This window comes from Bombina bombina, chromosome 1 (genome assembly GCF_027579735.1).
Source record: "Bombina bombina isolate aBomBom1 chromosome 1, aBomBom1.pri, whole genome shotgun sequence".
Lineage (NCBI taxonomy): Eukaryota > Metazoa > Chordata > Amphibia > Anura > Bombinatoridae > Bombina > Bombina bombina.
In genome coordinates this window covers 280272889-280344977 of record NC_069499.1, presented here as the reverse complement: position 1 = coordinate 280344977, position 72089 = coordinate 280272889, and positions in this window count along the sequence as shown.

Genomic DNA, 72089 nt, shown 5'->3' with positions numbered 1-72089 from the left:
CACCATATGTCACCATTAAAAATGGAATACTTAAATTCTGAGCAAACAAAGCTTTAATAAACTATCTTCGTTGTAGTCTCCAAGATTTGCCTCAAAGAGAAAAAAGAGCAAGACTCATAGTGCAATAAGGTAAGCAAACGGTAGAAGGACTTGGTCGCTGAAATACTCACATTCTTCAGAGCTACATTCCATCTCTGAGAAAATCACATATGTAAATCAATCCTATGGCACTGTACACAAACTGATTTGATGATATTTATTTAAAAAAAAAATTAAGAAGGTATAACAAACACTCAGAGATAAACACAAACAAACTGAGGAATAGTGTGTTCTCAGGTTCTTGGCAAATCCATATAAATTCACTGCCACAAATCCTCTTAGTGTGTTGGAAACAATTCCTCTCCCCTCTCTGTATACAACCCTCAAACTCTCCAGTGTACGATTCACTGCTTGTAGTGAAGCTTTTTCAAGGAGTCTGTTTTGCCCGTGCCAGGATCCCTTTTAAATATGTCCTCTCAAGTCCTTATTGGTTCATTCCAATTTTCCGTATTGATTGGTCATGTGAATCATGTGGTTTAACGTCCTAGAAAAACTGCTAATCTTAATCCTTTAGTCCCCATACAACACTTTGTAATCTATCAAAAGAATAACACAATATCAAATTTTTATATATGAAATTGGGTACATTTACATTTACCTATATATATGTGTTTGTATATAATATGTGTCTCTCAATTATATACATATATAATTATAGTTTACATATTCCTGTGACATTTATATTAACAGTAGATATATAAAATAAATATAAAAGTTAGAATTAAAATTGAATTTCTCTATATAGGATCAAACTCTGTACCTTTGGACTATAAACCAGCTCCTTACATCTGCGTAGCCCATATCCATTATGCAAGTGATGGAACCTCATATATATAACATATTCAAATGCTATCAATGGAGACAGCACACATGCACCTGGGGCATGGATTCAGCAGGGACTGCCAATCCCAGTATCCACAATGAAAAACAATGGAATCAAGCCTCTTGTAAAAAAAAATTGATGAAACCTCTTCATTGCTTCCACATCATGGGAAAAAGGACAATGTTTCAAGTCTTATAGTGGGCTCTTAGTCATGTCATATATATAACGTTGATACACAAAAATATATATAAAAAATATATATAAACTTAATTTGGAATTGAATGAATTTTAAAACCTTTATTATCAATGGCACAGGAACTAACTTATTAGAACCAAATTAAAGGGACAGTCTAGTCCAAAAATAACTTTCATGATTCAGATAGGGCATGCAATTTTAAACAATTTTCCAATTTACTTTTATCACCAATTTTTCTCTTGGTATTCTTAGTTGAAAGCTTAACCTAGGAGGGTCATATGCTAATTTCTTAGACCTTGAAGGCTGCCTCTTAAGAATGCATTTTGACAGGTTTTTCACCACTAGAGGGTGTTAGTTCATGTTTTTCATATAGATAACACTGTGCTCATGCACGTGAAGTTACCGGGGAGCCATTACTGATTGGCTAAACTGCAAGTCTGTCAAAAGAACTGAAATAAAGGGGCAGTCTGCAGAGGCTTAGATACAAGATAATAACAGAGGTAAAAAATATATAAATATAACTGTGTTGGTTATGCAAAACTAGGGAATGGGTAAAAAAGGGATTATCTATCTTTTAAAACAATAATAATTCTGGTGTAGACTGTCCCTTAAAGTAAAAACAACAACAAAAATAAATATCAACTGTCATCCCCATATAAAAACCGAGCAAGGGACTCTAGGTGGCTAACCTAACACCTTACAGCTTAACACCTTGCCGCTAAACCACCTCAATGTATGCCTGGGACAACATAAGAAATGGTTATGGTTAAAATCCCTATTATGTCCCCCTGGAAATAAAGTGCCCAAAATATGAAACCATTTTTTTTCTAATTCCCATAAACTAGTTATAAAATTAGGATTGAAATTGTGTTTTAATTTAAAATGAGGGAATGTTTTTCAAAACCTTTATTGATATTATAAACATGCTCACCTAATCACACTCCCAGGGATCTAGAGGTCTGACATACATATTGTAATTTACATACATATTTACATTCTAATACGTAGATCACATTTTTTGAATGGCAAGTTATTAATTGAGGAAAGTAAAAATGTTTATTATCGATACAGGAAAAGAACTTGGTAATCTCTTTGGGGATATTGTTATTAAATAATTTACAACCTTGATATTTTCCATATTTATAAAAGCCCATTATAACCTTATTTACCCATGTTCCTTCAATTTAATTTTTTAAAAAGCTTTTTGTAATTTTATCTTTTATTTTTGGTGCTTTCTTAAATTTTGTCTGATCTGGAATAGTTCCATGTAGACTTACATCTCTTTTAAGTTTTCCTCAATGTTTATGTATAATTTCCCTTACTTCCTTATGCTGATTACAATAATCCAAAATTATCGGCCCTACATTTTTCATCTTACATTCTTGATTTACAGTTTTATTCTTATCTTTGTATACCAATACATCTCTCCTATATTTATTATTCATTTCATTAATAACTCCATCTAAATATTGGTCATCATATCTTTTTCCAGAAATCTCTGTTTAAAGGGACACTGAAACCACATTTTTTCTTTCATGGTTTAGAGAGCGCATGAAATTTTAAGCAACTTTCTAATTTACTCCTATTATCAAATTTTCTTTATTCTCTTGGTATCTTTATTTGAAATGTAAGAATGTAAGTTTAGATGCCGGCCCATTTTTGGTGAACAACCTGGGTTGTCCTTGCTGATTGGTGGATAAATCCACCAATAAAAAAGTGCTGTCCAGAGTTCTGAACTAAGGAAAAAGCTTAGATGCCTTCTTTTTCAATTAAAGATAGCAAAAGAACAAATAAAAGATTATAATAAGAGTACATTAGAAAGTTGCTTAAAATTGCATGTTCTATCTGAATCACAAAAGAAAAAAGTAAGCTTGATTGTTCCTTAACCCCTTAACGACCAAGGACGTACGCCACACGTCCTCAAAAAAAAATACAGTTAATGACCGAGGACGTGTGGCGTACGTCCTTGGTCTGGAAAGCAGCTGGAAGCGATCCTGCTCGCTTCCAGCTGCTTTCCGGTTATTGCAGTGATGCCTCGATATGGAGGCATCTTGCAATAACCCCCCTTGGCCATCCGATGCAGAGAGAGCCACTCTGTGGCCCTCTCTGCACCGGACATCGGTGGCCGGTATCGTTGGAGGGTGGGAGCTTACGTGGGAGGCGGGTGGGCGGCCATCGATTCTGTGTGTGGAGTGGAGGGGGGCGGGATCGGGGTCGGAACCTACGGGGGCGCGCACGGGAGCGCGCGCGTGCACGGGGGGTGGTGGGCGGGCACGTGCACGGGCGGGAGCGGGTGGGAACCGCTACACTACAGAAAAAAAAAAGTTCAAAGTAAAAAAAAAAAAATACATTTTCAGTATTATAAATGTAATCTAAGGGATCTGGAAGGGGTTGGGGGTTGGTCTTGGTGGGGGGGGAAAGCTACACTACAGAAAAGGGAATTTTTTTTAAGAAAAGCCACATTTTTTACAAAACTGGGTACTGGCAGACAGCTGCCAGTACCCAAGATGGCGCCCATTAAGGCAGAGGGGAAGGGTTAGAGAGCTGTTTGGTGGGGGATCAGTGAGGTTGGGGTCTAAGGGGGGATCCTACACATCAGCATATGTAAATATGCTTCTTTTTTTTTTTTAAAAAAGGGCCAAATACCTTTTATTTTAGTACTGGCAGAGTTTCTGCCAGTACTTAAGATGGCGGGGACAATTGTGGGGTGGGGGAGGGAAGAGAGCTGTTTGGGAGGGATCAGGGGGTCTGATGTTTCAGGTGGGAGGCTGAGCTCTACACTAAAGATAAAATTAACCCTGCAAGCTACATAATTAACCCCTTCACTGCTAGCCATAATACACGTGTGATGCGCAGCAGCATTTAGAGGCCTTCTAATTACCAAAAAGCAATGCCAAAGCCATATATGTCTGCTATTTCTGAACAAAGGGGATCCCAGAGAAGCATTTACAACCATTTGTGCCATAATTGCACAAGCTGTTTGTAAATAATTTCAGTGAGAAACCTAAAATTGAGAAAAATTTAACGTTTTTTTTTAATTTGATCGCATTTGGCGGTGAAATGGTGGCATGAAATATACCAAAATTGGCCTAGATCAATACTTGGGGTTGTCTACTACACTACACTAAAGCTAAAACTACCCAAAAAGCTCCCTACATGCTCCCTAATTAACCCCTTCACTGCTGGGCATAATACACGTGTGGTGCGCAGTGGCATTTAGCGGCCTTCTAATTACCAAAAAGCAATGCCAAAGTCATATATGTCTGCTATTTCTGAACAAAGGGGATCCCAGAGAAGAATTTACAACCATTTATGCCATAATTGCACAAGCTGTTTATAAATAATTTCAGTGAGAAACCAAAAGTTTGTGAAAAATTTTGTGAAAAGTGAACGATTTTTTGTATTTGATTGCATTTGGCAGTGAAATGGTGGCATGAAATATACCAAAATGGGCCTAGATCAATACTTTGGGTTGTCTACTAAAAAAAAATATATACATGTCAATGGATATTCAGAGATTCCTGAAAGATATCAGTGTTCTAATGTAACTATCGCTAATTTTGAAAAGAAATGGTTTGGAAATAGCAAAGTGCTACTTGTATTTATGGCCCTATAGTTTACAAAAAAAGCAAAAAACATGTAAACATTGGGTATTTCTAAAATCAGGACAAAATTTAGAAACTATTTAGCATGGGTGTTTTTTGGTGGTTGTAGATGTGTAACAGATTTTGGGGGTCAAAGTTAGAAAAAGTGTGTTTTTTTCCATTTTTTCCTCATATTTTATAATTTTTTATATAGTAAATTATAAGATATGATGAAAATAATGGTATCTTTAGAAAGTCCATTTAATGGCTAGAAAAATGGTATATAATATGTGTGGGTACAGTAAATGAGTAAGAGGAAAATTACAGCTAAACACAAACATCTCAAAAATGTAAAAATAGCCTTGGTCCCAAACGGACAGAAAATGGAAAAGTGCTGTGGTCATTAAGGGGTTAAATACATCCCCATCTGAACAATTCCTTTTTAACCTATAAAACTGTCCTTTTGGGATATTCATTAACCACCTTTTTAAGTGGCAGCTATTAGTTTGAATAAAGTTTATATGATATTATTCTCTATATAGATTGTTAAATCCAGAAAGTTAATCTCCTTTTTAATATATTTCCAGTGTATTATGATGTTCCATTCATTTCAATTCAGATATTTCATATAGAACTCAAGGAATGTTATATCTACTTTCCAGATAAATAAAATATAACCAATGTATCTGCAATGAGCCACCAGATTTGCATTCCAGTCATGTTGGCACCACACAAATATGTCTTCCTAGGCAGCCATGTAACAATTAGCATAGCTTGGTGCAAACCTGGAGCCCATTGCTGTACCATTGATCTGCAGATAAAATTCATCATCATACCAGAATAAATTACTTTATAAAATAATCCTAATCCCCTCTAAAATAAAGTCCTTTTGTTCCTTCTTAATTGAGGTATCTGAAATTTATACATAATCTATTGCTTCCAAGCTCTTTTCCTTTATAATGTTAGTATATAGGGAATTAACATTGGCGTCACTAATAGTAGCTCATCATTTAACTGTTGTTTTTCCAATTGTTTTATCACACTATGGGGGGTAGTTATCAACGTGTCAACTTTCCTGCCTTCGTCGGCCCAATACGCCCGCCTAAGCTCGCCTACCTTCACGGCCGCGGACCTGAAAAAATACGCCTAAGTTATCAAATAAAGCTGTCAAAAAGCCGCGGGGCGATGAGCAGCGGACTGTGAGAGTTATCACTCATCCGATCTTGCTGCTCTTCGGCTGTTTGACAGATTTCTTGCTAGCCTGTCACTAAGCAACCACACTAAACTACACTGTTCTACCCCCTATACCGGCGCCCCCGGAGCCCCCCGCAACTAAATAAAGTTACTAACCCCTAAACCGCCGCTCCTAGACCCTGCCGCAAGTCTTATAAATGTATTAACCCCTAAACTGCCGCTCCTAGACCCCGCCACAAGTCTTATAAATGTATTAACCCCTAAACCGCCGCTCACGGACACCGCTGCCACCTACATTATACCTAGTAACCCCTATCCTGCCCCCCCTATACCGTCGCCCTCTATAATAAAGTTATTAACCCCTATCCTGCTGATCCCGCACCTCGCCGCAATAAATAGTTTAACCCCTAAACCGCCGCTCCCTGAACCCGCCGCAACCTATATTAAATTTATTAACCCCTATCCTGCCCCCCTACACCGTCGCCACCTATAATAAATTTATTAACCCCCTATCCTGCCCCCCACTACACCGCTGCCACTGTAATAAAATTATTAACCCCTAAACCTAAGTCTAACACTAACCCTAACACCCCCCTAACTTAAATATTAAATAAATCTAAATAATATTTCTATTATTAACTAAGGCCTAGATTTGGAGTTTGGCGTTAGCTCACTTTTCAGCCGCGACTTTTCAATACCGCAGATCCCCTTACGTCAATTGCGTATCCTATCTTTTCTATGGGATCTTTCTAACTCCGGTATTTAGAGTCGTGTCTGAAGTGAGCGTTAGACATCTAACGACAAAACTCCAGCCGCAGGAAAAAAGTCAGTAGTTAAGAGCTTTCTGGGCTAACGCCGGTTCATAAAGCTCTTAACTACTGTACTCTAAAGTACACTAACACCCATAAACTACCTATGTACCCCTAAACTGAGGCCCCCCCACATCGCCGCCACTCGATTAAATTTTTTAACCCCTAATCTGCCGACCGCCACCTACGTTATACTTATGTACCCCTAATCTTCTGCCCCTAACACCGCCGACCCCTATATTATATTTATTAACCCCTAATCTGCCCCCCACAACGTCGCCTCCACCTGCCTACACTTATTAACCCCTAATCTGCCGAGCGGACTGCACCGCTACTATAATAAAGTTATTAACCCCTAATCCGCCTCACTAACCCTATAATAAATAGTATTAACCCCTAATCTGCCCTCCCTAACATCGCCAACACCAAACTTCAATTATTAACCCCTAATCTGCCGACCGGAGCTCATCCAAGATGGCGTCCCTCGAATTCCGATTGGCTGATAGGATTCTATCAGCCAATTGGAATTAAGGTAGGAATATTCTGATTGGCTGATGGAATCAGCCAATCAGAATCAAGATCAATCCGATTGGCTGATCCAATCAGCCAATCAGATTGAGCTCGCATTCTATTGGCTGATCGGAACAGCCAATAGAATGCAAGCTCAATCTGATTGGCTGATCGAATCAGCCAATCGGATTGAACTTGATTCTGATTGGCTGATTCCATCAGCCAATCAGAATATTCCTACCTTAATTCCGATTGGCTGATAGAATCCTATCAGCTAATCGGAATTCGAGGGACGCCATCTTGGATGACGTCCCTTAAAGGAACCGTCATTCGGCTAGTAGGCGTCGGGAGAAGAGGATGTTCCGCGTCGGAGGTCTGCAAGATGGATCCGGAAGAAAGAAGATTGAAGATGCCGTTGATAGAAGACTTCATCCGGATCATGGAGCTCTTCAGCTCCCGCTTGGATGAAGACTTCAGCTGGATCATGGACCTCTTCAGCCCCCCGCTTGGGCTTGGATCAGGACATCGGAGGAGCTCTTCAGGACGGATTGGTGAACCTGGTAGGGTGAAGACAAGGTAGGAAGATCTTCAGGGGCTTAGTGTTAGGTTTATTTAAGGGGGGTTTGGGTTAGATTAGGGGTATGTGGGTGGTGGGTTGTAATGTTGGGGGGGGTATTGTATGGTTTTTTTTACAGGCAAAAGAGCTGAATTTCTTGGGGCATGCCCCGCAAAGGGCCCTGTTCAGGGCTGGTAAGGTAAAAGAGCTTTGAAATGTAGTAATTTAGAATAGGGTAGGGCATTTTGTTATTTTGGGGGTCTTTGTTATTTTATTAGGGGGCTTAGAGTAGGTGTAATTAGTTTAAAATTGTTGTAATATTTTTCTTATTTTTGTAAATATTTTTTTATTTTTTGTAACTTAGTTCTTTTTTATTTTTTGTACTTTAGATAGTTTATTTCATTGTAGTTATTTGTAGGTATTGTATTTAATTTATTTATTGATAGTGTAGTGGTAGGTTTAATTGTAGATAATTATAGGTATTTTATTTAATTAATTTATTGATAGTGTAGTGTTAGGTTTAATTGTAACTTAGGTTAGGATTTATTTTACAGGTAATTTTGTTATTATTTTAACTAGGTAACTATTAAATAGTTCTTAACTATTTAATAGCTATTGTACCTGGTTAAAATAATTACAAAGTTGCCTGTAAAATAAATATTAATCCTAAAATAGCTACAATGTAATTATAATTTATATTGTAGCTATATTAGGATTTATTTTACAGGTAAGTATTTAGCTTTAAATAGGAATAATTTATTTAATAAGAGTTAATTAATTTTGTTAGATTAAAATTATATTTAACTTAGGGGGGTGTTAGTGTTAGGGTTAGACTTAGCTTTAGGGGTTAATACATTTATTATAGTAGCGGTGAGCTCTGGTCGGCAGATTAGGGGTTAATGTTTGAAGTTAGGTGTCGGCGATGTTAGGGAGGGCAGATTAGGGGTTAATACTATTTATTATAGGGTTAGTGATGCGGATTAGGGGTTAATAACTTTATTATAGTAGTGCTCAGGTCCGCTCGGCAGATTAGGGGTTAATAAGTGTAGGCAGGTGGAGGCGACGTTGATGGGGGCAGATTAGGGGTTAATAAATATAATATAGGGGTCGGCGGTGTTAGGGGCAGCAGATTAGGGGTACATAAGGATAATGTAAGTAGCGGCGGTTTACGGACTGGCAGATTAGGGGTTAAAAATAATATGCAGGGGTCAGCGATAGCGGGGGTGGCAGATTAGGGGTTAATAAGTGTAAGGCTAGGGGTGTTTAGACTCGGGGTACACGTTAGGGTGTTAGGTGCAGACGTAGGAAGTGTTTCCCCATAGCAAACAATGGGGCTGCGTTAAGAGCTGAACGCGGCTTTTTTGCAGGTGTTAGGTTTTTTTTCAGCTCAAACAGCCCCATTGTTTCCTATGGGGGAATCGTGCACGAGCACGTTTTTGAGGCTGGCCGCTTGCGCTTGCGCAAGCAACTCTGGTATCGAGAGTTGAAGCTGCGTTAAAAATGCTCTATGCTCCTTTTTTGGAGCCTAACGCATCCTTTTTGTGGACTCTCAATACCAGAGTTATTTTTATGGTGCGGCCAGAAAAAAGCCGGCGTTAGCTACGCGGGTCGTTACCGACAAAACTCTAAATCTAGGCCTAAGTTAATCCTATTTAAAACTAAATACTTACCTATAAAATAAACCCTAATATAGCTACAATATAAATAATAATTACATTGTAGCTATCTTAGGATTTATATTTATTTTACAGGTAACTTTGTATTTATTTTAGCTAGTTAGAATAGTTATTAAATAGTTATTAACTATTTAATAACTACCTAGCTAAAAGAAATACAAAATTACCTGTAAAATAAATCCTAACCTAAGTTACAATTAAACCTAACACTACACTATCATTAAATAAATTAAATAAACTACCTACAAATAACTACAATTAAATACAATTAAATAAACTAACTAAAGTACAAAAAATAAAAAAAGCTAAGTTACAAAAAATAAAAAAAATAAGTTACAAACATTTAAAAAAAGATTACAACAATTTTAAGCTACTTACACCTAATCTAAGCCCCCTAATAAAATAACAAACCCCCCCCAAAATAAAAAAATGCCCTACCCTATTCTACATTAAAAAAGTTCAAAGCTCTTTTACCTTACCAGCCCTTAAAAGGCAAAAGAGTTCAGCTCTTTTGCCTGTAAAAGAAAAATACAACCCCCCCAACATTAAAACCCACCACCCATATACCCCTAATCTAACCCAAACCCCCCTTAAAATAACCTAACACTAATCCCCTGAAGATCATCCTACTGAAGAGGACATCCGGACCGGCAGAAGTGATCATCCAAGGGGCGCTGAAGAAATATTCCATCCGATGAAGTGATCCTCCAGGCGGCGCTGAAGAAATCTTCCATCCGGGTGAGGTCATCTTCCAAGAGGCGCTGAAGAAGTCTTCTATCCGGGCGAGGTCATCTTCGAAGCCGGGTCTTGAATCTTCATCCCGCCGACGCGGAACATCCTTCTTTCCCGACGGACTACCGACGAATGAAGGCTCGTTTAAGGGACGTCATCTAAGATGGCGTCCCTTCAATTCCAATTGGCTGATAGGATTATATCGGCCAATCGGAATTAAGGTAGGAAAAATCTGATTGGCTGATGGAATCAGCCAATCAGATTCAAGTTCAATCTGATTGGCTGATCCAATCAGCCAATCAGATTGAACTCGCATTCTATTGGCTGTTCCGATCAACCAATAGAATGCGAGCTCAATCTGATTGGCTGATTGAATGACGTCCCTTAAAGGAGCCTTCATTCCATCGGTGGCTCGGCTGAGTGAAGACAACTAAAGGTAGGATGATCTTCAGGGGATTAGTGTTAGGTTATTTTAAGGGGGGTTTGGGTTAGATTAGGGGTATGTGGGTGGTGGGTTTTAATGTTGGGGGGGGTTGTATTTTTCTTTTACAGGCAAAAGAGCTGAACTCTTTGGGGCATGCCCCCACAAAAGGCCCTTTTAAGGGCTGGTAAGGTAAAAGAGCTTTGAACTTTTTTAATGTAGAATAGGGTAGGGCATTTTTTTTATTTTGGGGGGGTTTGTTATTTTATTAGGGGGCTTAGATTAGGTGTAAGTAGCTTAAAATTGTTGTAATATTTTTTTAAATGTTTGTAACTTATTTTTTTTATTTTTTGTAACTTCTTAGCTTTTTTAATTTTTTGTACTTAGTTAGTTTATGTAATTGTATTTAATTGTAGTTATTTGTAGGTAGTTTATTTAATTTATTTAATGATAGTGTAGTGTTAGGTTTAATTGTAACTTAGGTTAGGATTTATTTTATAGGTAATTTTGTATTTCTTTTAGCTAGGTAGTTATTAAATAGTTAATAACTATTTAATAACTATTCTAACTAGTTAAAATAAATACAAAGTTACCTGTAAAATAAATATAAATCCTAAGATAGCTACAATGTAATTATTAATTATATTGTAGCTATCTTAGGGTTTATTTTACAGGTAAGTATTCAGTTTTAAAAAGGAATAATTTATTTAAGTGTAGTGTAGTGTTAGGTGTAATTGTAACTTAGGTTAGTTTTTATTTTACAGGTACATTTCTCTTTATTTTAGCTAGGTAAGCTATTAAATAGTTAATAACTATTTAATAGCTATTGTACCTAGTTAAAATAAATTGAAAGGGGCCTGTAAAATAAAAATTAATCCTAAAATAGCTACAATATAATTATTATTTATATTGTAGCTATATTAGGGTTTATTTTAAAGGTAAGTATTTAGTTTTAAATAGGATTAATTTAGTTAATAATAGAAATATTATTTAGATTTATTTAATTAATATTTAAGTTAGGGGGGTGTTAGGGTTAGTGTTAGACTTAGGTTTAGGGGTTAATAATTTTATTACAGTGGCGGCGTTGTAGTGGGGGGCAGGATAGGGGTTAATAAATTTATTATAGGTGGCGACGGTGTAGGGGGGGCAGGATAGGGGTTAATAAATTTAATGTAGGTTGTGGCAGGGTCAGGGAGCAGTGGTTTAGGGGTTAATACACTTATTATAGTTGCGGCAGGGTCAGGGAGCGGCGGTTTAGGGGTTAATACACTTATTGTAGTTGCGGCAGGGTCAGGGAGCGGCGGTTTAGGGGTTAATACACTTATTATAGTTGCGGCAGGGTCAGGGAGCGGCGGTTTAGGGGTTAATAGGTATAGAGTAGCTTGCGGTGGGCTCCGGGAGTGGAGGTTTAGGGGGTAATACATTTATTTAGTTGTGGCGGTGTAGGGGGGACAGATTAGGGGTGTTTAGACTCGGGGTACATGTTAGGTTGTTAGGTGTAGACATCTCCCATAGGAATCAATGGGATATCTGGCAGCAGCGAACTTGTACTTTCGCTATGGTCAGACTCCCATTGATTCCTATGGGATCCGCCGCCTCCAGGATGGCGGTTTGAAAACCAGGTACGCTGGGCCGGAAAAGTGCCGAGCGTACCTGTTAGTTTTTTGATAACTAGCAAAAGTAGTCAGATTGTGATGTACTTGTGTGCGGAACATCTGGAGTGACTTAAGAATCGATCTGTGTCGGACGGAGTCCGGCGGATCGAAGTTTACGTCACAAAATTCTACTTTTGCCGGTCTGTAGCCTTTGATAACTAAGGCGAATCAGCCTCGCCACAAATACGCTGCGGAATTCCAGCGTATTTGAGGTTGACGGCTTGATAACTACCCCCCAAAGTGTGTTTTAGATACAAATTAGTTTGTACTACAGGGTGCTGGAGGAATTTATCAATAAATAGTGATAATTACTGGTCAGGAATCCTATTCCCAAGACAATCAGTCTTCCAGGTTTATTTTGGAGGTCTTTGTGTATCTTAGGGATTATATAAAACCTCTAGATTCTTGGAAATTTCAAATTCATTTTTGTTTATAACTCCTGTTTATATTCCTTTTCTCTTTTTTAATTTAGAAATTTTAAGAGTCTGTCTTTATATAGGGACATAGGATTTTCTTTTAAATTCAAATACGTAAATGTATTGTTTAATTGTCTATAAATTAATTATTGAAGATTTGTTTGCATTTGGACCTGCGTTAGCTCAGAATTAAAGTATTCCATTTTTAATGGAGATATATGGTGGTTAACAAAATAGATATACAATTAATAAATAAATGTATATGCGGTCAATTCGAAGTAAAATATAATACAAGTCCACAACAGCAGCTGAATCTAAATATGAGGGGTCTCTCTGAAATTCCCAAAGTGAGACATAATGTATAAAGAAAAGGGGTACTCAGTGATATTCCCAGTGAGCTTGTGGTATTAGAAATATGTGCTCAAATATATAGGCCTAGGGGTGTATACCTCTAAAGGGTATATAGTTACTCTAAGTAACAATTGTATACTGCACTCACAAACTAGTATGAGGTATTGTCAGATCTGATTAAGATTGCATCAGTAAATTCTATACAGGGAGTGCAGAATTATTAGGCAAATGAGTATTTTGACCACATCATCCTCTTTATGCATGTTGTCTTACTCCAAGCTGTATAGGCTCGAAAGCCTACTACCAATTAAGCATATTAGGTGATGTGCATCTCTGTAATGAGAAGGGGTGTGGTCTAATGACATCAACACCCTATATCAGGTGTGCATAATTATTAGGCAACTTCCTTTCCTTTGGCAAAATGGGTCAAAAGAAGGACTTGACAGGCTCAGAAAAGTCAAAAATAGTGAGATATCTTGCAGAGGGATGCAGCACTCTTAAAATTGCAAAGCTTCTGAAGCGTGATCATCGAACAATCAAGCGTTTCATTCAAAATAGTCAACAGGGTTGCAAGAAGCGTGTGGAAAAACCAAGGTGCAAAATAACTGCCCATGAACTGAGAAAAGTCAAGCGTGCAGCTGCCAAGATGCCACTTGCCACCAGTTTGGCCATATTTCAGAGCTGCAACATCACTGGAGTGCCCAAAAGCACAAGGTGTGCAATACTCAGAGACATGGCCAAGGTAAGAAAGGCTGAAAGACGACCACCACTGAACAAGACACACAAGCTGAAACGTCAAGACTGGGCCAAGAAATATCTCAAGACTGATTTTTCTAAGGTTTTATGGACTGATGAAATGAGAGTAAGTCTTGATGGGCCAGATGGATGGGCCGTGGCTGGATTGGTAAAGGGCAGAGAGCTCCAGTCCGACTCAGACGCCAGCAAGGTGGAGGTGGAGTACTGGTTTGGGCCGATATCATCAAAGATGAGCTTGTGGGGCCTTTTCGGGTTGAGGATGGAGTCAAGCTCAACTCCCAGTCCTACTGCCAGTTTCTGGAAGACACCTTCTTCAAGCAGTGGTACAGGAAGAAGTCTGCATCCTTCAAGAAAAACATGATTTTCTTGCAGGACAATGCTCCATCACACGTGTCCAAGTACTCCACAGCGTGGCTGGCAAGAAAGGGTATAAAAGAAGAAAATCTAATGACATGGCCTCCTTGTTCACCTGATCTGAACCCCATTGAGAACCTGTGGTCCATCATCAAATGTGAGATTTACAAGGAGGGAAAACAGTACACCTCTCTGAACAGTGTCTAGGAGGCTGTGGTTGCTGCTGCACGCAATGTTGATGGTGAACAGATCAAAACACTGACAGAATCCATGGATGGCAGGCTTTTGAGTGTCCTTGCAAAGAAAGGTGGCTATATTGGTCACTGATTTGTTTTTATTTTGTTTTTGAATGTCAGAAATGTATATTTGTGAATGTTGAGATGTTATATTGGTTTCACTGGTAAAAATAAATAATTGAAATAGGTATATATTTGTTTTTTGTTAAGTTGCCTAATAATTATGCACAGTAATAGTCACCTGCACACACAGATATCCCCCTAAAATAGCTATAACTAAAAACAAACTAAAAACTACTTCCAAAACTATTCAGCTTTGATATTAATTAGTTTTTTGGGTTCATTGAGAACATGGTTGTTGTTCAATAATAAAATTAATCCTCAAAAATACAACTTGCCTAATAATTCTGCACTCCCTGTACTGTGACTCCTGGATAAAGGTATAGCTTCTGTGGTGTTCTATGTCAACAATCAGACGAGAACACCACACGAGTGTTTTGTATGTGTTCTTTCTGAATAAAACTATATTACACAATATTGCGCTCTCTCTTTATACACTCCCAAACCTATACTTCTTACTAATTGTTTTTGGGATCACACTGATATCTTTTGAACACATATTTCTAATCCTGCAAGCTCACTGGGAATAGTGCACACACACCTTTCCTTTGAGCCCGCCAAACACCTCAACATATACCATATTCCTTTAAAACAAAGTGAATATATTTTTTAATAGAATTATTTGACATAGCATTGCACTTTTCAAAATATATCATTAAATAAATGAATACAGAGATGATTTGGTCATAACTCAAAATTACATAATATTACAGTACTGTGCTGTCAGAATTGTGATATACAAATGAATAACTGCAAATTACTGTTGATGTACTTATCATTACTGGTGCTGCAGTGTTCTTGGGTGGCTTCAGTAAAAGTATATGTTTGTGCCATACTACTGTACAGCACCGTACATTGTACAGTACTGCATATCTACTGTAGAGTAGAACATAACAGTATAAACTAAACACAAAAACCCCCACAAACAGGACCACTGTAAGAACATTTTTGTTTTTGAAATCACTACAGTATTAATCACTCAGTGTCAGAGGAAAGTGGAACATTCACATCAATATGCTCTATTTGGGCAATTGCACAAGCACTAGTAGAAGGACAAGGTGCTGCTTCAGCAGAGGGGTTTGATTTTTTTAGAAAAACATCCAATTATTTGGACAGTGTTTTACTTTTTTTCTTTATAAATCTGTTTGTAGCAGTCAAGTGCATGATGAACATTCCTCTCTACAGTAACAGATCTTTTCAAAATGGGGTCCATTTCCTCTCATTTCTTTAGAACAAATCATGGTGAAAAAACCCTTAGCCAAGCCGTTCAGAGTGAACTGTATCTGTTCCACTTCTTCAGGATCTTTTTTTCATTCCTCCTCTTTTGTCACACTTTGCTCTTCTAGTTCAAGTAACTCTTAAATTGTTAGTTCTACATGAAAAATTTCTATCAGGTGTTCAACATTAGTGATGTCCCGAACTGTTCGCCCGCGAACGGTTCACAGCGAACATAGGTTGTTCGCGTTTGCGTTTGTGGGCGAACACATGGCGATGTTCGATCCGCCCCTATGTGTCATCATTGTGGAAACTTTGACCCTTTATGTCACAGCCGCCTGACACATTAGAGCCAATCAACATCAGACACTCCCTCACAGACACTCCCAGCTACTCGGAATCTGCCATTTTAGACTCATAACGACCTTGCTTTTTTAATGAGAGGACGTGTTGTGTTTTTGCTCCTGACATTAATAGGAAAAACATAGCTAGGCTAGTGTATTTACAGTCCAGAAGGACTCCACTCATCTTTGCTGCAAGCACAGCACCCCAAAAAGCCCTTTTTAGGGCGTATTTTTATTTTTTTTTTTATTAGCATTTGCCTGGCTTTCAGCTGTGTGTTTAAGGCTCACAGCATATGCTGTGACTACTGCCACCACTGATATCTCCCTAACAACATTAGTTTAAATTTAACTAACCCAAAAATATAATTATTTTTCTAGTGTAATTTTTTTCCATTTTCTATCAGGCCAGTGTCACACAGCATATACTCTGGTTCATTGCTCTGTGCCAGCCAGCAGCCAGCAGTGTTAATATCCGTTTATAACATTATTTTTAATTTAAAAAAAAAACACAAAAAAATATTTTTCTAGTGTAATCTAATTACATTTACTATCATGCCTGTGTCTGTCAGGCTCAGTCAGTCAATTGGTCTGTGCCAGGCAGCCACCCAGCACTCATATCTATTTTTCTTTCACCTTAATTTTAATATAAAAAAAAAAAAGTTTATATTTGTTTGCTAGTGTAATCAAATCTAATTTTCTATCCGGCCTGTGTGTTTTGCTGACATAGGCCTAGATTTAGAGTTCGGCGGTAGCCGTCAAAACCAGCGTTAGAGGCTCCTAACGCTGGTTTTGGCCGCCCGCTGGTATTTGGAGTCAGTGATTAAAGGGTCTAACGCTCACTTTACAGCCGCGACTTTTCCATACCGCAGATCCCCCTACGCCATTTGCGTAGCCTATCTTTTCAATGGGATCTTTCTAACGCTGGTATTTAGAGTCGTTTCTGCAGTGAGCGTTAGAGCTCTAACGACAAGATTCCAGCCGCCTGAAAAAAGCAGGAGTTAAGAGCTTTCTGGCTAACGCCGGTTCATAAGGCTCTTAACTACTGTACCCTAAACTACACTAACACCCATAAACTACCTATGTACCCCTAAACCGAGGTCCCCCCACATCGCCGCCACTCAATTAAAATTTTTAACCCCTAATCTGCCGACCGCCACCTACGTTATACTTATGTACCCCTAATCTGCTGCCCCTAACCCCGCCGACCCCTATATTATATTTATTAACCCCTAACTTGCCCCACACAACGTCGCCGCAAGCTACTTAAAATAATTAACCCCTAATCTTCCGACCGCAAATCGCCGCCACCTACGTTATCCCTATGTACCCCTAATCTTCTGCCCCTAACATCGCCGACCCCTATGTTATATTTATTAACCCCTAATCTGCCCCCCACAAAGTCGCCGACACCTACCTACACTTATTAACCCCTAATCTGCCGAGCGGACCTGAGCGCTACTATAATAAAGTTATTAACCCCTAATCCGCCTCACTAACCCTATCATAAATAGTATTAACCCCTAATCTGCCCTCCCTAACATCGCCGACACCTACCTTCAATTATTAACCCCTAATCTGCCGACCGGAGCTCACCGCTATTCTAATAAATGTATTAACCCCTTAAGCTAAGTCTAACCCTAACACTAACACCCCCCTAACTTAAATATAATTTTTATCTAACGAAATAAATTAACTCTTATTAAATAAATGATTCCTATTTAAAGCTAAATACTTACCTGTAAAATAAATCCTAATATAGCTACAATATAAATTACATTTATATTATAGCTATTTTAGGATTAATATTTATTTTACAGGTAACTTTGTATTTATTTTAACCAGGTACAATAGCTATTAAATAGTTAAGAACTATTTAATAGTTACCTAGTTAAAATAATTACAAATTTACCTGTAAAATAAATCCTAACCTAAGATATAATTAAACCTAACACTACCCTATCAATAAAATAATTAAATAAACTACCTACAATTACCTACAATTAACCTAACACTACACTATCAATAAATTAATTAAACACAATTGCTACAAATAAATACAATTAAATAAACTATCTAAAGTACAAAAAATAAAAAAGAACTAAGTTACAGAAAATAAAAAAATATTTACAAACATAAGAAAAATATTACAACAATTTTAAACTAATTACACCTACTCTAAGCCCCCTAATAAAATAACAAAGACCCCCAAAATAAAAAATTCCCTACCCTATTCTAAATTTAAAAAGTTACAAGCTCTTTTACCTTACCAGCCCTGAACAGGGCCCTTTGCGGGGCATGCCCCAAGAAGTTCAGCTCTTTTGCCTGTAAAAGAAAACATACAATACCCCCCCCCCAACATTACAACCCACCACCCACATACCCCTAATCTAACCCAAACCCCCCTTAAATAAACCTAACACTAAGCCCCTGATGATCTTCCTACCTTGTCTTCACCATGCCAGGTTCACCGATCCGTCCTGGCTCCAAGATCTTCATCCAACCCAAGCGGGGGTTGGCGATCCATAATCCGGTGCTCCAAAGTCTTCCTCCTATCCGGCAAGAAGAGGACATCCGGACCGGCAAACATCTTCTCCAAGCGGCATCTTCTATGTTCTTCCATCCGATGACGACCGGCTCCATCTTGAAGACCTCCAGCGCGGATCCATCCTCTTCTTCCGACGACTAGACGACGAATGACGGTTCCTTTAAGGGACGTCATCCAAGATGGCGTCCCTCGAATTCCGATTGGCTGATAGGATTCTATCAGCCAATCGGAATTAAGGTAGGAATTTTCTGATTGGCTGATGGAATCAGCCAATCAGAATCAAGTTCAATCCGATTGGCTGATCCAATCAGCCAATCAGATTGAGCTCGCATTCTATTGGCTGTTCCGATCAGCCAATACAATGCGAGCTCAATCTGATTGGCTGATTGGATCAGCCAATCGGATTGAACTTGATTCTGATTGGCTGATTCCATCAGCCAATCAGAAAATTCCTACCTTAATTCCGATTGGCTGATAGAATCCTATCAGCCAATCGGAATTCGAGGGACGCCATCTTGGATGACGTCCCTTAAAGGAACCGTCATTCGTCGTCTAGTCGTCGGAAGAAGAGGATGGATCCGCGCTGGAGGTCTTCAAGATGGAGCCGGTCGTCATCGGATGGAAGAACATAGAAGATGCCGCTTGGAGAAGATGTTTGCCGGTCCGGATGTCCTCTTCTTGCCGGATAGGAGGAAGACTTTGGAGCACCGGATTATGGATCGCCAACCCCCGCTTGGGTTGGATGAAGATCTTGGAGCCAGGACGGATCGGTGAACCTGGCATGGTGAAGACAAGGTAGGAAGATCATCAGGGGCTTAGTGTTAGGTTTATTTAAGGGGGGTTTGGGTTAGATTAGGGGTATGTGGGTGGTGGGTTGTAATGTTGGGGGGGGGGTATTGTATGTTGTCTTTTACAGGCAAAAGAGCTGAACTTCTTGGGGCATGCCCCGCAAAGGGCCCTGTTCAGGGCTGGTAAGGTAAAAGAGCTTGTAACTTTTTAAATTTAGAATAGGGTAGGGATTTTTTTATTTTGGGGGTCTTTGTTATTTTATTAGGGGGCTTAGAGTAGGTGTAATTAGTTTAAAATTGTTGTAATATTTTTCTTATGTTTGTAAATATTTTTTTATTTTCTGTAACTTAGTTCTTTTTTATTTTTTGTACTTTAGATAGTTTATTTAATTGTATTTATTTGTAGCAATTGTGTTTAATTAATTTATTGATAGTGTAGTGTTAGGTTAATTGTAGGTAATTGTAGGTAGTTTATTTAATTATTTTATTGATAGGGTAGTGTTAGGTTTAATTATAACTTAGGTTAGGATTTATTTTACAGGTAAATTTGTAATTATTTTAACTAGGTAACTATTAAATAGTTCTTAACTATTTAATAGCTATTGTACCTGGTTAAAATAAATACAAAGTTACCTGTAAAATAAATATTAATCCTAAAATAGCTATAATATAAATGTAATTTATATTGTAGCTATATTAGGATTTATTTTACAGGTAAGTATTTAGCTTTAAATAGGAATCATTTATTTAATAAGAGTTAATTTATTTCGTTAGATAAAAATTATATTTAACTTAGGGGGGTGTTAGTGTTAGGGTTAGACTTAGCTTTAGGGGTTAATACATTTATTAGAATAGCGGTGAGCTCCGGTCGGCAGATTAGGGGTTAATAATTGAAGGTAGGTGTCGGCGATGTTAGGGAGGGCAGATTATGGGTTAATACTATTTATGATAGGGTTAGTGAGGCGGATTAGGGGTTAATAACTTTATTATAGTAGCGCTCAGGTCCGGTCGGCAGATTAGGGGTTAATAAGTGTAGGTAGGTGTCGGCGACGTTGTGGGGGGCAGATTAGGGGTTAATAAATATAACATAGGGGTCGGCGATGTTAGGGCAGCAGATTAGGGGTACATAGGGATAACGTAGGTGGCGGCGGTTTACGGAGCGGCAGATTAGGGGTTAAAAGTGTAATGCAGGGGTCAGCGATAGCGGGGGCGGCAGATTAGGGGTTAATAAGTGTAAGGCTAGGGGTGTTTAGACTCGGGGTTCATGTTAGAGTGTTAGGTGCAGACGTAGGAAGTGTTTCCCCATAGGAAACAATGGGGCTGCGTTAGGAGCTGAACGCTGCTTTTTTGCAGGTGTTAGGTTTTTTTTCAGCTTAAACAGCCCCATTGTTTCCTATGGGAGAATCGTGCACGAGCACGTTTTTGAGGCCGGCCGCGTCCGTAAGCAACTCTGGTATCGAGAGTTGTATTTGCGGTAAAAATGCTCTACGCTCCTTTTTTGGAGCCTAACGCAGCATTTGTTTGAACTCTCGATACCAGAGTTAAATTTATGGTGCGGCCAGAAAAAAACCCGCGGAGCGTTAACAGCCCTTTTACCGCCAAACTCCAAATCTAGCCGTTAGAGAGCCTACTGTGTTTACTTGCTGCCCTCCCTAGTCTATGAGCCACGACTCATATGTGTTTAACCTTTTTTTAATTCCCCCCCCCCAAAAAAAAATAATTTCAATCATTTTTCTAGTGTAATCTAATAGTATTTTCTATCAGGCATGTGTGTATCCGACATACATAGCCTACTGTTTTTAATAGCTGCCCTTCCAAGGCTATCAGCCACGACTCATATGTATGTGCTTAACCTTTTTCTTAAAATTTCCAAAAAAAAGTCTTTAAATCATTATGCTAGTGTAATCTAATTGTATTTTCTATCAGGCCTGTGTCTAACTGTCTATCTGACTTACACAGCATACTGTTGTTATAATTGCTGCCCTACGTAGCAGCCAGCCAGTGCGACCACTCATAGAGTCATATGTGCATTGCACTTCTTAACATAATTTTAATATTAAAATCTAAAATTTTAAAATATTTTGCTAGTGTAATGTAACTTAATTTTCTATCAGTCCTGTGTTTTTGTCACTTACACAGCATACTGTGTTAAATTACTGCCCTACCTACCATCCACGACTCATATCTGCCAGCCTGTCTGCCAGGCCCAAGTAGCCAATTAGTGGCACCAATCACAATTCTTGTAACAGTAATAAAAAAAAAAAAAAACATAATTTTTTGGACTGCAAATATTCAGTCTCCTAGGGCCATTGAATTTCATTTACCTCCTGCCTGCCACTGCCAGCCTTTTGTGCCAGGCCGTCTAGCCAACTATTTACACCAATCATAATTGTTGTCACAGTCAGACAGTATAGTTATTAATTTAAATAAAAAAAAATTTTAGTGTTGATCTTAACCCTCAGTTTGCTCGTGCCTTTGAATTGCACTTTTCTACAGCCTTCCAAGCCTGTGTGCCAGGCCTACTTAAAAAATATTTACACCAATCATATTTGTTGTGACAGTATTCTAATAATTAAAAATTAAAATTTTTGGTAATAGTTGCTGTGATTTGAATCGTCAGTTTGCTGGTGCCATTGAAACGAACTTTCCTCCTGCCTTGCAGCCTGCTGTGAGCCAGGCCCCCACCTAGCCAATTGTTGTCAGCAATCATATTTCTGTTAACAGTATTGCAAAAATTGTCAATCATCACTGTTTAGACTGTCAGTAATCAGTCTCCTAGTGTCCTTGAATAGCATCTCCCTCCTGCCTGCCATCCTTTTGTGCCAGGCCGTCTTGCCAACTATTTACACCAATCCTAATTTTTTGTCACAGTATAGTTACTAATTAAAATTAAAAAAATCTTTATTGTTGATGATCTTAACCCTCAGTTTGCTCGTGCCTTTGAATTGCACTTTTCTACAGCCTTCCAAGCCTGTGTGCCAGGCCTACTTAAAAAATATTTACACCAATCATATTTGTTGTGACAGTATTCTAATAATTAAAAAATTAAATTTTTGGTAATAGTTGCTGTGATTTGAAACCTCAGTTTGCTGGTGCCATTGAAACGCACTTTCCTCCTGCCTTGCAGCCTGCTGTGAGCCAGGCCCACCTAGCCAATTGTTGTCAGCAATCATATTTCTTTTAACAGTATTGCAAAAATTGTCAATCATCACTGTTTTGACTGTCATTAATCAGTCTCCTAGTGTCCTTGAATTGCATCTCCCTCCTGCCTGCCATCCTTTTGTGCCAGGCCGTCTTGCCAACTATTTACACCAATCCTAATTGTTGTCATAGTATAGTTACTAATTTAAATAAAAAAAATCTTGATGGTTGATCTTAATCCTCATTTTGCTTGTGCCATTGAATTGCACTTTTCTACTGCCTGCCAGCCTGTGTGCCAGGCCCAACTATCCAATTAGTGCTAGCAATCATATTTCTTTTAACAGTATTGCAAAATTTGTCAATCAACACTGTTTTGACTGTCAATCTGCAGTCTACTAGTGCCCTTGAATTGCATTTTCCTCCTGCCTGCCTGCCTGTGTGCCAGTCCCAACTAGCCAATTAGTGCCACCACTCATATTTATTGTAACAGGATTGGAATTTTTGTTAATCATAACTGTTTTGACTGTGATTCTTCAGTCTCCTAGTGCCATTGAATTGCAGTTTCCTTTCTCCCAGCGTGTGTGCCAGACAGGCTCATTTGCCAAATAGTGCCAAACAATCATATTTGTTGCCACAGTACTAGTAATATTTCAAAAAATTAACAATTTGTGATTTTTAAAACATCTGTCTTTTTTGTTGTTGTCAGTCTCACAGCGTATACTGTGCCCACTTTCACAGTGCCACCACTCAATTGGTGTAATAGTATCGTTAGTGTCCATTTAAAAAAAAATGACAGGCAGAGGCAGGCCACCCGCAGGTTCCGTGGTCGTGGTGCTGTGATTCCTTTAAATCCTACAAATATGCACATTGTTCAGACGCCGGGTGCCAGGGGGGATGCAAAAACTTCTGAGGAGGACCTAGTTGAATGGCTAACACAGGAAACCCAATCTTCTTCAGCTTCCGCTGCTAGTCCTCCTAACCTTGATGCATCATCTAAGTCCAGCTGTGCTTTGGGCAGGTCTCAAGTGACCAGTGACACTCCGCCGCCTGTCGCCACCACCAACACTAGCACCACAGCCGCTTCACTTGATCTGTCACAGGAGTTATTGACACATCATTTTGAAGAAATGAGTGATGCGCAACCATCATTGACAGAGGATGTAGATAATAGTGATCAGTCTCAGTCAGGCAGCATTACCGACATGGAGGTACGGTGTGATGATGATGGTGATGTTGTACCCGCTGCTGCTTCCTTTCTTGATGTTTCAGATACAAGTGAAGCGGTTGATGATGATGTGTCGGTGGATGTCACGTGGGTGCCTGCTAGAAGAGAAGAAGAAGAGGGGGAAAGTTCAGATGGGGAGACAGAGAGGAGGAGGAGACGATTTGGAAGCACGGGGAGGTCGTCTCAAGGAGCTAGTGGCACAGTCAGACAGCATGCATCGTCACCAGGGGTCAGCCAGACAGCCCGCCGATGCCCATCAACGCATGCTGTTGCCACCACCAGAATGCCGTCATCGCAGAGCTCAGCAGTGTGGCATTTTTTTTGTGTGTCTGCCTCTGACAACAGCGATGCCATTTGCAACCTGTGCCAAAAGAAACTGAGTCGTGGGAAGTCCAACAGCCACCTAGGTACAACTGCTTTGCGAAGGCACATGGTCTCCCATCACAAAGGCCGATGGGAAGAACACATGAGTAGAAGCAGCACACAAAATGAAAGCCGCCCTCCTCCTCCTGCTCCAGCATCTTCAGCCACGTCAACCAGTGCTGTCCTCCTTGCCCCCTCTCAACCATCCTCCACTCAGTCTCTCTTACGTAGCAGTTCCTGGTCATCTGCCCACAGTCAGGTGTCTGTCAAGGACATGTTTGAGCGTAAGAAGCCAATTTCTCAAAGTCACCCCCTTGCCCGGCGTCTGACAGCTGGCTTGTCTGAACTCTTAGCCCGCCAGCTTTTACCATACAAGCTGGTGGAGTCTGATGCTTTCAAAAAATTTGTATCTATTTGGACACCGCAGTGGAAGGTACCTGGCAGAAATTTCTTTTCACAAAAGGCAATCCCAAACCTGTACTTTGTTGTGAGAAAGGAAGTTATGGCATGTCTGGCACACAGCGTTGGGGCAAGGGTCCATATGACCACGGATAGCTGGTCTGCAAAGCATGGTCAGGGCAGGTATATCACCTACACTGCGCATTGGGTAAACCTGCTGACTTCTGACAAGCATGGAATGCGTGGCTCTGCAGAAGAGTTGGTGACACCGCCACGACTTGCAGGAAGGCCTGCTACTACCTCCTCTACTCCTCCTACTCCATCCTCTTCCATAACCTCTTCCTCGGCTGAGTCCTCTTCAACTTCTGCGTCTTGCTCCACATCTATGGCACCCCCCCAGCTCCCCAGGTACTATGCTACATCCCGGGTACGGCAGTGTCACGCCGTCTTGGGGTTGACTTGCCTGAAAGCGGAGAGTCACACCGCACCAGCACTCCTGACCGCCCTGAACGCACAGGTGGATCAGTGGCTGACTCCGCACCAACTGGAGATTGGCAAGGTTGTTTCTGACAATGGAAGTAATTTGGTGGCGGCATTGAAATTGGGCAAGTTGACACATGTGCCGTGCATGGCACATGTGTGTAATCTGATTGTACAACGATTTGTCCATAAGTACCCAGGCTTACAGGACGTCCTGAAGCAGGCCAGGAAGGTGTGTGGCCATTTCAGGCGTTCCTACACGGCCATGGCGCACTTGTCTGATATCCAGCGTCGAAACAACCTGCCAGTGAGGCGCTTGATTTGCGACAGCCCGACACGGTGGATTTCAACACTCCTAATGTTTGACCGCCTGCTCCAACAAGAAAAAGCTGTTAATGAGTATTTGTATGACCGGGGTGCTAGGACAGCCTCTGGGGAGCTGGGGATATTTTTGCCAAATTACTGGACGCTCATGCGCAATGCCTGTAGGCTCATGCGTCCTTTTGAGGAGGTGACAAACCTTGTCAGTCGCACCGAAGGCACCATCAGCGACATCATACCATTTGTTTTCTTCCTGGAGCGTGCCCTGCGAAGAGTGCTGGATCAGGCAGTAGATGAGCGTGAAGAGGAAGAGGAAGAGTTGTGGTGTCCATCACCCCCACAAACAGCCGAATCAGCATTGCTTGCTGGACCTGCGGCAACGCAGGAAGAGGATTGTGAGGAAGAGGAGTCAGAGGAGGAATGTGGCTTTGGGGAGGATGAGGAGGAGGAAGACCGAGCACAACAGTCATCCCAGGGTGCTAGTTGTTGTCACCTCTCTGGTACCCGTGGTGTTGTACGTGGCTGGGGGGAAGAAGATACTATCAGTGAGATCAGTGAGGAGGAGGAATGCGACATGATTAGCTCAGCATCCAACCTTTTTCAAATGGGTTCTTTCATGCTGTCGTGCCTGTTGAGGGACCCTCGTATAAAAAAGCTGAAGGAGAACGACCTGTACTGGGTGTCCACGCTCCTCGACCCCCGGTATAAGCATAAAGTGCCTGAAATGTTACCAAATTCCCGCAAGTCGGAAAGGATGGAGCATTTTCATAATAAATTAAAAACTATGCTTTATACAGCGTATAAGGGTGATGTCACAGCACCACGGGAATGTAACAGGGGAAGAGATGAAATTAATCCTCCTCCTCCCACGACCACGGCGGCAAGGACCGGGCGCTTTCCTGACGTCTTGTTGATGGAGGACATGCGTACCTTTTTAACTCCCATGCACCATCAGAGCCTTTCGGGATCCAGCCTTAGAGAAAGACTCAACCAACAGGTAGCAGACTACCTAGCTTTAACTGCGGATCTCAACACTCTCAGGAGCGATGGACCCCTTGACTACTGGGTGTGCAGGCTGGACTTGTGGCCTGAGCTATCCCAATTTGCAATGGAACTTCTGGCCTGCCCCGCTTCAAGTGTCCTGTCCGAAAGGACTTTTAGTGCAGCAGGAGGTTTTGTCACTGAGAAGAGAAGTCGCCTAGGTCAAAAAAGCCTTGACTATCTCCCTTTTATAAAAATGAATGAGGGCTGAATCCCGAAGGGACTGACATTGGGCGATACATTTGAATAAAAAACTACTGATGATGATATGAGCTGCCTTGGGCTACAATTGGTACACAGGCTGGCCTTTTTTTTTGGTTATAAAGACGGAGGACTTGCTTGACTTATCCGCCAACAACTAGTGTTCAAGCCACAAGCTTTTAGGGCACTTTATAAATGTTTTACAAACATCGATTTTTCTGGCCGCTGCTACAGCAGTTGCTCCAACAATACCCCAATGTTTCAGTCATTTGTACATTCCAAATTTTTCTGGCCTCTGCTGCATCTCTGTGGGTACAAAACTCAAATAAAAAAAATAAGGCACATAACACTAGTGATTAAACTGTTACGAATTGTACAACTTTACACACCACTCATATCCGGTGGACCATTCAATTGAACGCAAAATGCAACAAATTTGAAAGAGTAGGACCGACCAAGCATCTTTATCCGTCTCTTGGTTGATCTAAATTATCTCCGTGTTCCATCTATGACATACCTGTACTCTATTGTGCAAAAGGGTGGCATATGTTTTGTTTCATGCTGTTGTGCCTGTTGCGGGTCGTGGCCCATGATATAAAAAGGCTGAAGGAGAACGACCTGTAGTAATGGTTGCCCCATCCAGTTTTTATAAAAATGTTCCTGGTTCCTCTCAATTATCGTTGGGTTTCTAAAATGGATGCCATACCTGTACTCGCTTGTGCAAAAGGATGGCATGTGTGGTGGTGTTTCCTGCAGTTGTTTCTGTTGAGGGTGCTGGACCCTCTTATAAAAAAGCTGAAGGTGAACGACCTGGAGTTGGAGTCCAAGCATGGTTTTTGGTGCTATTTCACTTTTACAAACAATTATCTGTGGGTTTCACAAATCAATGCCGTACCAGTACTCTATTGTTCCAAAGAATGCCATATGTTCTCTTTCCTGCTGGTATTTTGTTTGAGGGTCCTGGACACTCTTATAAAAAGGCCTAAGGTGAAAGAGGTGTACTGGGTGTCCACTCATTTTTATTTTCTATTTCTCATTTGACCAAAATTATCTCTGGTTTTGTAAAATCAATGCCGTACCTGTACTCTATTGTTCAAAAGGATGCCATACGTCCTCTTTCCTGCTGGTGTTTTTTTTGAGTGTCCAGGACCATCTTATAAAAAGGCCTAAGGAGAAAGAGGTGTACTGGTTGGCCACTCATTTTTATTTTTCTATTTAACAATTGACCAAAATGATCTCTGGGTTTGTAAAATCAATGCTGTACCTGTACTCTATTGTTCAAAAGGATGCCATACGTCCTCTTTCCTGCTGGTGTTTTTTTTGAGGGTCCAGGACCCTCTTATAAAAAGGCCTAAGGAGAAAGAGGTGTACTGGCTGTCCATCGAATCATTTTTTTTTATTCAAATTTACATTTAAAAAAAAAATTCTATGGGTTTCTAAAATCTATGCCTTTCCTGTACTCTATTGTTCAAAAGTATGCCATATGTCCTCTTTCCTGCTGGTTTTTTGTTTGAGGGTCCTGGACCCTCTTATAAAAAGGCATTATGGATAAAGAATTGTACCTGGTGTCCATCCAATAATTTTTTTTAATTCAAATTCACGGTTGAAACAAATTATCCCCGGGTTTCTAAAATCAATGCCTTTCCTATAATCTTTTTTTCACAAAGGATGCCATATGTCCTCTTTCCTACTGCTGGTTTTGTTGAGTGTCCTGGAGCCTCTGCTAAAAAGGCCGAAGGATAAAGAAGTGTACTGGGTGTCTATTCAATGTTTTTTTAGATTTCACAGTTGTAACTTATTTTTTCTGTCTTTCAAAAATCAATGCCTTTCCTGTAATCTAGTTTTCAAAAGGATGCCATATGTCCTCTTTCATGCTGTTCTTTCTGTTGAGGCTCCGGGACACTCTTTTAAAAAGGCCTAAGGATAAAGAAGTGTACTGGGTGTCCAATCAATGTTTTTTTTCTATTTCCCGGGTCATATAACTGATCTCTGTGTTTCTAAAATCAATGCCTTTCCTGTAATCTAATTTTCAAAAGTATGCCATATGTCCTCTTTCCTGCTGGTGTTTTTTTTGAGGGTCCAGGACCCTCTTATAAAAAGGCCTAAGGAGAAAGTGGTGTACTGGGTGTCCATCGAATCATTTTTTTTATTCAAATTTACATTTGCAAAAAATTATCTATGGGTTTCTAAAATCAATGCCTTTCCTGTACTCTTACTGTATTGTTAAAAAGTATGCCATATGTCCCCTTTCCTGCTGGTGTTTTGTTTGAGGGTCCTGGACCCTCTTATAAAAAGGCCTAGGGAGAAAGAATTGTACTGGGTGTCCATCCAACCACTTTTTTTATTCAAATTCACGGTTGCAACAAATTATCCCCGTTTTTCTAAAATCAATGCCTTTCCTATAATCTTTTTTTCACAAAGGATGCCATATGTCCTCTTTCCTACTGCTGGTTTTGTTGAGTGCCCTGGAGCCTCTGCTAAAAAGGCCAAAGGATAAAGAAGTGTACTGGGTGTCTATTCAATGTTTTTTTAGATTTCACAGTTGTAACTTATTTTTTCTGTCTTTCAAAAATCAATGCCTTTCCTGTAATCTATTTTTCAAAAGGATGCCATATGTCCTCTTTCATGCTGTTCTTTCTGTTGAGGCTCCGGGACACTCTTCTAAAAAGGCCTAAGGATAAATAAGTGTACTGGGTGTATAATCTATGTTTTTTTAGATTTCACGGTTGCAACTAATGATCTCTGTGTTTCTAAAATCAATGCCTTTCCTGTAATCTAATTTTCTAAAGTATGCCATATGTCCTCTTTCATGCTGCTGGTTTTGTGGAGGGTCCTGGAGCCTCTGCTAAAAAGGCCAAAGGATAAAGAAGTGTACTGGGTGTCTATTCAATGTTTTTTTAGATTTCACAGTTGTAACTTATTTTTTCTGTCTTTCAAAAATCAATGCCTTTCCTGTAATCTATTTTTCAAAAGGATGCCATATGTCCTCTTTCATGCTGTTCTTTCTGTTGAGGCTCCGGAACACTCTTCTAAAAAGGCCTAAGGATAAATAAGTGTACTGGGTGTATAATCTATGTTTTTTTAGATTTCACGGTTGCAACTAATGATCTCTGTGTTTCTAAAATCAATGCCTTTCCTGTAATCTAATTTTCTAAAGTATGCCATATGTCCTCTTTCATGCTGCTGGTTTTGTGGAGGGTCCTGGAGCCTCTGCTAAAAAGGCCTAAGGATAAATAAGTGCACTTGGTGTGTAATCAAAGTTTTTTGTGATTTCACGGTTGCAACTAATGATCTCTGTGTTTCTAAAATCAATGCCTTTCCTGTAATCTAATTTTCTAAAGGATGCCATATGTCCTCTTTCAAGCTGCTGGTTTTGTGGAGGGTCCTGGAGCCTCTGCTAAAAAGGCCTAAGGATAAAGAAGTGTACTGGGTGTATAATCTATGTTTTTTTAGATTCCACGTTTGCAAAAAATTATCCACGGGTTTCTAAAATCAATGCCTTTCCAGTAATCTATTATTCACAAGGATGCCATATGTACTTTTTGATGCTGTTGTTTCGGTTGAGGCTCCGGGAGCCTCTTATTAAAAAGGCCTAATGAAAAATAAGTGTACTGGGTGTCTAATCAATGTTTTTTTTATTTACCGTTTGCAACTAATGATCTCTGTGTTTCTGAAATCAATGCCTTTCCTATAATCATTTTTTCCAAAGGATGCCATATGTCCTCTTTCCTGCTGCTGGTTTTGTTGAGGGTCCTGGAGCCTCTGCTGCGCATAATAAAGAAAAAAAAAATTAATTTAACTTGACTTAATAACTGAAGCATGACTTCAGGAGTCAGGTGTGGTCGTAGGTAGTGGTTGTTGTTAGCAGATTATTTTTATTGCAAATGGCAATTGCCACAGCGTGCATAAAATGTGCGTCACTAGTCCAAATTTTAAGTTTTTTTTTTTTCATTCATGATTAGTTTGGGGTACGGCGCAATATTGGAAAGGCAAAAAACAGGTCTAGGTACCCGTTGATATAAGGGGTGACTACTAGTGCTTTTACCAGGCTCCTCTTGGATAGCCCCAGAAAGTGTGAGTATGAATCCCAAAAAGAAAATTAAATTAAGGTTGAAAAATGACTCCTAAGTAAATTGTAAGACCCGGAGCTCCTCAAACACACGTCCTACCGTAACAGGTATAGGCTCCGCCCACCCAAATCTTACCTTTTTAATGCCAATTGATATTGCCACAGCTGGAAAAACAGTAACTAACATGTGCGTCACCACAGTCTCCGAATCTATTGTCGGATGTATACAAAAACAACAATAAAGAATTCCTTTTGGGGCGCAAAGAGATGGCTACCGGAACACTCCAGGAACTTCACAAAAGTGGCTGTCTTGTGTTTCTGGTGATGTTGTAGACATCTGGGTAGTGTACAGGGAGGGCAAAAATCCTCTCCATCTCTGTGCACCACAGGACAGGACGTCCTTGTCATCCATAAGCACATGAAATTGCTGGCATTTTTGTTGCTTCAAGAAGTTCATTTTTTGTGGTGATAGATAGTACTGAATTAAATAAACTTTGGTTTCCTACCATACTCAAGACAATCTTGTAGTTCAAGCTTCGGACTTGCTGTTGGAAACAGTGGGCTGTCCATAGCAGGAAGATGATTTAGACAGAAGTAACGGGCACTGCTTGCAGGTGACACATGTTTATCGTCAATCATCAAAGGGGTTGCGTGCAGAATATGGCTGATGGCCCCTTATTCACATGTTTGTCCAGAGCAACAACATTTGCAAACAGCCAGAAGAGAGGTCGGTTCTCACCAGCCTTAAGTTGAGCTTCAATTACCAAATGCTGATATTCAATAAATAGACAAACAGTGCCTTAAAAAACACATTTGCAATATGGATTCACCAGAGCAAGGTCATTGCTAGTATTTCCCACAGTAACAAAATTAAAATGACACAACTCCGCAATCTTCCCCTTCACATTATTATTGTCACACTCCATTGTACTCCTATGCCCACCTCCCTGCTCTTGTTTTTGTTGAGGGTCCTGGAGCCTCTGCTAAAAAGGCCTAAGGATAAATAAGTGTACTTGGTGTATAATCAAAGTTTTTTGTGATATCACGGTTGCAACTAATGATCTCTGTGTTTGCCTTTCCTATAATCATTTTTTTCAAAAGGATGCCATATGTCCTCTTTCCTGCTGCTGGTTTTGTCAAGGGTCCTGGAGCCTCTGCTGCACATAATAAAGAAAAATTTGTTTTATTTAACTTGACTTAATAACTGAAGCATGACTTCAGGAGTCAGGTGTGGTCGTAGGTAGTGGTTGTTGTTAGCAGATTATTTTTATTGCAAATTGCAATTGCCACAGCGTGCATAAAATGTGCGTCACTAGTCCAAATTGTAATTTTTTTTTTTCATTCAGGATTAGTTTGGGGTACGGCGCAATATTGGAAATGCAAAAAACAGGTCTCCGTACCCGTTGATATAAGGGGTGACTACTACTGCTTTTACCAGGCTCCTCTTGGATAGCCCCAGAAAGTGTGAGTATGAATCCCAAAAAGAAAATTAAATTAAGGTTGAAAACTAACTCCAAAGTAACTTGTAAGACCTGGAGCTCCTCAAACACACGTCCTACCTTAACAGCTATAGGCTCCACAACCCACAAATCTTAACTTTTTCATGCCAATTGATATTGCCACAGCTGGAACAACAGTAAATAACATGTGCGTCACCACAGTCTCCGAAGCTGTTGTCGGATGTATACAAAAACACTGATAAAGTATTCCTTTAGGAGCGCAAAGAGATGGCTACCGGAACACCAGGAACTTCACAAGAGTGGCTGTATTGTGTTTCTGGTGATGTTTGAGACATCTGGGTAGTGTACAGGGAGGGCAAAAATCGTCTCCATCTCTGTGCACCAAAGGACATGACGTCCTTGTCATCCATAAGCACATGAAATTGCTGGCATTTTTGTTGCTTCAAGAAGTTAATTTTTTGTGGTGATAGATAGTACTGAATTAAATAAACTTTGGTTTCCTACCATACTCAAGACAATCTTGTATTTCAAAATTCGTACTTGCTGTGGGAAACAGTGGCCTGTCCATACCAGGAAGATGATTTAGACAGAAGTAACGAGCTCTGCTTGCAGGTGACACATGTTAATCGTCAATCATCAAAGGGGTTGCGTGCAGAATATGGCTGATGGCCCCTTATTCAAATGTTTGTCCAGAGCCACAACATTTGCAAACAGCCAGAAGAAAGGTCGTTTCTCACCAGCCTAAGTTGAGCTTTATTTAACAAATGCTGATATTCAAAAAAATAGACAAACAGTGCCTTAAATAACACATTTGCAATATGGATTCACCAGAGCAAGGTCATTGCAAGTACTAAGTTCCCACGATAACAAAATTAAAATGCCACAACTATGCAATCTTCACCTTCAGATTATTATTGACACACTCCATTGTACTCCTATGCCCAGCTCCCTGCTCTTGTTTTTGTTGAGGGTCCTGGAGCCTCTGCTGAAAAGGCCTATGGATAATAAAGTGTACTGGGTGTCTGTTCAATTTTTTTTTTTTGATTTTCCGGTTGCAAGTAATTATCTCAGTGTTTCTAAAATCAATGCCTTTCCTGTAATCTATAATTCAAAAAGATTGACATATGTCCTCTTTCATGCTGTTGTTTCAGTTGCGGCTCCGGGACCCTCGTATTAACAAGGCCTGAGGATAAATAAGTGTAACCGGTGTCTAATGAATGTTTTTTTCTATTACACGGGTCATATAAATGATCTGTGGGTTTCTAAAATCAATGCCTTTCCTGTAATCTTTTATTCAAAAGGATGACATATCTCCTCTTTCATGCTGTTGTTTCGGTTGAACCTCCGGGACCCTCGTATTAAAAAGGCCTGAGCATAAATAAGTGTCACGGCTGTCTAATCAATGTTTTTGTCTAATTTCACGGTTGCAAATAATGATCTGTGGGTTTCTAAAATCAATGCCTTTCCTGTAATCTTTTATTCAAAAGGATGACATATCTCCTCTTTCATGCTGTTGTTTCGGTTGAGGCTCCGGGACCCTCGCATTAAAAAGGCCTGAGCATAAATAAGTGTGACGGCTGTGTAATCAATTTTTTTTTCTAAATTCACGGTTGCAAATAATGATCTGTGGGTTTCTAAAATCAATGCCTTTCCTGTAATCTTTTATTCAAAAGGATGACATATCTCCTCTTTCATGCTGTTGTTTCGGTTGAGGCTCCGGGACCCTCGTATTAAAAAGGCCTGAGCATAAATAAGTGTGACGGCTGTGTAATCAATTTTTTTTTCTAAATTCACGGTTGCAAATAATGATCTGTGGGTTTCTAAAATCAATGCCTTTACTGTAATCTTTTATTCAAAAGGATGACATATCTCCTCTTTCATGCTGTTGTTTCGGTTGAGGCTCCGGGACCCTCGTATTAAAAAGGCCTGAGCATAAATAAGTGTGACGGCTGTGTAATCAATTTTTTTTTCTAAATTCACGGTTGCAAATAATGATCTGTGGCTTTCTAAAATCAATGCCTTTCCTGTAATCTTTTATTCAAAAGGATGACATATTTCCTCTTTCATGCTGTTGTTTCGGTTGAGGCTCCAGGACCCTCGTATTACAAAGGCCTGAGCATAAATAAGTGTGACGGGTGTGTAATCAATTTTTTTTTCTAAATTCACGGTTGCAAATAATGATCTGTGGGTTTCTAAAATCAATGCCTTTCCTGTAATCTTTTATTCAAAAGGATGACATATCTCCTCTTTCATGCTGTTGTTTCAGTTGAGGCTCCGGGACCCTCGTATTAAAAAGGCCTGAGCATAAATAAGTGTCACGGCTGTCTAATCAATTTTTTTTTCTAAATTCACGGTTGCAAATAATGATCTGTGGGTTCTAAAATCAATGCCTTTCCTGTAATCTTTTATTCAAAAGGATGACATATCTCCTCTTTCATGCTGTTGTTTCGGTTGAGCCTCCGGGACCCTCCTATTAAAAAGGCCTGAGCATAAATAAGTGTCACGGCTGTCTAATCAATGTTTTTGTGTAATTTCATGGTTGCAAATAATGATCTGTGGCTTTCTAAAATCAATGCCTTTCCTGTAATCTTTTATTCAAAAGTATGACATATCTCCTCTTTCATGCTTTTGTTTCGGTTGAGGCTCCGGGACCCTCGTATTAAAAAGGCCTGAGCATAAATAAGTGTGACGGCTGTGTAATCATTTTTTTTTTCTAAATTCACGGTTGCAAATAATGATCTGTGGGTTTCTAAAATCAATGCCTTTCCTGTAATCTTTTATTCAAAAGGATGACATATCTACTCTTTCATGCTGTTGTTTCGGTTGAGGCTCCGGGACCCTCGTATTAAAAAGGCCTGAGCATAAATAAGTGTCACGGCTGTCTAATCAATTTTTTTTTCTAAATTCATGGTTGCAAATAATGATCTGTGGGTTTCTAAAATCAATGCCTTTCCTGTAATCTTTTATTCAAAAGGATGACATATCTCCTCTTTCATGCTGTTGTTTCGGTTGAGGCTCCGGGACCCTCGTATTAAAAAGGCCTGAGCATAAATAAGTGTGACGGGTGTGTAATCAATTTTTTTTTCTAAATTCACGGTTGCAAATAATGATCTGTGGGTTTCTAAAATCAATGCCTTTCCTGTAATCTTTTATTCAAAAGGATGACATATCTCCTCTTTCATGCTGTTGTTTCGGTTGAGGCTCCGGGACCCTCGTATTAAAAAGGCCTGAGCATAAATAAGTGTGACGGCTGTGTAATCAATTTTTTTTTCTAAATTCACAGTTGCAAATAATGATCTGTGGGTTTCTAAAATCAATGCCTTTCCTGTAATCTTTTATTCAAAAGGATGACATATCTCCTCTTTCATGCTGTTGTTTCGGTTGAGGCTCCGGGACCCTCGTATTAAAAAGGCCTGAGCATAAATAAGTGTCACGGCTGTCTAATCAATTTTTTTTTTCTAAATTCACGGTTGCAAATAATTATCTGTGGGTTTCTAAAATCAATGCCTTTCCTGTAATCTTTTATTCAAAAGGATGACATATCTCCTCTTTCATGCTGTTGTTTCGGTTGAGGCTCCGGGACCCTCGTATTAAAAAGGCCTGAGCATAAATAAGTGTCACGGCTGTGTATCAATTTTTTTTTCTAAATTCACGGTTGCAAATAATGATCTGTGGGTTTCTAAAATCAATGCCTTTCCTGAAATCTTTTATTCAAAAGGATGACATATCTCCTCTTTCATGCTGTTGTTTCAGTTGAGGCTCCGGGACCCTCGTATTAAAAAGGCCTGAGCATAAATAAGTGTGATGGCTGTGTAATCAATTTTTTTTTCTAAATTCACGGTTGCAAATAATGATCTGTGGGTTTCTAAAATCAATGCCTTTACTGTAATCTTTTATTCAAAAGGATGACATATCTCCTCTTTCATGCTGTTGTTTCAGTTGAGGCTCCGGGACCCTCGTATTAAAAAGGCCTGAGCATAAATAAGTGTGACGGCTGTGTAATCAATTTTTTTTTCTAAATTCACGGTTGCAAATAATGATCTGTGGCTTTCTAAAATCAATGCCTTTCCTGTAATCTTTTATTCAAAAGGATGACATATCTCCTATTTCATGCTGTTGTTTCGGTTGAGGCTCCAGGTCCCTCGTATTAAAAAGGCCTGAGCATAAATAAGTGTGACGGGTGTGTAATCAATTTTTTTTTCTAAACTCACGGTTGCAAATAATGATCTGTGGGTTTCTAAAATCAATGCTTTTCCTGTAATCTTTTATTCAAAAGGATGACATATCTCCTCTTTCATGCTGTTGTTTCGGTTGAGGCTCCGGGACCCTCGTATTAAAAAGGCCTGAGCATAAATAAGTATCACGGCTGTCTAATCAATTTTTTTTTCTAAATTCACGGTTGCAAATAATGATCTGTGGGTTTCTAAAATCAATGCCTTTCCTGTAATCTTTTATTCAAAAGGATGACATATCTCCTCTTTCATGCTGTTGTTTCGGTTGAGGCTCCGGGACCCTCGTATTAAAAAGGCCTGAGCATAAATAAGTGTCACAGCTGTCTAATCAATGTTTTTGTGTAATTTCATGGTTGCAAATAATGATCTGTGGCTTTCTAAAATCAATGCCTTTCCTGTAATCTTTTATTCAAAAGTATGACATATCTCCTCTTTCATGCTGTTGTTTCGGTTGAGGCTCCGGGACCCTCGTATTAAAAAGGCCTGAGCATAAATAAGTGTGACGGCTGTGTAATCAATTTTTTTTTCTAAATTCACGGTTGCAAATAATGATCTGTGGGTTTCTAAAATCAATGCCTTTCCTGAAATCTTTTATTCAAAAGGATGACATATCTCCTCTTTCATGCTGTTGTTTCGGTTGAGGCTCCGGGACCCTCGTATTAAAAAGGCCTGAGCATAAATAAGTGTCACGACTGTCTAATCAATTTTTTTTTCTAAATTCATGGTTGCAAATAATGATCTGTGGGTTTCTAAAATCAATGCCTTTCCTGTAATCTTTTATTCAAAAGGATGACATATCTCCTCTTTCATGCTGTTGTTTCGGTTGAGGCTCCGGGACCCTCGTATTAAAAAGGCCTGAGCATAAATAAGTGTGACGGGTGTGTAATCAATTTTTTTTTCTAAATTCACGGTTGCAAATAATGATCTGTGGGTTTCTAAAATCAATGCCTTTCCTGTAATCTTTTATTCAAAAGGATGACATATCTCCTCTTTCATGCTGTTGTTTCGGTTGAGGCTCCGGGACCCTCGTATTAAAAAGGCCTGAGCATAAATAAGTGTGACGGCTGTGTAATCAATTTTTTTTTCTAAATTCACGGTTGCAAATAATGATCTGTGGGTTTCTAAAATCAATGCCTTTCCTGTAATCTTTTATTCAAAAGGATGACATATCTCCTCTTTCATGCTGTTGTTTCGGTTGAGGCTCCGGGACCCTCGTATTAAAAAGGCCTGAGCATAAATAAGTGTCACGGCTGTCTAATCAATTTTTTTTTCTAAATTCACGGTTGCAAATAATGATCTGTGGGTTTCTAAAATCAATGCCTTTCCTGTAATCTTTTATTCAAAAGGATGACATATCTCCTCTTTCATGCTGTTGTTTCGGTTGAGGCTCCGGGACCCTCGCATTAAAAAGGCCTGAGCATAAATAAGTGTCACGGCTGTGTAATCAATTTTTTTTTCTAAATTCAAGGTTGCAAATAATGATCTGTGGCTTTCTAAAATCAATGCCTTTACTGTAATCTTTTATTCAAAAGGATGACAGTACTACCAAAATACAGCCAATGAAGGGCCTTAGGAAGACTGAGCCAAGGTTGGATTGTAGTATTTGGTTAGGCTAATCATGATGGCCATGTAGACCACCACCACCGAGTGTCCTGGAAGTAACAGGGATGATGAGATGAAAGAGCTAAGAATAGTAGAACTTGAAACAACAGAGTTAGCCATGGGTGTTAGTGCAAAACCGCTTGGCTTTTTTTTGGCTTTGGGTGCGGCTATTCCTGCAGGCCATATAGAGCTGACAACATTCGGTGTCGTATCAGCTATTAAACTAATAAGAACAGTACTACCAAAATACAGCCAATGAAGGGCCTTAGGAAGACTGGGGCAAGGTTGGATTGTAGTATTTGGTTAGGCTAATCATGATGGCCATGTAGACCACCACCACCGAGAGTCCTGGAAGTAACAGGGATGATGAGATGAAAGAGCTAAGAATAGTAGAACTTGAAACAACAGTGTTAGCCATGGGTGTTAGTGCAAAACCGCTTGGCTTTTTTTTGGCTTTGGGTGCGGCTATTCATGCAGGCCATTTAGAGCTGACAACATTCGGTGTCGTATCAGCTATTAAACTAATAAGAACAGTACTACCAAAATACAGCCAATGAAGGGCCTTAGGGAGACTGAGCCAAGGTTGGATTGTAGTATTTGGTTAGGCTAATCATGATGGCCATGTAGACCACCATAGTAATAAGAACAGTACTAGCAAAATACAGCCAATGAAGGGCCTTAGGAAGACTGAGCCAAGGTTGGATTGTAGTATTTGGTTAGGCTAATCATGATGGCCATGTAGACCACCACCACCGAGAGTCCTGGAAGTAACAGGGATGATGAGATGAAAGTGCTAAGAATAGTACTACTTGAAACAACAGAGTTAGCCATGGGTGTTAATCCAAGACCACTTGGATTTATTTTTGTATTGGGTGCAGCTAATCATGCAGGCCATATAGAGCTGACAACATTCGGTGTTGTATCAGCTATAAAAATAATAAGAACTGTACTATCAAAATACAGACAATGAAGGGCCTATGAAGACTGAGCAAAGGTTGGATTGTAGTATTTTGTTCGGCTAATCATGATGGCCATGTAGACCGCCCGTAACAGGGATGAAAGTGCTAAGAATAGTACTAATTGAAACAACAGAGTTAGCCATGGGTGTTAGTCTAAGACCACTCGGCTTTTTTTTGGGTTTGGGTGCAGCTAATCATGAAGGACAGATAGACCTGCCACCATTTGGTGTTGTAACAGGTATGAAAATGCAAAGAACAGTACTACATAACACAACCTACTTACCATAGGTCCCAGAGCATATGTTTGGTTGTTATATTTTGTAAGGGTAATCATGCAGGCCATATAGACCTCCACCGATAGGGTGAGTATGAGTAACAGCTATTAAAATGCGAAGGACATTACTAATTAACACAACATAGTTACCATGGGTCGCAGACCAAGAGCAGATGTCTTATTATTATATTTTGTATGGGTAATCATCCAGGCCGTATAGACCTCACCAAATAGGGGGAGTAACAGAGATTAAAGTGCTAAGAATGGTAGTACTTAAAACACAACCTCGTTAAAATAGGTAGCAGACCACATGTCTTATTATTATAATTTTTCAGGGTAATCTGGCAGGCCATATAGAAATCCCACGATAGGGTGGGGGGAACAAGTACTAATTGACACAAGCTAGTTGGGTCCAAGAACGCATGTTTGATTATTAGAATTTATTAGGGTAATTATATATCTAACAAATATATCTATTTCTCTTCTATCGATTCTATCTAACTATCAATCTATGTATATCTATCTATCCTATCTATCACTATCAATCTATCTTCTGTCTGGGATGTTTTGAGACAGCCACTTTGGGAATGTTAGTTGATTTAGACCCATTATGGCTTAAAAGCAGACTCTGCATCAACTATGTAATTTTCCATGGGAGTTTTGCCAGGGATCCCCCTCCAGCATGCAACAGTCCAGGTGTTAGGACCCTTGAAACAACTTTTCCATCACTATTGTGGCCAGAAAGAGTCCTTGTAGGTTTTAAAGTTCGCCTGCCTATTGAATTCAATGGCGGTTCGCGCGTTCGCGAACAATACCGGAAGTTCGAGTCCGCGGTTCGCGAACCGAAAATTTTAGGTTCGCGACATCACTATTCAACATCATCTTGATCCACTTCAAGATGCAAACTGTTGGCCAACTGTACAATTTTTGTATCTCTTGCAAACCCTTTCAATGTGTTATACTCTTTGTTCTTCACAGGTAATACACCTTGAATGCAGCTATCACACCATGATCCATTGGATGGATCAGTAAAGTGGTGTTTGGAGGCAAAAATACCACTTTCACATTATTATGAAGGTCTCCAATATAGGGAGGATGTCCAGGAGCATTTTCAAGAATTAACGCAATTTTGAAACAAATCCCCTTTACCATTCAATATTCCTCCACTTGAGGGGGGGGGAATTATGGTAATGTCCTCAAAATTCTGCACAGTCATCCAGGAATTTTTATTGATGTGGTAATGCACTTGCAATGTGTGTTTGTTAATGTTCTTTAAATGCCCTAGGGTTCTCACTATGGTAGATGGCAAGAGGCTTTAATTTAAAACCTAACATTGTTTTTTTCCTCAATACCAATGTATGTGTGTTCTTTTGAAGCCTTGAAACCAGGCATTGTTTTTTCCTCAATACTAATGTATGTGCTTTCAGGCATTCTTTTGCAGACCAAGCATGTTTCATTCATATTAAAAATGTGTTCTGGTAAGTACTCTTCTTTTTTAATGATTCTATCCAATTCCTCTACAAACGCCTCAGCTGCCTTTACATCTGCACTAGCAGCCTCACCACTCACCTTTACATTAGACAAGAAAAAACGGTTCTTAAATCTCCAAAACCATCCATGACTAGCATTAGGGTCTGCACGTTGCTTTAGTATTATGAACAAACTTCTAGCTTTGGCCTGGATGGTAAGAATGCTGAGTGGAATGCGCTTCTGTATTTGGTTTTCAATCCCGGTGGTGAGTAATATTTCCATTTCATGGAGAAGTCCGGTACTTTGGTTTGCTATGATAGTAGCTTTCATTGGATCGAAACCTTTCACAGCTTCTGTAACATGCTCTTTGTTCTTTAATATTGTTGATATTGTTGAGTGGGACATGCCTACTTCACAGGCCAGAATGGACACAGGTTTTCCACTTTAACATTTCCATATCACTTTTATATTCAAATCAATTGCCTTTCTTTTCTTTTTTTCTGTTGCTCCACATATTTTTCGTTAGGTCATTCATGATGGAAATACCACAGGCAATGTGTTGCAAACACTTGACATCAAATCTAGTGCATCTTTGGTAGAAAAATGTCATATGATCCAGTCTGACTCGTGGGAAAGGTTGTATGTTCAATCATTGTTAGTAGGGGTATACCTGTATATCCATGTAGATATAAAGCAATAGATATACATTTGAAATATTGTAATATATGCAAGTATTTCTTAACGCATCTTCGCCTTTTCGCAGTTGGCCTACCACACCTTCAGGTTAGCACACAAGCGAAAGACAGAAGAGGGTTATGTAGTGCTCCCCATAGAATTCTAAGGGGAAAGGGAGTTAGCGTAGTTGCTCCATTTTACCTCTATATGTTAGTGTGCCTGGGTCTTTCACTCAATCGCAAACTTTTTTCTTTCAGCTTGTAATATGAGCACAAAAATAGGAGAGCTATTGATTTAACTTGAGTGATGTTAGCGCTCAATAACACTACTATTTTTGCACTCCATTTGTAATCTAGGCCAATGGGATTTTGCATTCATTACAGAGAAGAGTAAAGTAAACTGGCAATGAAGTGTCTAAATTACTTGGAAGTGATCTAAGCAATTTTCCAGACTCCTGAAATCTGTGCTACTTTGCAGTGGTTTGCAAGTTCTCTTAGATGTTTCAGGATCCTGAAATGATAACATATATTGATTTTCCTTCATTTCACCCAGATAACTCAATAAAAGGTCAAGATGCAGCTATATTAAAGTGATTTTCTGTGGCATCAACTTAACCTCAGTGTTTCTAAGTCTAACAGGGGAACATTACAGGTGCTTATTAAAGGGACATAAAAGAGTCTAAGCAATCATTTTGTTCAAACATTTTGTTATTTGCTCTTACATAAGCTGCACAGCTAATAAAACACACAGTACATCAAATATGTGTATTTTATAAAGTTTCTTACCAATTCTCTCTTCTTTGGCAGCAGGTGCCATAGCTTCTGGTAACAGCCCTGCAAAAAGACTGGGGTCTGTACAGGAAGTGGCACTTGCGAACAAGTGCACAGAAAAGAAGTATTCACTCAAGCACCAAATTTGGCAAAACATTTTTTTTATCTCATTTAAAAAGTTTTTTTTAATTTAGAAAGCAATGTAGATGATTATTAATCATAATAATATAATATTGTTTATTAGCTTTACATTACAAATATATGTATTGCCTTCTGTCTTACAATATTATGGGGGGTAGTTATCAACGTGTAGTTATCAATAAAGGTGTCAAAAAGCCATGCACCAAGTACGGGGCGATGAGCAGCAGACTGTGAGAGTTATCACTCATCCAATCTCGCTGCTCTTCGGCTTTTTTCCAGCTTTATTGCTAGCCTGTCACTAAGCACCCACACTAACTACACTGTTCTACCCCCTCTACCAGCGCCCCCCGCAACTCAATAAAGTTATTAACCCCTAAACCGCCACTCCTAGACTCCGCCACAACTCTTATAAATGTATTAACTCCTAAACCGCCGCTCCCGGACACAGCCGTCACCTACATGATACCTAGTAACCCCTAACCTGCCCCCCCCCTATACCGTCGCCACCTATAATAAAGTTATTAACCCCTATCCTGATGATCCCGGACCTCGCCGCAACTAAATAAATAGTTTAACCCCTAAACCGCCGCTCCCGGACCCCGCCGCAACCTATATTAAAGTTATTAACCCCTAATCTGCCCCCCCTACACCGTCACCACCTATAATAAATGTATTAACCCCTATCCTGCCCCCCCTACACCGCCGCCACTGTAATAAATTTATTAACCCCTAAACCTAAGTCTAACACTAACCCTAAAACCTCCCTAACTTACGGCTAGATTTAGAGTTTTGTCGGTAACGACCCGCGTAGCTAATGCTGGCTTTTTTCTGGCCGCACCTTTAAAATAACTCTGGTATTGAGAGTCCACAGAATGTCTGCGTTAGGCTCCAAAAAAGGAGCGTAGAGCATATTTAACGCAACTGCAACTCTCGATACCAGAGTTGCTTACGGACGCGGCCAGCCTCAAAAACGTGCTCATGCACGATTCCCCCATAGAAAACAATGGGGCTGTTTGAGCTGAAAAAAAACCTAACACCTGCAAAAAAAGCCGCATTCAGCTCCTAACGCAGCCCCATTGTTTGCTATGGGGAAACACTTCCTACGTCTGCACCTAACACTCTAACATGTACCCCGAGTCTAAACACCCCTAAACTTACACTTATTAACCCCTAATCTGCCGCCCCCGCTATCGCTGACCCCTGCATATTATTATTAACCCCTAATCTGCCGCTCCGTAAACCGCCGCTACTTACATTATCCATATGTACCCCTAATCTGCTGCCCCTAACACCGCCGACCCCTATATTATATTTATTAACCCCTAATCTGCCCCCCACAACGTCGCCTCCACCTGCCTACACTTATTAACCCCTAATCTGCCGAGCGGACCGCACCGCTACTATAATAAAGTTATTAACCCCTAATCCGCCTCACTAACCCTATAATAAATAGTATTAACCCCTAATCTGCCCTCCCTAACATCGCCGACACCTAACTTCAATTATTAACCCCTAATCTGCCGACCAGAGCTCACCGCTATTCTAATAAATGTATTAACCCCTAAAGCTAAGTCTAACCCTAACACTAACACCCCCCTAAGTTAAATATAATTTTAATCTAACGAAATAAATTAACTCTTATTAAATAAATTATTCCTATTTAAAGCTAAATACTTACCTGTAAAATAAACCCTAATATAGCTACAATATAAATTATAATTACATTGTAGCTATTTTAGGATAAATATTTATTTTGCAGGCAACTTTGTAATTATTTTAACTAGGTACAATAGCTATTAAATAGTTAAGAACTATTTAATAGCTACCTAGTTAAAATAAGTACAAAATTACCTGTAAAATAAATCCTAACCTAAGTTACAATTAAACCTAACACTATACTATCATTAAATTAATTAAATAAAATACCTATAATTACCTACAATTAAACCTAACACTACACTATCAATAAATTAATTAAATACAATATCTACAAATAACTACAATGAAATAAACTAACTAAAGTACAAAAAATAAAAAAGAACTAAGTTACAAAAAATAAAAAAAATATTTACAAACATAAGAAAAATATTACAGCAATTTTAATCTAATTACACCTACTCTAAGCCCCCTAATAAAATAACAAAGACCCCCAAAATAAAAAATGCCCTACTCTATTCTAAATTTCTAAAGTTCAAAGCTCTTTTACCTTACCAGCCCTGAACAGGGCCCTTTGCGGGGCATGCCCCAAGAAGTTCAGCTCTTTTGCCTGTAAAAAAAAACATACAATACCCCCCCAACATTACAACCCACCACCCACATACCCCTAATCTAACCCAAACCCCCCTTAAATAAACCTAACACTAAGCCCCTGAAGATCATCCTACCTTGTCTTCACCTCACCAGGTATCACCGATCCGTCCTGGCTCTAAAATCTTCATCCAACCCAAGCGGTGGCTGGCGATCCATCATACGGTGGCTGAAGAGGTCCAGAAGAGGCTCCAAAGTCTTCATCCTATCCGGGAAGAAGAGGCGATCCGGACCGGCAACCATCTTGATCCAAGCGGCATCTTCTATCTTCATCCGATGACGACCGGCTCCATCCTGAAGACCTCCACCGCGGACCCATCTTCTTCCGGCGACGTCCAACTGAAGAATGACGGTTCCTTTAAGGGACGTCATCCAAGATGGCGTCCCTCGAATTCCGATTGGCTGATAGTATTCTATCAGCCAATCGGAATTAAGGTAGGAATATTCTGATTGGCTGATGGAATCAGCCAATCAGAATCAAGTTCAATCCGATTGGCTGATCCAATCAGCCAATCAGATTGAGCTCGCATTCTATTGGCTGATCGGAACAGGTCCTTTTAAGGGCTGGTAAGGTAAAAGAGCTTTGAACTTTTTTTAATTTAGAATAGGGTAGGGCATTTTTTTATTTTGGGGGGCTTTGTTATTTTATTAGGGGGCTTAGATTAGGTGTAAGTAGCTTAAAATTGTTGTAATATGTTTTAAATGTTTGTAACTTATTTTTTTGTAACGTAGCTTTTTTATTTTTTGTACTTTAGTTAGTTTATTTAATTTAATTTAATTGTAGTTATTTGTAACTAATTTATTTAATTAATGTAATGATAGTGTAGTGTTAGGTTTAATTGTAACTTAGGTTAGGATTTATTTTACAGGTAATTTTGTATTTCTTTTAGCTAGGTAGTTATTAAATAGTTAATAACTATTTAATAACTATTCTAACTAGCTAAAATAAATACCAAGTTACCTGTAAAATAAATATAAATCCTAAAATAGCTACAATGTAATTATTAATTACATTGCAGCTATCTTAGGGTTTATTTTACAGGTATTTAGTTTTAAATAGGAATAATTTATTTAAGTATAGTGTAGTGTTAGGTGTAATTGTAACTTAGGTTAGTTTTTATTTTACAGGTAAATTTCTCTTTATTTTAGCTAGGTAGCTATTAAATAGTTAATAACTATTTAATAGCTATTGTACTTAGTTAAAATAAATTGAAATTTGCCTGTAAAATAAAAATAAATCCTAAAATAGCTACAATATAATTATTATTTATATTGTAGCTATATTAGGGTTTATTTTAAAGGTAAGTATTTAGTTTTAAATAGGATTAATTTATTTAATAAGAGAAATATTATTTAGATTTATTTTATTAATATTTAAGTTAGGGGGGTTTTAGGGTTAGTGTTAGACTTAGGTTTAGGGGTTAATAATTTTATTACAGTGGCAGCTGTGTAGGGGGGGCAGATTAGGGGTTAATAACTTTAATATAGGTTGCGGCGGGGTCCAGGAGCGGCGGTTTAGGGGTTAAACTATTTATTTAGTTGCGGCGAGGTCCGGGATCCGCAGGATAGGGGTTAATAACTTTATTATAGGTGGCGTCGGTATAGGGGGGGCAGGATAGGGGTTAATAGGTATAATAGGTATAATGAAGGTGGCGGCGGGGTCCGGGAGCGGCGGTTTAGGGGTTAATACATATATTATAGTTGCGGCGGGGACTGGGAGTGGCGGTTTAGGGGTTAACATATTTAGTATAGCTTGGGGTGGGCTCTGGGAGCGGCGGTTTAGGGGGTAATACATTTATTTAGTTGCGGTGTAGGGGGACAGATTAGGGGTGTTTAGACTCGGGGTACATGTTAGGGTGTTAGGTGTAGACAGCTCCCATAGGAATGAATGGGATGTCTGGCAGCAGCGAACATGAACTTTCGCTATGGTCAGACTCCCATTGATTTCTATGGGATCCGCCGCCTCCAGGGCGGCGGTTTGAAAACCAGGTAAGCTGGGCCGGAAAAGGGCCGAGCGTACCTGCTAGTTTTTTGATAACTAGCAAAAGTAGTCAGATTGTGCCGCACACAATCTGTGTGCGGAACATCTGTAGTGACGTAAGAATCGATCTGTGTCGGACTGAGTCCGGCGGATCGAAGCTTACGTCACTAAATTCTACTTTTGCCGGTATCTAGGGCTTGATAACTAAGGCGAATCAGCCTCGCCACAAATACGATGCGGAATTCCAGCATATTTGAGGTTGACGGCTTGATAACTAGGCCTCTATGTGTATGTCTGTGGGTAGTGGTCATTGCTTTGCATAACCTTTATTTTGTCACCACATGTACTAATGCTATGCCTTTATCTTGTGACTCTCTATGTAGCATGTTATATGTGATATTTTTATCAATACTGCACCTTATAATGCTCAACGTTTAGAGCGTAGTTTTGGAAACCTAGATCCCCTTGTTCACCTGCCCAGGTTATATCCTCCGTCCATCTTGAGGGGGTCCTGAGAGCAGCTGGGTGTGGTTTTCTTAATTATTCAACTACACTTTATTCTTACTGTGGTAATATTTTCTATGGTACCTTGCTTACCTAACCAGTCAGGTTTTGTTCTTGTTATTAATGATAACATTTTGTTGTCTTGTATGATAGTCTAGAGTGACTATGCTGGTCTGCGTTTCAACCTACTATTGTTCTGCCTATTCCACAGAGGATGAAAAATGTCCTAGTAGCAAATTCTCTGTATCAATAAACTGATTCTTTGTTTAATATAGAGTTGTGTATCCTTTTACAAAAGAGTGCTGAATTCCCTGTCTTTTGAAGTAAAGTATTTTCTTTGCTTCTTTCTATGCTATATATGTTCTTGAAATATAATATTGTTCATTAGCTTTACATTACAAATATATTTTTTGCCTTCTGTCTTACAATATTGTGTGTGTGTGTGTTTGTTGGTAGTGGTCATTGCTTTGCACAACCTTTCAGTTGAGGTGGTATTTTTTTTATAATTCCCATAGCCAAAAAAGAAAAATACAACTACCACTACTATAAGGTGGTGCAAAGCAATGACTAGCATATGGACTTTTACATTTTCTTATAATGCACAATAATAGAAAGAACGGTGTTTTATTATGTATTGTAGTCATTCACAGTTGCCTACACCTACAGTTGAGGTGGTATTTTTTCTTTTAATTCCCCCAGCTCAAAATAAAAATTACAAATACCACCTCTACAGGAAGGTTGTGCTAACTAATGACTAACAAATGAAAATGTAAATGACCATTTTAATGTGTGTGCATACACTTACACATACATATAAGTGTGTGGCATAACCCCCAAACCCTAAAATAAATATATATTGCAAATACCACCTCTACTGAAAGGCAGTTGAAAGCTGGCATTATCATTATAGTTATGATCTTTATATTTTGATTTAGATATTTCATTGATATTATTTACTGTTTTAAACCACCTTTCATAAAATGTGATATTATTAATTATTATTTTTTTGTGTATCTTATTAGCAATTGTTTCTTCTTAAAGGGACATTAAAAACTAAATAAATGCTTGATAAAATGGTGCATTCAAAGAAAAGATTAGTCTGAGCATAACATGTAGATGTATTTTTTTTAGTTTCCTTAGCTGTTTAAATATTGACAAAATTAACAGTAAATTTGTAGTGTGTATAAAACAATGGGAGCTGCCATGTTGTAACTTAGGTTAGCTTCTCTGCTGTGGCAAATTAAGGACATTAATAAATAGGCCACTAGAGTGTGCAGCCAATGGCTGTGTGGACAATAACACCTCCATTTCTAACAGCAACTGAAAAGCTCACAATTTCATAATGGACTTACAGCAAAAGGAAACAAAATAAATAATGAAAGTATATTGCAATTTTTTATTTATTTATACAGTTTATCATTTTATATTGTCATCTCAAAGTGTTTAATGTCTCTTTAAAATAGCTATCAAATCTGTTGCTAAGCAACAACATGCACATTCTTCTACAGTGCACCAACAAAGGCGAGCAGGAAATAGCTGTTTTACACATGCCTAGTAGAGGGCTTCTTTGAGAAGATCACGTAACATGATGCCCATAGAAAACTTAGGTTAAAGCATGGCAGCTCTCTTTGCATCCTGCAGGCATTGACAACAGTGACTATTTGTTTATTATATACATATACTTTATGTTGCCTATTCATTACTCGCGTGTATTTTTTTTCTTAATTCAAAAACAATTTTATGTCCCTTTAAACAGTTTTAAAAAGCTGATCTTTTAAAAAATGTATTGCACGTACTAATGAATATTGCTTATTTATATTCTCCTACTGAAAATATTAATTATTTTTTATTATCCATAATAAATCATTATTGATAAAATCAGTGATCACAATGCAGCTTAGTAACCACCAGTGAAAACTGACATAAGTTTCAAGAAAAAAAATGGGAACACATTCAAAGGTTGAAAGATGAGTCAAGCAGTGAAATATTTAATATTATATTATTTATACTTGAACTGAGCTAAGTTAACTAATACAGAATAAAAAAAAAAACTGTTTTGGAAAATCAAAGATAGTATATACCAGTGCGTTACAAATAGTTAAAACATTTTTAAAATATTTTTATTAAAGAAATTTTATCAGCATCATGTACTTGTCATGAGCTAAGTAACGGCTAGATTACGAGTTTTGTGGTAAGAGCTGCTCGGTGCTAACTTGCAAGTTATTGTCACCGCTCACCTCCCTATAGCGCTGCCATTACAGGTTTGCAAAAACCCGGCGTTAGCAGGCAATAAGTGAGCATAGAGCAAAATTGAGCTCCATACCCCACTCCAATACCAACGCTGCTGTGAGCTGTTTTTACGTGCTCGTGCACTATTTCCCCATAGACATCAATGGGTAGAGCCGGCTAAAAGAAAGCCTAACACCTGCAATAAAGAAACGTAAAGCTCTGTAACGCAGCCCCATTGATTCCTATTGGGAAACAAAATTTATGTTTACACCTAACACCCTAACATAAACCCTGAGTCTAAACACCCCTAATCTGCCACCCCCGACTTCGCCGCCACCTACATTACAGTTATTAACCCCTAATCTGCAGCCCCTGACATCGCCGCCACCTACCTACACTTATTAACCCCTAATCTCCCGCCCGTAAACGTAAAGCTCTGTAACGCAGCCCCATTGATTCCTATTGGGAAACAAAATTTATGTTTACACCTAACACCCTAACATAAACCCTGAGTCTAAACACCCCTAATCTGCCACCCCCGACTTCACCGCCACCTTCATTACACTTATTAACCCCTAATCTGCCGCCCCAACACCGCCGACACCTACCTACACTTATTAACCCCTAATCTGTCGCCGCAAACGTTGGTGCCACTATACTAAAGTTATTAACCCCTAACCCTAAGTCTAACCCTAACCCTAACACCCACTAACTTTAATATAATTAAAATAAATCTAAATAAAAATTACTATTATTACCTAAATAATTCCTATTTAAAACTAAATACTTACCTGTATAATAAACCCTAAGATAGCTACAATATAACTAATAGTTACATTGTAGCTATCTTAGGTTTTATTTTTATTTCACAGCTAAGTTTGTAATTATTTTAACTAGGTAGACTAGTTAGTAAATAGTTATTAACTATTTACTAGCTACCTAGCTAAAATAAATACAAATTTACCTGTAAAATAAAACCTATCATGAGTTACACTAACCTTACACTACAATTAAATAAATTACATTAATTAAATACAATTAACTAAATTACAAAAAAAAACTAAATTACACAAAATAAAAAATTTATAAAATATGTAAACTAATTACACCTAATCTAATAGCCCTATCAAAATAAAAAAGCCCCCCCCCCCCAAATAAAAAAAAACCCTAGCCTAAACTAAACTGCCAATAGCCCTTAAAAGGGCCTTTTGCGGGGCATTGCCCCAAAGAAATCAGCTCTTTTATCTGTAAAAAAAAATACAAGCAACCCCACCAACAGTAAAACCCACCACTCACATAACCAAACCCCCCAAATAAAAACCTATCTAAAAAAACCTAAGCTCCTGAAAAGGGCATTTGGATGGGCATTGCCCTAAAAAGGGCATTTAGCTCTTTTTCTGCCCAAATCCTAATCTAAAAATAAAACCGACCCAATAAACCCTTAAAAAAAATTACACTAACACCCGAAGATCCACTTACAATTTTTGAAGACCCAACATCCATCCTCAACGAAGCGTCAGAAGTCCTCAGCGAAGCCGGCAGAAGTCTTCATCCAAGCGGGCCGAAGTCTTCAAGACATCCGGCGCGGAGCATCCTCTTCTTTCCACGGGACTGAAGAATGAAAGTTCCTTTAAGGGACGTCATCCAAGCTGGTGTCCCTTGAATTCCAATTGGCTGATAGATTCTATCAGCCAATCGGAATTAAAGGTGAAAAAATCCTATTGGCTGATGCAATCAGTCAATAGGATTGAGCTTCAATCCTATTGGCTGATCCAATTAGCCAATAGGATTGAGCTTGCATTTTATTGGCTGTTTCAAACTATTTACTAACTAGTCTACCTAGTTAAAATAAATACAAACTTGCCTGTGGGATAAAAATAAAACCTAAGCTAGATACAATGTAACTATTAGTTATATTGTAGCTATCTTAGGTTTCATTTCACAGGTAAGGATTTAGTTTTAAATAGGAATTATTTAGTTATTAATAGTAGGTTTTATTTAGATTTATTTTAATTACATTAAAGTTAGGGGTTAGACTTAAGGTTAGGTTTAGGGGTTAATAACTTTAGTATAGTGGCAGCGATTTTTGGGGGCAGCAGATTAAGGGTTAATAATATTTAACTAGTGTTTGTGATGCGGGAGTATGGCGGTTTAGGGGTTAATATGTTTATTATAGTGGCGGCGATGACAGAGATTAGGGGTTAATAATTTTATTTTAGTGTTTGCGATGCGGGAGGGCCTCGGTTTAGGGGTTAATAGGTAATTTATGGATGTATGGGAGTGTACTTTTTAGCACTTTAGTTATGACTTTTATGTTATGGCGTTGTAACATAAAACTCATAACTACTGACTTTTGGTATGGATCTTGACGGTATAGGCTATACCGCTCACTTTTTAGCCTCCCAGACAGACTTGTAATACCGGTGCAAAGGAAGTCCCATTGAAAAAGGACTTTTTGAAAGCTGCAGTAGTTATGTTGCGCTACGGCTAAAAAAGTGTGCGGTGCAGCTAAACCTGCAAGACTCGTAATACCAGCAGTAGTGAAAAAGAACCTTAACGCTGCTTTTTCACTCATACCACAAAACTCGTAATCTAGCCGTAAGTTCTTTAGCGTATTAATCTAGTAAGGTCATTTATCAGGTAAAAAAATATATAGTTTTCATGAATAAGTGTAATAGAATAAATGTGAAATATTACCATTTATCTAATGTAAAGACAATAAGAACATACTATTTATATAACAAAACAGCAATAATACTGCTACGTGATTCATGGGACCACAAATAAAGAAATGATTTATTTATTATATATATAAATCAGGTTTATTGCATTTGAGCATGAATATGATAAATGGACTAAAAACCTGTGTCTCCTTCTTCTGTGCTGACAAACAGTACATTTTATTAGTCATTTTTATTCTGCAGAAGTCTCTGTATTAACCCGTTGAGAGGCAAATTAAATAAGAAAATTTGAGTTTTGCTGTGGCATTATACAATTCTGACATTTTAGTTTTGCTGCGGCATGTTTCCTGACCACAGGTGACCTACCTAACTTACCTGAGGTAAATAGCTCACTGCAAGTCTGCACAACTGCAAAGCACTTCTAATTACTTATACAATAAGACACTTCCCCCTGTGGGGCCTATTTATCAAACTCCTGACGGAGCTTGAGGGCCCGTGCAGGCTCGCCAGAAACAGCAGTTGTGAAGCAGCGGTCTAAAGACCGCTGCTCCATAACCCTGTCCGCCTGCTCTGAGCAGGCAGACACACAACGCCAAAAATCAACCCGATCGAGTATGATCGGCTTGATTGACACCTCCCTGCTGGCGGACGATTGTCCACGAATCTGCAGGGGGCGGTGTTGCACCAGCAGCTCACAAGAGCTGCTGGTGCAATGCTGAATACAGAGAGCATATTGCTCTCCGCATTCAGCGAGGTCTGGGCGGATCAGGTCCGCCAGACCTTTGATAAATATCCCCCTTTAACTTTACTTACCTTACCCACAATTCTTCCAGATTTGCATCTGCTTCTGATTGACTGTAGCGCTCTGCTTCTTGAAAAGGGGAAAAACAGCTGCCAAACTAGGAGTACTAAGCAAAAGGTAAGTGAAGGTAAATGAGGATTGATTTTATTCAAATTACTGCACTTTAAAAACATATTTTCTGTGAAGAATATTTTAGATTACTATTAAAGGAATATAATATAATTGATTTTCCTGAGACCAGCTTTGTGTCCCTTTAATTAATCCAAACAACAAGACTTCTAAGGAATTTGAGTGTCATAAAATACATAGCTAAATAACAAACAAGTTGAAAATGAAGGTTTCTTTCACTTTAATCTCTAATGGATTGTAGTTGGGAGCTGTATTATATAGTAAGCTCATGTTCATTTATAGTACTTCTTTAAATCTTCTATATCTAGGTTACTATGGCCTAGATTTAAAGTTTTGCGTTAGCCGTCAAAAGCAGCGTTAAGGGGTCCTGCTGGTATTTAGAGTCAGGCAGGAAAGGGTCTAACGCTCATTTTCAAGCCGCGACTTTTCCATACCGCATATCCCCTTACGCCAGTTGTGTATCCTATCTTTTCAATGGGATCTTCCTAACGCCGGTATTTAGAGACTTGGCTAAAGTGAGCGGTAGAGCCTCTACCGACAAGACTCCAGCCGCAAAAAAAAATCAGTAGTTAAGAGCTTTTTGGGCTAACGCCGGTTTATAAAGCTCTTAACTACAGTGCTCTAAAGTACACTAACACCCATAAACCGAGGCCCCCCCACATCGCCGCCACTATATTATCGCCACTATAATATTTTTAACCCCTAATCTGCCGACCGCACACCACCGCCACCTACATTATCCCTATGAACCCCCTAATCTGCTGCCCCTAACATCGCAGACACCTACATAATATTTATCAACCCCTAATCTACCCCCCCAACGTCGCCGCTACCTAACTACACTTATTAACCCCTAATCTGCCGACTGGACCTCGCCGCCACTATAATAAATGTATTAACCCCTAAACCGCTGCACTCCCGCCTCGCAAACACTATAATAAATAGTATTAACCCCTAATCTGCCCTCCCTAACATCGCCACCACCTAATTTCAAGCATTAACCCCTAATCTGCCAAAGGGACCTCGCCGCTACTCTAATAAATGAATTAACCCCTAAAGCTAAGTCTAACCCTAACACCCCCTAAATTAAATATAATTTTAATCTAACTAAATAAATTAAATCTTATTAACTAAAGTATTCCTATTTAAAACTAAATACTTACCTGTAAAATAAACCCTAATGTAGCTACAATATAATTAATAATTATATTGTAGCTATTTTAGGATTTATATTTATTTTACAGGCAACTTTGTATTTATTTTAACCAGGTACAATAGCTATTAAATAGTTATTAACTATTTAATAGCTACCTAGTTAAATACTTACAAAATTACCTGTAAAATAAATCCTAACCTAAGTTACAATTAAACCTAACACTACACTATCAATAAATTAATTAAATAAATTACCTACAATTACATACAATTAAATAAACTAAACTAAATTGCAAAAAAAAAACCCCACTAAATTACAAAAATTAAAAAATATTACAAGAATATTAGGCTAATTACACCTACTCTAAGCCCCCTAATAAAATAAAAAAGCCCCCCAAAATAATAAAGGTCCCTAACCTATTCTAAATTAAAAAGTAACCAGCTCTTTTACCAGCCCTTAAAAGGGCTTTTTGCGGGGCATGCCCCTAAGTAATCAGCTCTTTTGCCTGTACAAAAAAATACAACCCCCCCAACATTAAAACCCACCACCCACATACCCCTACTCTAACCCAAACCCCCCTTAAATAAACCTAACACTACCCCCCTGAAGATCTCCCTACCTTGAGTCGTGTTCACCCAGCCGGGCACCGATGGACCAAAGAGGACATCCGGGGTGGCAGAAGTCTTCATCCTATCCAGGCAGAAGAGGACATCTGGACCGGCAGACATCTTCATCCAAGCGGCATCTTCAATCTTCATCCATCTGGAGCGGAGCCATCTTCTTCCAGCCGACGCGGATCCATCCTCTTCAACCGATGCCTACTCGCCGAATGAAGGTTCCTTTAAATTACTTCATCCAAGATGGCGTCCCTCGAATTCCGATTGGCTGATAGGATTCTATCAGCCAATCGGAATTAAGGTAGGAAAAATCTGATTGGCTGATCCAATCAACCAATCAGATTGAGATCGCATTCTATTGGCTGTTTGGAACAGCCAATAGAATGCAAGCTCAATCTGATTGGCTGATTGGATCAGCCAATCGGATTGAACTTGAATCTGATTGGCTGATTTAATTAGGGGTTAATAATATCCAGATTAGGGGTTAATAATATAATGCAGGTGTCAGCGATAGCGGGGGCGGCAGATTAGGGGTTAATGAGTGTAAGATTAGGGGTGTTTAGACTCGGGGTTCATGTTAGGGTGTTAGGTGCAGACTAAGAAAGTGTTTCCCCATAGGAAAAAATGGGGCTGCGTTGGGAGCTTAACGCTGCGTTTTTTTTCATCCCAAAGTGCCCCATTGTTTCCTATGGGGGAATCGTACACAAGCACGTTTTAGCCTCTTACCGCTACCGTAAGCAACACTGGTATTGAGGGTTGAAGTGGCGGTACATTCGGCTCAACAAACCCTTTTTGGAGCCTAACGCAGCCCTTCAGACAACTCTAAATACCAGCGTTGTCTTAAGGGTGCATTGGGAAAAAAGCAGCTCTTTACCGACAAAACTCTAAATCTAGGCGTATGTAAATTACTTCTTCCTGAATTCAAATCTGTATCTCTGTACCGGAATGTTTTAATACATAACAGTGAGACATCACTTTTTTGACATGTGCAAATAATAGCTCCTGGGGGGGAGGGGTGATACACAGTCTTTCTACATTGCAACCCCACTGTGATTGTTGAGCAGAAGAAGAGAGTACAAAGAGCCTCTTCCTGCTATTGTCTATTACTGTGTACAAAAACAGGGAGAACCCCAAAGGTAGATATTGCAACTCTAGATGTGTGATTTTCCCAAGGTCTCACACTAATACAAAATGAATATACTAAGGATTAGAGTGCGCTAAGAAAGCTCTACCGTATATATGTGAACCACATACAAAAAACAATGACCACAAATTTACTGGTATAGAATATAATAAATATAATAAATAGCTTACGAGCTGAAACGCGTAGATGGAGGACTGATGATCTGACCTGTGGAAGCTACGTCTCTACTTTACTTACTTTACTGAACTTTCTAACGCATATCGCTGTAAATGACTGAATTGTCACCGGAGTGACTCTAACAGTGAGGAGTTCAGTTGGATATCAACATTGTATACAAATAAATCCTGTGTTTTTGAAGTTCTGAGAATTGGAAATATTCTATCGATACTCCATTTGAAAAATATTCACCGGTAACCTGACTGGGTGATTGGCGGAGGAGAGGCATCACATGAATGCTTCAAGTCATAGCTAGAGCTAACGGCTGTTTGAGGAAACGCCAACACTTGGAGAAGTGGTAACCCGGTCGGGGAAAGGTATTTTAAAATACTGGTCTATTTACCTTTCGGATTCTGGTGAGTTTTTATACATCTGTTTGGGGCTTTATAAGAAGACCATACAAAATGGAACCAACTGTTATAATAACATAAGCCAGAAATTATTTTGTTACAAACAAATGACTTATTGTGTTTACTCTGAAGCCTGTTAATTGAGGGACACAAGGCTCTGACAATCATTGGAAAAAGTGCTTTTATACAGATTTGCACTGCACTCCTAACTTTTGAGAACATTAACTTGAAATGTATCAATTTTATTAATATATTGTTGCCATTTTTAATCTGTATGAAGTATTCATTTTAAAACCAGTTCTTTGTATCAGATTATAGGAAGTTTTATTTATTTACAAGGTGCACCTTATTAAATTATTATTATTTTCTAGTTATATACATTGTATTATTTTAAGCATATAATAAAATATTATTGTTCAATTAAATATATATTTATATATTATTATATTCTATACCAGTAAATTTGTGGGCATTGTTTTTTTGTATGTGGTTCACATACATACGGTAGAGCTTTCTTAGCGCACTCTAATCCTTAGTATATTCTATTACTGTCTAGCCACACTCTTGGATCAACATTTAGGACCTGGACTAACTGACTCCACACATTCAACACCAATTTCTCACACCCCCCCATGGAACACTAGCATCTCATGAGATTCCCTGACTCAGTTCCTAGCTTCCTGATAGTTTTGCATGGTAAATGTTTTTCCCTTCAAAATATCATCTCTTGGGTCACTCCTGAATAGCATAACAGTTTATGGGAATATTTGATTTTATTCTGGATAAATAAGATTTTTCATGTTTTCAGCTACTTGATTGCAAAGGGTTTAAATACACATGTATTTGTCTATATACTGTATGTCAACATATGCATTTATATGTTTATATGTGTATATATGTTTGTAATTACATATATATGTAATTACATATATACACATTTAAATACATATGTAAATTTATATAAATATACAGTATATATATATATATATATATATATATATATATATATATATATATATATATACTGTATATATACACACACAAACATACATATAGATATGATATGTGTATATGTATGTATTTCTATTTTAAAGGCCTACGTGCCTTTTTATTCTATCTCCTAAGCACTTATATCTTTGAGCCCTTATAACTTTATGCAATTTTTAAAAAATAGTTTTATTAGATAGTGTCATGAGTGAACTGTACTTTTAAATGTATTTTTGATGTGCTTTTTAGTGCAACTTTTTTGACTTGCGTAGCAATTAACCAGAGCTATGAAAGCATGATATACTACTGATGTGAGTTAAATTCAATTGTGCTCAAGCTAATTTCAACTTGTAATATGAGCGTTACTTCTGACATGCCCAAAGAGCTGTGATAAACCCCTACTTGCTTGTGTGCAACAATTAGCGCACCACTCATAATCTAGCCCTAAGTAAGCATACTCTAGAATATAGCTGGGCTGACCAAACTTTTTATTGTAGAGTATATGCCACTAGTATTGCAGCAGTTTCTATTTTACCTTACTTAATCTGAGTTTATTTTATCCAAAATCCAACATTAATATTTATTAAACAGTTTAAAACTAGATGTTTTGTTTCCTAGACTGATTTATTAAACTGTTTAGAACTGTATGTTATTTTGTAGGTATGTGCAAAATTTGTTGTATTTGGATATTCGTTTATTGAGTAAACAGTAAGAAATAGGATAAAATATTAAAATAAGATAAAACATAAAAAAATATAAAAAAATATTATACATACTTTAAAAATTCTAAATATTTCATAGAATATATATATATTACAGTATGTATAATAATTTTTAACAATAACTATTGTTTTTTTTTTTTTTAAATATATGTAATATTTCAATTACGCTCATTGAGGTTGGCAATTCTTCATGTGCACTAACCCGACACAGTATTAGACCTTAATCATAAAACTCAAAGGGGCCTATTTACTATGGTGCGAGCGGACATGATCCGATATAGCGGATCATGTCCGCCGCACATCGATAAATGCCGACAGCATACGCTGTCAGCATTTATCACTGCACCAGCAGTTCTTGTGAACTACTGGTGCAATGCCGCCCCCTGACTATTCACTAAACCTTTCTGAGAACTGTGATCGCTGGGATAGTGCAAAGCTTACTTAACTGTACGTGTCCTCTTTCGTATGGATTTTGATTTTATGAATAGAAGATTCTAACTTTAATGAATCACAGTAACACCTACATAATTTATTCTGAAATTCACTATGATTAATCATCGAATAAAGTGAGGAGTTTTGATGCTTTTTCAACCACACATAGCATTGCAGGAATTGATATGGTTAATTTTGACCGCAATATTCGATAAGTGATGTCTGCATCCCTGTACTCATCATTAGAGATTTTAAGGTATTTGAGAAGTATATATATTATATATGGATCATCTATACATCCCCCAGTGTATAGTGGCCATTCTGCCAGCTATGGATATATGTGACTAATGGGACTAAAATTATTCTCAAGCATAACTTTGCTTAAACGTATACTTTTCCTTCCTTTCTAACTAAATATATGGACTGCGGGATATATAGTAACATGCAGTGTACATAAATGACACACTAATACTAACCATAATACTAAATGATGTGTCTGACCGCACTTGATTATAAAACTATTATTCTCTGTTTGTAAACATTTGATAGGTAAGCGTGTGTACATACGCAACTTAGTGCACATTCCCCTTGTAGGCAGTAGCATCACACACCCTCTGCTCCCAGCCTATCGCAGAAAAGATGATGCGATTGGCTGAGAGATAATAGACGTAAAAGAATTTGAGAGATCCGATTGGCCATCTGGCCCTTTAAAGGAAGCCCGGGTGAAGTTGCGGGTTGCCTTTGACAAAGCAGATGTGAAACGCGCGTCAGACGTTCGCACTGCTTATCCTCCGTGTTGATATTTTGTTGTAAAGATATAGAAACTCTGTAGATTTGTAGCGGTTTACGTTGGCCTTTAATGGCGATATTTATCTAGTACTTGATCTTAGCCCTACTACCACTCTTATATTTCATTATTTGTTTAAAGCTAGTATTTTCCCCTACGGGGGGTGCGCTCCTAGATTGCTGATAGTAATAAGTAGTAGGGCAATGAAACTATAACGCTAGCCGCTGGTGGTAAATACCTATGTAATTACAATATACAAGCTATTGGTAACATTTTAACTAGCGACTGGTTTTATATACCAGGAATAGAGTAACAATTGGATAACAGGCTAGGGTAACGTAGAGGAAATTTTTTGTTCCTTCCTGCCTCTTATTTACACAGTGCTGTTACGGTACTAACTTGTCTAGTTAAATCAATACTGTGGAATAGTCCTAATACAATATCTTTCAAACACAAATATAGTAAATCTGATTGTTATATATACTACTATATGGTAATAAGGTGATTGTGTTATTTTCCCAACGAATATAATATGTTACATTTGGTGCAGAATTGTTCTGATACTTTCTTATTGAAGAGCACTGGTACTGGGAAACTATTCACCTAGCAACCATATTAACAATCAACTCATATTAATAATTTGTGTTTACATATACAAACTGTGTTTTTCCACCCACGATCTATCATTATCAAACAATTGACCGCTAGGCATTTTTGCCTACTTTGGAGGATTAGCAGTGCTCACTATTTGATTTTTGTTTTTTAAAAACACAATCACACACATTACACTTACACTTGTTTTTTAATGGTGGCATGGTCCACAGCTTTTATATTTCTATAATTAATAAATGTTATGTTTATGAATAAATGGTTGAATTTCCTATATACATACTGCCCTTCACCACCCTATTCTCCCTGGTGATATAACCTGCAAGTGTGCCAATATAATGCTTCTTTTTTTCTTACACTTTATTATAACTTAATCATAAAACGCAAACGGGCCTATTTACTATGGTGCGAGCGGTCATCATCCGATATAGCTGATCATGTCTGCCGCACATCGATAAATGCCGACAGCATACGCTGTCAGCATTTATCACTGCACCAGCGGTTCTTGTGAACTACTGGTGCAATGCCGACCCCTGCATATTCGCGGCCAATCGGCTGCTAGCAGGGGCTGTCAATTAACCTGATCGTTTTAAATCTGGTTGATTTCTGTCAGCCGCCTCAGAGCAGACGGACAGGTTTACGGAGCAGGCTTGTCGGAAACACGGAGCATCAAGCTCTGTATAGAGCTTGATAAATATGCTCCAAAGTGTGATATGCATATTTTACATTCCTATGTTCTTGACATAATTTTGTTTTATTTTTTTATTATTAAATATATATTTCTATATATATCTGATAATGTTAATGTAAAATATATAGGTATCTAGAGTTCCCTCCACTAATATTGGCACGATTGGTAATTTTGAGCAAAGAAGGCTGTGAAAAATTGTCTTTGTTTAACCTTTTGATCATTTGTTCAAAAATGATAAAATTATACTCTGCTCTCATGGATATCGAACAAATGTAAACACAACACAGGTTCATCCAAAAAATGTTTTTAAAAAATCTGTTAAATATATGTGTGGCAAAATTATTGACACCCTTTTTTATCAATACCTTGTGCTACCTCCCTTTGCCAAGATAACAGCTCTGAGTCTTCTCCTTTAATGTATGATGAGATTGGAGAATACATGGCAAGGGATCTGAGACCATTCCTCCATACAGAATCTCTCCAGATGCTTCCTTCATTGAGGTTAACACTGGTGGACTTCTTTAGTTCACCCCACAGATTTTTTTTATGGGGGTTCAAGTCAGGGGACTGCAATGGCCATGGCAGGACCTTGATTTTGATGTATATTTTGAATCATTGTCAAACCACAGCCCATTTTGAGCTATCTAATAAAGTCAGTCAGGTGTTCATTTAATATCTGTTGATATTTGATAGGGTCCATGATGACATGTATCCTAACAAAATGTCCAGGTCCTCTGGCAGAAAATAGCCCCAAAACATTAAAGAGCCACCACCATATTTAACTGTGGGCATGAGGCACTTTTCCATATGGCTACCTCTCTGTGTGTTCCAAACCCACGTCTGGTATGTATTTCCAAAAAGCTCTATTTTGGTTTCATCTGACCATAGAACCCAATCCCATTTTAAGTTTCAGTAGTGTCTGGTAAACTGAAGATGCTTGAATTTGTTTTTGGAAGAGAGTAGAGGCTTTTTTTCTTGAAATCCTTCCAAACAACTTGTGGTGATGTATGTGAGGTTGGATTTTAGTTTTAGAGATTCTTTAGCAGTGATCCTTGGAGATATTTTGGCTACTCAAACCATCCTCTTCACAGTTCACTGAGACAAAAGACAAGTGTCCTTTTCCAGGCTGATTCATAACATTTCCAGTTGACTGGGATGTCTTAATTATGGCCCTGACGGTGTAAGTGGGCATTTTCAATGCTTTTGCTATTTTCTTATAGACATTTCCCATTTTGTGACGCTCAACAACCTTATGCCACACATCACAGCTATATACCTTGGTCTTACCCATTGTGATGAATGACTAAGGGAATTTAGTCTATGTGTTACTTCATGTGTGAAATATGAAGTCATGGTTGAACAATTTCCTGTTCCTAGTCACCAAGTGTACTAAAAATTTAAATATCAATGGGAATATACTTTAAATATATTTTTCTCATATGAATTCATAGGGGTTCCAATATTTCTGCCACACATATATTTAACAAATATTTTTTTTTTTTTTTTGTGTGATAAACCTGTATTGTGTTTGCAATTGTTTGATATCTATGAGAGTATAGTATTTATGTGTATTTTTTAACAAAAGATCAAATGGTTAAACAATAAAGACAATTGTCACAGCCTTCTTTGCTCATATTTATCATATTAGTGGAGGGCACTATATACCTATATATATATATCTATATATACACAAGGACTTTAAGATAAGATATGGAACATGTAAATGTATGCACCATGGAAAAGATAGGATCCATCTGCCCTGAGGAAGCCCTGTCGATTACTAGGCATTGTGGGTGAAATGATCAAGATTGTAGGCATTGGATCGTCTTGTGCATGTGACATACCCGGAAGTACAGATGCAGCTGATCCACGCCATGTCTATTTGGCGTGTTGAGCACAGTGATGTGTAGCAGCACATAACGAGCAGCAACGGAAAATCTTCATGTTAGAAGCTTAATACCTTTCAGCAGATGGACTTCTGATTTCAGATAAGTGTTCATTGTCTAACACACTATACGGATAGTGACTGAACCGCTATAGCAATACCGCATTAAGTGGAGGGTCAGCCCGGTCTGAATTTGTTTGCACACCACGCTATTTGTTGAACTAATATCTCGTTGTTCTGCTATCTCTATTCATTCCATCTGCTTGCTTCTTTGCATTCCATGAATTCATACGGAACTGTATCTGCAATACCGCTTATAGTGGAGGGCCAGCCTGGTCTGGCTATGTTTGCATACTACGCTAATTATGGTGAATAAGAACTGCCTACATTGCTACTAACATCTATTTTATTTGGTTTGCTTGTACAATTTTGCATGAGATGCCTGCATTTCATTTAGCATATTCATGGATTGTCATTTCCGTTACATATTAACCTATACATATTTGGGTTGCTGCATTATATGTGTATGCTTTGACAAGATATTCAGTTCGTTCTTAGTACCTCTCAATACTTAGAGCCCAGATACCCACCTGTCCGGTAATATCCCTTGAATATACTTGGGTACCGTGTTCAGCTTGGGCGTAGTATGTGGAGGGTACTATAGAATGACTTATATATATTTTCTTGCTCATAGATGTGCACATCTTTCAGGGTAATACATTGTCATATGCCCATTTATCACATATTGACTGTGATAGAATTACACCTTGGTGATTTTTTTGTTTTAGAATGGAACAAATAAATTGTTTAATTTTTTCTTTTATTTTTGTTCAATAAATTGCATTTTGTTCATGATTATACTGGTCAGAGATTTACTACTTACACTGCATGCAGAATTGTTCTACTTTAATATTAAAAGAGTGCTTGATTCCCTATCTTTTCCATGGTGCATAAATTTACATGTTCCATATCTTATCTTAAAGTTCTTGTGTATATACAAATTTTTTTATAGGGTCTGCACCACCTAACTCAGTCTTTTTTGCAACGCCAATACTAAATAATTAATGTTGATCTTGACACACAATATATTAACCATTTGTACTAAGTCCCCCTTGGTTCTATATATATATCTATAGGAATAGATATACAGGTATAGGTATATACAGATATATAGAAATATGTATTTAAAATCAAAATTACATTGTTCTGTGTGTGAAGAACATTGGAATGTTAAATATTCTTAACTCTTTTGGGTTTAGCAAGTGAGCGATAGGTTCTGTATGAGACTTAGAGCCCTTCCCCTGCTTGGTAACTTGTTAGTGACAGCCCCACTGTGAGAGGTTGCCGCCTGGCTGTCTTTGTATATATTAACCCCTAGATACCGGAAAACACTGTGAAGCAATTGCTTCTGTTGCTCATGATGGCTGGCAAATACAAGCAGATGTATGTGTATATCAGATTTTAGCATTTTATAGTTATAGTTTGCATTGAAATGTTCTTTTAAAAAACTTTGCTTTATGACTTCCACTGTATTTTTATATACATTTTTAAAGTGGGCAGAATTATTTCACATTTAGGAACCAGCAAGAATATTGTAAGAGCTTAGATATAGCTCTGTAAAGTGTGAGTACAGGTATACCTCACTTTATAGCGCTTCACTAATACAGCGCTTTGTGGAGCTGAAGTTCAACCTCCAAGGATTTTGAAACAGTGCTGTAATCGTGGTGAGATTGCGAGAATAGTGACTGGCACCATTTTGCTATGCACAGTCCCCTCTGTTTACAGCATTACAGTGCTATCTGTGTCTCAGTGTTATAGTCTGGCAAATTTTATTACAGTAATTCTCACTATTTTACAGGTACAGTATTTATTGAATACTAATTGAATACTGTGCTGTGCTAGTGTTAAACTAAACGTAGCACTATTGCACCCCTAATATATGTTAGTTCAAACATGGTTTCAAGTTTTTAAACACACTGGCAAGTGAAAAGAAAGCTAAAACTGCCTTGTTTCTTTAAGGCGGTTTTCACTTTACAGCTAAGCTCCGGTCCCTAACCCACTGTATGAACGGGGAATACCTGCACTTTTGCATTTGGAGATTTTATGCTCTCCCTGTCAGACTTCACTCTTTTCTCTCTTTCTTACTTGGAGGTTTGCTTCTGGATTTCAGAAAGGATATCAAGCCTACTACTCCATATCCATATTTTGGACCATATTTATTGATTGATTTTGTACATATGCACACTTATTTTTTGTATATTTTTCTTATTGTTTATTATATTATTTTGTATCACCTTCTTTTTTATTATTTGCAGTAAGAATATTGAGCCAGCCACATAGGACCCAGACAAGGATGTTTTTGTATAGATAATTCAGAATAATGCAAAAAGTTATGAACAAGAAGTGCAAGGTACGAAATATAAAAATAAAGTGATCTAAATATTAATTGATCTGATATAACATTAATTCCTATTCATATCGTGCGCACTTATGTCCCACTCGTGCACACATACTATATTCATGCAAACATTTGTTTTTCTATCTTTATAAGGGTCAGATTACAAGTGAAGCGCTAACTGTGCTAGAAGTAAGATTTTTGCATGTCGGGTAGCGCTCGTATTTCTAACACGATGAACGTAAAAAGACGAACCTAGGATATCACATGTGTGATAACGTATTCCCTCATAGAAGTTAATCAAGCAAAAAAAGTGGGAAAAAAACACCCTACTTGTGTGAACCCAATCGCAAATTCTCAAGTGCACTAACCTGTCATGAAAAAAATAGTATTTCACATTCCAATGTTCTTCACATAGCAGAATATGTTCTATTTATTCATAAATACATATTTCTACATATATCTGATGGTATTGTGGTACAATATATATCTATACCTATAAATACATGATTATTTATAGGTATATACAGCTATATATATATATATAGGAATATCTATTTAAAAATGCATAGAACATATTCTGCTATGTGCAAAACATTAGAATGTGAAATATTGCATAAATATGTTTTTTCATGTGTTCCTCTACTTAACTGCAAGGGGCTCCAATACACTTATATACAGTGTATATATAAGTGTATTGTAGCTCTTTGCAGCTAAGTAGAGGAACACATGAAAGAAACATATGTATGCAATATTTACATATATACACATATAAATACATAAATACATATGTACACACATAAACATACAGGGTATATATATATATATATATATATACACAAACACATATACATATTTAGACATGTACAGTATATATATGTATGTATCTCTATGTTAATGCCCTTTCCCTGCCTTTTTTTTTCTAACACCTGAGACTTTTCTGTGCAATATTTTTTAAACAATTTTATTAGATGGTGTTATAATGAGTGTAACTGTACTTTGTAATGTATTTTTAATGTGTTTTGTGACACTTTTTTGATTTGTGAAACAGTTACCCAGAGCTCTGATGAAGCGATATCCCGCCACATGTTAAATTCAATTGTGCGCAAGCAAACGCGTTTACTTTCAACATATAATACAAGCGATAAACCAGATGCGTGCAAACACCCGCAATAAACCCCTTTTCGCTCACTCATAATTATTGATGGGCGAATGTTTTTAAAAATTCGAAATTTAAAACGAATTGTGATACTTTTGTTCATTCAAATCGAATTTTTAATGTTTATATAACATTCTTACATTCTATTTTCGAATTTTCGTTTTCAAATTTTTCAATAAAATTTGAAAATATTAGTTCGAATAATAGAATGTTTAGCTATGTATTCATTTAATTTCGAAATGTAATATTTGAATGTGACATTCAAAATTCGAATGTAAGATTCAAATTCAAAATAGTATTTCTAGTCTAATACTGTGTTTTTTAAAAGTAATACTAAAATTCGAAATGTGACATTCAAATTCGAATGTCACATTCGAATTCGAAATAGTATTTCTAGTTTACAACTGTGTTTAATAAATGTAATATTCGAATTTGATTGCTACATTCGAATTCGAATGTAACATTCAAATTCAAAATAGTATTTCTAGTCTAATACTGTGTTTGATAAATATAATATTCGAATTCAAATGTGACACTCAAATTTGAATGTGACATTCGAATTTGAAATAGTATTTCTAGTCTAATACTGTGTTTTATAAATGTAATATTCAAATTTGAATGTGACATTCGAATTTGAATTTGACATTTGAATTCAAAATAGTATTTCTAGTCTACAATTGTGTTTTATAAATGTAATATTCAAATACGAATTTGACATTCGAATGTAACATTCAAATTCGAATGTGACATTTGAATTCAAATGTGACATTTGAAAACTGTAAATAATATTCGATAATAGAATTTTTAAGAATATTCATTCTTATCAACATTCTATTATGTAAATCGAATTTCTACAATAACATTTGTTTTAACATTCGAATTCGAATTTAAACACATTCGCCCTTCCCATAGTGTGCAACTCGTAATCAGACTCTAAATAGGTTGACTTACTTTGGACTTAAAGCAATAGAGGTTAAATTACTTGTTATATATCTTATCATAATAGTAATTGTGTTCATAAAAAGGTATGTTATATATCTACAAAGTATGAAACAAAAAGAGAATCCACAATCCTCAAGAGGTGCGCTGGTGTATGATCGGTCCGTTCCGGTATGCTTGGATCTACGGCTGCACTCCCCAAAGGAAATCCCGATGGAATCCTGGCTGCGTGAAAAAATGGAAGAAGAGAGGCGCCAAAAACATAAAACAGTATCGTTTGGACAAGGGAGACTAGTGAAGATATGAGCCCCCCCCTAGATGTCGCCCGACAGACAAGCCCATGCAGGTAACGTCACCACAGGACCTCCAATCCGCTACAGGCAAACTCCTTGGGATCAGCTGTGGCTTGCGGCGTCCGAAGTCACAGAGGATATACACAAAGCTCTTCTTGTTAGCGGTCAATAGGAGGGTAGATGGGCACTCAAAAAACAGGAGCACGTAAGGTAAAGATAAAATCATAGTTTATTACAGATTAAAACCAACAGCAATGCGTTTCTCGGCCACAATGCCGTTTCATCAGGCTCACGAGAACGAGATTGCCTGTAACGGATTGGAGGTCCAGTGGTGACGTTACCTGCCTGGGGGTGTCTATCGGGCGACTCTCAACAGTCCCGACTTGCGGTTTAAGGCATGCTGAATGTGCCGCTTCTTATGTGAGTATTCACTCTCGTCTAGGGGGGGCTCATATCTTCACTCCTCTCCCTTGTCCAAACGATACTGTTTTATGTTTTTGCCGCCTCTCTTCTTCCATTTTAGTTAAATTATTATATTGAATCTGAATGTTAAGTACAACAAACAAATAACAGGTAATACATTTGAAAATATTAACAGTTTTCTTAGCTTACATTACAGATTCTAGCTTTTCAATAATAAAACAATTTAGTGGGAAAAGGGGGAAAGAGAGAGGGCAAAGGAAAAAAAAAAAGGGGGGGAGGTTCATCTCATCAGCTCAATCTCAAGTAAAAAATTACCGTGGTATACAGCCATTTCCAGTGGGATCATTACATTTGCTCTCAATATCCATTACAACAGTGCACCTCACGGAACCTAGGGGAATTGTGTGTTATTTTTAATATAATTATCCCAGATAGTATGTAGCTCCAAAAAACTGTCAGTGTTACCCTTCTTATACATGGAATATTCCTCAAGTTCTATAAGTTCTGTGACCTTGTCCTTCCACATTGCCAGAGAGGGGACATCTTTTGACTTCCATACTTTTGCTATTAGCATTTTAGCACTATTAGTGAATATCCTAAATAGTGGAATAAGTTGCTTGGAGGTCAATTGGGTAGATTTATTTAATAGCCATATCTGGGGATCATGTGGTATAGTAATTTGGAAGATGTGTTCTACTTCGTGCATTACCAAATACCAATAATGGTTTAACTGGGAGCACCACCACATATGCCCCATTCCACTCCCGACATGTCCACACCTCCAACATTTATTGCTTACTTTGAGGTACAAACGATGTAACTTACGGGGGGTTACCAGCAGTGTAGGATTTTGTAATTAGTTTCCAGGATGGAGGCTGAGGAAGAGGATTTTTTTGTATTTATAAATATATTGGACGCTGTTTGCGGTAGAATGATAGTCCCCAGCTCCCTCTCCCACATCTCGACTGAGTATGGTAAATTACCTGGTGGGGGTTGGGTTATGGTTTTATATATGATAGAGAGTGAATGACGCACCAGGGATTTAGCCATGTATAGTTTCTCTAAGTTAATAGGCGAACGGACCATATTATTCCTATGTTTATGTGTGTTGATATAGTGATGTAATTTCCTGTATAAAAACCAGTTTCACGCCCATTCGTACCCTCTCTCAACAAGTTGGTCTTGAGTGCCTAGAGTTTCGTTTATTGTTACATAATGTATAGAAGTGTCTTCAGACTCTGGGTCTGTTAAGGTGGAGTGAGTTCGGGAAGGTAAGGAGAAGTCAATATTATAGCGTAGTGATGTCAATGGGCCTGGATTAGATGAAAGGCATGGGTAGTGTTTAGTGGCTGAATCCCATTGGTGGATAGTTTCCCTAGTGATTGGGTTGATAATCTTTTTAGTGTTCTCTTGGAAATCAGAGTTCCAACATATACTAGCTAACGGGCAAAATGGGGACAAGTAATTCTCCAGACATATCCATCTCTTTTGTTTTGCTCCTACTCTCCAATCTAGGATCCTCTGCAGGGATATGGAAGTCTGTATGCCTCTAGGTTGCGTAAACCAAGCCCACCCTGTAGTCTAGATCGGAACATAGTAATCTTATTAATTCTTGGTGGTTTCCTTTGCCACAAAAAAGAGCTGATTAAATTTTGCATCTGGGGAAGATATTTAGGAGGCAGAGGGATTGGTAAAGCTTCCATGATATAGAGGAGTCTGGGAAAAATATTCATTTTTATTGTGTTTATGCGGCCCCGCCAGGACAATTTCTTAGCACTCCAGGATGAGAGGTCACTCATAATTGCTGTCTTAATTGGGAGATAATTAACCTGGAACAACTTATCAAAAGAGGCGGGCAAGTATATACCTAAATATTTCATAGCTTCTCTACACCATCTAAATAGACAACTTCTTTTGATCGAGTCCACTAAGGTCTCCAAGAGGTTAAAACCCATTATTTCAGATTTATTCTGGTTTATTAAAAAATTTGTTAAGTTATAGAAAGTAGAGAACTCATGTAATAGCGGTGGGAGCGATGTTTCGGGATTGGTTAGGGTGAAGTGGATATCATCTGCGAACAAAGATATCTTATATACCTCCTGTCCTAATGGTATGCCTGTGATCTCTGTATTGTTCCTAATCTTAGTAGCTAATGTTTCAATAAGAAGAGCAAAGAGTAGTGGTGAAAGGGGACAGCCCTGGCGTGTGCCATTTCTTATTTCTAATGAGGGTGATAGGGAACCGTTGACTAAAATTCGGCACTAGGAGATGCGTATAACGCAAATATCCGAGCTAGAGTAATAGAGCCTAAGCCGGAAGCCTCCAGGGATGTTCTCAGAAAAGACCAACAAACGCGGTCAAAGGCCTTTTTGGCATCTGTTGATATCATAACAGAGGGGATATTTTTATTTGAGATATGCCAGATTAGGAGAGTATTGCGAACTGTGTTGTCCCTAGCTTCACGACCCGGGATAAAACCCACCTGGTAATTATGGATGAGGGTAGGGAGGAACCGGTTTAGGCGATTAGCTATTATTTTTGCAAATATCTTTATGTCTGAATTGATCAGTGAGATCGGACGGTAGTTGGTTATTTGGTCTGATGGTTTGCTAGGTTTGAGTATTACTGAAATATGTGCTTGAAGTGAGTTTGGGGAGAAGACCTCATTTTCATCAATGCTTTTATAATATCTTAGAAGGTATGGGGTTCTTTAAACTGAACATAGTAGGAATTTCCAAACCCATCAGGCCCTGGGGCCTTACCTAGGGGGATGGAGGATATCACCTCAAGGAGCTCTTCCTCTGAGAACGGGGCATCTAGGTCGTCCCTTTGTTCTATCGAGAGTCTAGGGAGGTTGAGGCCAGAAAGATATTTTGAGATTTCATCTAAGGTAGGTTCCGTCGAGTCCTGTCTAATATTATAAAGTTTGGCATAATAGTCCCTGAATGCTAGTGTAATATCATTAGTTGTTGTCTTAAAGTCGCCCGTGGACCCCCTTATTCTCATTACGTATTGTTTATTTGTCCTTCTCTTCAGTTGACGTGCCAACATCCTCCCTTGTTTGTTAGCCACTTCATAGTAAACTTTTCTAAGATAGAGGGCCCTATTTTTGGCTTCAGCTCCCAAAAGGAGGTGAAGCTGACTACGTTTATGTGTGATGCTATCTAACAATGAAGTGTTGGTGGGGAAGGCTTTATGAATTTCTTGTAACGTCGCTAAGTACTCCAAGAGAGAGTTCAAGTATACATTCTGTTGTTTGAGCTTGGCAGCTTTAAGAGCTATGAGCTCCCCCCTAATAACACATTTATGTGCATTCCATATGTTGTGTATGCCTATATCTGGGGTATCGTTATTTTGAAAGTATTCAACCAAAGATTTTTGTATACGTGCAAAAGCTAAAGGGTCTCTAAGGAGGGACTCGTCGAACCTCCAATTAGCGGCCAAGGGGGACAAGGAGCGCCATTGAAACTGGCAGCTAATTTTAGCATGGTCCGACCAAGTTATAGGGTCGATAGCAGTGGAGGTGATGTAAGATAAGTTGGTGACATCAGTAAAGAAATAATCAATTCTCGTATATAGATGATGGGGATTATAGTAGAACGTATAATCTTTTGTATCTGGATGGTGAAGCCTCCAAGTGTGGTGTATAGCTAATTGGGCAAGAGAATGCTTAATTTGTTTCAGTGTCTTATTGGGGACTGAGGATGTGCCTGTAGAACAGTTGATTAATGGGTCGAATGCGAGGTTAAAGTCGCCACCCAGAACCAAACTGCCTTTGGATACTTCATGTATTTTCCTACTAAGTTGGAGGAAAAAGGGGGCGGGATTGGTATTAGGGGCATAGAGATTCACGAGAGTGATAGGTTTATGGGATAGAAATCCCACTACTATTATATATCTTCCCTATTTATCCTTATAGGAGTTAGACATGCGGAAGGGCAACCTCTTATTCACTAGGATCCCCACCCCATTATGTTACGTTACATGCGAGGAGAAATATACCTCCCCAAATTTCTTAAAGCTAGCCCTGGGCTCATGGCCCCTTTTAAAATGGGTTTCCTGCAAAAAGAGTATATCACCTTTGCTTTTTTTGTAATCTCTAAGGGCCAGGGATCTTTGCTGAGAGCTGTTAAGGCCTTTTACGTTATGGGAAATAAACTTAACATTTAGCTTTGTACTACTCATCGAGTTATGTAGATGAGTCTATGAGATCTGAGTACGACTGTTATACCAAATTTATTACTATATATACAGAATCTATCTAAGATTGAGCCCAAAAATTGAATGAGATGAACAACAAAACATAAAATTGCATATTTAGACAAACAACAAAAATTAACAAACAAAACATTTGTGAGCAGTGTACTAATCATAGTACTATACACCTTACTAAAGGGGGGGGGGGGAATACAACCTAACTAACTCTCCTGTAATACAATACCATGTAT